Raw genomic sequence first — 72,089 nt, 5'->3', positions numbered from 1 at the left:
GAAATAAATTTTGGTATCTTAGTGTCCACTGGACTGGGCTTCTATGGCCAATCCACCTTTGTGGAAACTGCACATCAAGATATTCCCTCACAATGGGTTCATAATGAGGTGGAGGACCATCTTGCTGGAAGAAATTAAGATATGACCCATCATCTGATAATAATGAGGGAAAAATATCTTCATCTAACAACCTCTTGTAACATGCTGCTGTTAATGTTCCATCAATGAAGAATGGTCCCACAATACGGGTACCCCACAAACCACACCATACCAACTGTTTTGCCGAGGCTACAACCCTACAGGCATCCATCCAGCGAGGGTTTGTCTATGACCAGTACCTGTGGTTCTGTTTGTTTACCTCACCATTGATGAAGAAATTTGCCTCATCACTAAACAATACCTGGTGTGGAAAATGAGTGTTCAGTAGCTGTGTTACCCAGTGTGCAAACTCCACCCGCCGGTCTAGGTCATCCTCAGTCAGATGTTGCAACATCTTATTCTTGTAGGGCTGCCATTTACAGCGGGTAAAATAAGTATTGAACACATCAACATTTTTCTCAGTAAATATATTTGTAATGGGGCTATTGCAATGACATTTTCACCAAATGGCAGCAACAACCCATGCAATCCAGACATGCAAAGAAATCAAACCATAGATGTCCATAAATTAAGTTATGTGTAATAATGTGAAAGGACACATGGAAAAAGTATTGAACACATGAAGAAAGGGAGGTGCAAAAAGGCATGGAAAGCCAAGCCACAAGCTGAAATCTATCAGTAATTAGAAAGCAATCCTGCCCCTCTTCAGTGCAAATTAATATAAGCTGGTTCAGTCCCAACTGATGGCCTATAAAAAGGTGTCTCATTACCAAGGTGTCACACAAGAAACATCTCCTTGTTGCAAAACATACTGATTGCATTGTGTGAGGTTCTGGTTTTGTTGTGGGCCCGGGGTGGTAAAAGGAGCAGACACTGAAGCAGATTTAAAAATAAATGTGGAGTTTTTAATGAGTGGCTTAACAGACATGAATGTGGAAAAACAAAAAGTCTGGGTACAGCACTAAAGTGCACTTGGGAAACTGAAGTGAAGCAATGGGAAAAAGTCCAGGTAGTGATAACAGAAGGTAGTCCAGTATTCCAGGGTTTGTGAGGCTGAAGTGAGTTGCAGGCTGAAATGAATGGCAGGCTGAAGTGAATTGCAGGCTGAAATGAATGGCAGGCTGAAGTGAATTGCAGGCTGAGAAATAATGTCCAGGGAAACTGCAAGTGGAGGCAAGGTGCAGGGTAACAGCTGACACAGGTACTCAGGCAAGAGAAAGGCAAAGGAGGAGGCAGGAGCGAGCGGGGCTGGAACAGGCTAGGTAATGATCCCAACAGACAGGTGAATGAGCACAGGAACTCTCTCTCGCTGAGAAACACGTTGCACTGGCAATGAGAGGAAGCTTGGCAATCCCTTAAATACCCAGTGCTGCACTATGACAGGCCAGAGAGAGCATGTGACACACCAGGATAGGGTGACTAGATCACATGACCGGAGTAAGATGGTGGCGCCCATGCCAGAACGGAAGCACCACCAGGCCTAATCAGACCAGAGTGACAGTATGCCCGCACAGGACTACGCGCAGCCAATGCACCCCGCCAGATACCAGTGCCACCGCCAGACGCCCCTCACCATAGCGTCCTCACAGGTAATACCTGCCGGCCAGCATGCCGAGAAACCCTGGTCGTGACATATTGGTTACAGAAAGATTTCTAAACTTCTGAATGTTGCAGTGAGCACTGTTAGGGCCATAATCCAGAAGTAGAAAGAACATCATTACACAATAAACCAGCCACGACTAGGTGCTCCGCAGCCCATACCCTTAGTGTGTATCCATAACACAAGTACTATGAAGCCTCAGGCCGTACCCCATTGTATATCCACAACACATGTACTGTGAAGCTGCAGGCCGTACCCTTAGTGTTGTTTAGTAGTTTATTAAATTGCCATACTGTCTGCCACTACAGTGCCACTCTGTTTTCTAGATGTGCTATGTTGGAAGCTGAACTGCCATATGTTTTCACTGCTGTCGCTTAGCTTAGTCAGCCAGCTAGCTCGGTGCAACCTTTTGGCCTAAAATGGATGAAATCAATATTGTGAGCTGGTCAAAATTGACTGGAAATTAATGTTATTGAGGTTAATAATACAGTAGGAACAAAAACAGGCCCAAATTATGTGATTTCAGCTGTTTTTATGATTTTTTTAGACAAAAAATACATATCCAAAACCAATACACACGAGCAGTTTTGTCAAATCCAGATCCAGAACACAAAGGAGATACAGATCCAAAATCAAAACATGGTTGGTGCACATCTCTAATCTTAACGTACTCTACTATGATAATAAATGGGGAAGTTACAGAAAAAAAAACACATTTATTTAAGTGTAAATAAAGCTGTTTATAGGATTCTTAGTTCACATTTCCATTGAGGTAAAAGTTAAAGGTTGCCACTCCCCCTCTCCCAGTCCAGTGGTCCGTTCCAATGTTCCCTGCCCCGTGCTCCCTCCATGTCCAGCCTTCCCTGCCCTGTGCCTTGCCCAGGTCCAGCCTTCCCTGCCATGTGGCCTCTCCTAGTCCATCATTACCTGCCATGTGCCCTCCCAGGTCCATCCTTCCCTGCCCTGTGCCCTCCCAGGTCCAGCCTTCCCTGCCCAGTGTCCCCCCCAGTGCAGCATTCCCATCCATGTGACCCAGCATTCCCTGTCCTGTGCCCTCTGAGGTCCAGCTTTTCCCTGCCCTGTGTATGCCACCTAGTTCCATCCTTTCCTGCCATGTGTCCCCTCTCCCTAGTCCAACCTTTTCTGCCATGTGTCCCCTCTCCCTAGTCCATCCTTCCCTGCTCTGCCAAAAACCAAAAAAATTAGCCACAGGCACTAAAAAAGGATAATAATTCACAATTATATGAAACCTATGGATGTGTAACACTGCTGTTAAAAAATGGTTGCTTAGCCAAATGAAACAAAAAAATAGAAAAAAACAGCGCCGTGGGACAAACTCCCTATAGCAAAAAAAATCGTTACTGATTGCGTGAAACATGAATAAAAGTTAAGAATCTGTGAAAACTGAAACACAGTGGCTTTATAGTAATGTAGCCATATTACACAGCAGTCTGTTGCTCAAAGAAGCAATTGAAAGTTTTGTTTCCAGATGCATCCACTTTCATATAGAAACAATGGCCCTCATTCAGAGCCGCTCGTTAGCGGCAGTACGCTCGTTCCGAGCGATGTTTGCACATCTGCGCATGCGTACGCTTTTTAGTACGCATGCGCGAACCAGTCAGTGCGGCCGAAAATCCTTTGTACGCTATATAGCGAGTGCCTGCTATTTTGAGTGACAGAATGAGGCGTATGTGGGTGGTAACAGGGGAAGGTGCTTGAAAATGGGGAGTGGAGATCCGAACGCAGGCGTGCTTAAAGGTCAAAACGGGCGTTTTATGGGTGTGTATATTTAAAACAGCAGCGTCATTGACCACGTCACTGGGTTATTTTATAGCCAGAACTGGTCGCAAATTTGTGGTAGCAAACACCAACCACAAGAATAGCGAGCAGTTCATACGCTGGTCGATGTACTCGATTAATCTAATAAATAGCGGACATGACGTAGGATGCGTGCGGCCAGGGGGCGTTTTTAACAAATAAACGAGCGTATGTTTTGCTCGTTCGTTCAGACTTAGAGGTGTGAACAGACTGCAATGTGCGTACGGATCATTTGAATAGCCACCCCTTGTTTTTAAACGAACGACCGCAAATAGCGAACGGCTCTGAATGAGGGCCAATGTGTTAAAAAGTTTTCCAAAACAAAATAGTGGAATTGAACCTGTACTAGCAGTTCTGACTGCAAGTGTTCCAAGATGTAAAATAATGTAAAAAATGATCAGTCATCAGTATTTGTGCAGCATATCAATCTGCATGGTCCTGCAGCCGTGTCTGGCTAACACATACGTGTCACCTCTTTATGGGGTCTATTTATCAAGCAGTGAAAAGTGTGGAGAAGTGGACCAGTGGAGAAGTTGCCCATAGCAACCAAACAGCTCCTATCTATTACTATCTAGATTGTACTTGATAAATGCTACTTCAAAGCTGATTGGTTCCTATGGGCAACTTCTCCACTGGTTCACATCTCCACACTTTTCACTGCTTGATAAATAAACCCCTATGTGATCAGGTGACGGGTGAATGCTCTCTCGTGACGTTAAGCGGGAGCTCCTGATGGGCTCACTGAATGTGAGCAGACACCCTCTGTTGTGTTGTATATTAGTGATTGATGTGGCGGTGGACTGTTCTCACCCCTCAAATGAGACTCAATTCTCTCCGGCTGTGGGCTCTTCTGCTTGCTACCAACCGCTAACGTCAATACTTGCTGCATGTTTGATGTGGGCACAGGCCAGTCGAGTCCCGTGTTTGACAGCAACCTGATGAGGAGAGTCAGATATGCGAGGGCACTCACAAGCTGTGGACAAAAAGTACTTCTACCTAACGTGTTTCTTCCCAGACAGGAACTTCCTGAGTGGTGTGTCCAATTAGGAGTGTTGACCTGCTACATATACCAGACTCAGGGGCCTATGTATCAAGCTGTTTTTTACATAAAATTATGTAGAAACTGCAGTTTCTGCATCATTTTATGTATCGATCGTATGTACTAATGGCACAATGCAGGAGATTTCACAGACCTCTCCGGCAAAGTGTTAATTAACACTTCAGATCGCAGTCCCCATTATTATCAATGGGGACTACGATCTGACCCCTATGTACTAAACTCCAAAAATCAAAGCTTTTCAGAGTTTAGCCCCAGTAGTTTACATCATCTTCAGATGGTGTAAACTGCTATTTACCTATGGGGGCTCCCGGTGCAGGAGAGAGATCTGTTGATCTTTTCCCCTGCAGCCCCCGGCCAGTCTCTGAAGCTGGCGCTGTGCGCATTCGCAGTTTCAGCTTACACCATGGAAGTCTTTCACTTCAATGAAAGACTTCTCCGGAATGCCGGGGATATAACTCACAGGGACTTTGGTTACCGCAGCAGCTGTCCCTGCGAGTTCCTGTTAGTACATAGCTGCGATTATTAATACAGAAACCCCTTAAATTGCCAAGACACCTGTGGATTATCTATGTTTATTAGACCCATTCAGGGCCGGTGCAAGGTTTCAGGGCGCCCTACACAAAGGTTCACAATGCCGCCCCTGTTTTCCCCCAAACCCTCCGCCCAGCTAACAGACACATACACAGCGCCCTAATAATATTCACATGACCCGAATTAAATGGATGATTCCCCCTGCAGTGCCCCCAGTAGTAATGCTCCCTGCAGTGCCCCCAGTAGTAATGCCTTTGTAGTGCCCCCAGTAGTAATGTTCCCTGCAGTGCCCCCAATAGTAATGCCCCTTGAAGTGCCTCCAGTAATAAGGGCCCCTGTAGTGCCCCCAGTTGTAGTGCTCCCAATAGTGTCCCCATATGATGCCCCCAGTAGTAAGGCCCCTGTAGTGCCCCCAATAGTAAGGCCACTGTAGTAAGCCCTCCCCACACACATGCAAAAAAATTAATAAAAAACCCTGTTCCAGTGACTGCTACCGTCCGTCCCCGGTGCCCGCTCCTCGGAACTATGGGAGTGATGTCATGACATCATTCCCATATTGCACTGCCACTGGCGCCGGGGGGGGGGGAGAGGAGCCGGGCGCCCGCTGGTAACAGAATCGCAGCGGGTGCCTGGCAAATGGATGGTGCAGGGGGTGCGATCACGCCATAGCAATCGCGCCCCCTGCACCCTCCATTGGCCGGCGCCCCTAGGTAGCTGCCTAAGCTTGCCTAGTGGTAGCGCCGGCCCTGGACCCATTGATACTATGTTGAGATAGTTTTGAGACTGGTAATATGTTGAAACAATAGTAAATACCCATGAACAAAAATTAAGCATAAAATGCACATTATGACAGAAATGAAAAAGTGTATAACATGTATAAAAAAGGATATGGATATAATTATATAAATAATACAAATGTAAAAATATATTTTCCATGATTAATACATTCTGTTGCAATGAATCCTATTTGACTCTACAGTTTAATTAAGTTTAGTTCTCGCAGATAACAATAAGACTGTGGGGCTAATTCAGCTAATTCAGTTGACTGTGGGGCTGAATGCAGATTCCTGATTATCTGCATGTGTAGGACCCATTCTGTGAATGTGCAGAATGGGTCCTGCTAACACGCACGCTAGCCCTTGAATATCTCTGCCTGACTGACAGTCAGAAGCATTTAAGAGGCGGTGCGGGGGTGGCCGACGTTCCCAAAAATGGGGCGTGTTCGCCCTGTTTTCCAGGAGTGGATAGCCCAGAGACTGCGTGGATATACGCAGTCTGCTGGGCTTGCAAGCCGACCAACCTGAGTAAGCTGAGGCTTACTCAGCTGGCCAGCCACCCGCCGCTGTCCACCATCGCAACCATCGACCACTGATGGTCGCGATGGTGATCCCAGCACTGCGGCCTTCGTCACAGTGCTGGGATCGCAAATGCAGCAGGGGGTGTCATAAACCTCCTGCTGCATTTGCATGATTGCAATGATCGCATTGCAAAGTTGCCTGCGTGCATATATCATATACAGTTTTCTATAGCCTGCCTGCAGCTTTGCAATTGAGACCTTGCTGGATCAGGGCCCTGTGTCTTTCTGACATTCATCCAAAAAAAACCAATGTTGTAAATGCTCAGCAGCAGTAAAAACAGAAGTAAAAAACATACAAAGTTATTAAATTTATGATGATAATAATAATAATAATAATAATAATAATAATAATAATAAATAATAATAATGAGATGGTGTCCTATCAATTGCAATTCTTTAATTTTCTTACTTTAATTTCCACACTCTGATTTACTGATGTTTGAAAGTAAAGAATTGCAGTAAATAGGGCCCCATCTCTTTATTATTATTATTTCTTATTATTATCATAAATTTCAATTCTGTATGTTTTTTACTTCTGCTTTTACTGCGGCTGAGCATTTATTATTGTTTTTTCTCGCCTCCTAAGGTGCGAGCAGAAATCCGACTAGCCGGCCGCGATGCTGTTTTCCAGCTTAGCGCAGCGCTGACACCCTCGTGGCCGGCACTTTAGTCAGAGAATGGCGATTACCACAACTAAACACCCAGCTTAAGGCGTGGTAACCGGCATTCTCCAGTTTAAGTGGTTCTAGTCAAACTTAACAGCGTGGTCAGTTGACTAGCTCCAGGAACTCCTGCCCAGGGCTATTCAACATAGCGCTGAATTGAATTGCCCCCATTGTTTCCGGCTTTTTCAATACGTTTAATATGGTCTCCAGCTTTTTCAATGCAATTAATATGATTTCAGTTTTTATCAATATACTTTTTAAATGGTTTCCGGCAACAGTTGGTGGCATGGGCGGATTAATGTGGAAAAGCATCCCGGGAAATTTCCGAAAGCAGCCATAATGGGGACTGGTCTGTTGAGGAGACAGGGTTTGTAGAGGGGGGCGGTACAGGCTTGGCCTGGGCCGCCAGAGAGTCCTGGTGGGCCCCACTGATTTGTAGCCACACCCTCCCTACGGCACTGTCTGCTAGAGCAGGCTGCAGTAGGGATGACCATCAATGGGTCCATCGGTGATTACCATCGATGGCATGCAAACCATCTATGGTGAACCATCAATGATTTGCACTCCTCAATGGCCACCACTGCTAGGAGCATGGCGGGCCACAGGCCAATAAAAAACGCAGGCAGGGCTTAGCGGCCGGTAAAAAAAATTACCATCGGCTCCCACTAGTCTATCCATGAATGAGAACCATTAACTCTATTATCAATGGCAAAACCATCGGTCATCGACAATTTACCATCAGTGATAGCTAACTATCGATGGTCAATGACCATCCCTAGAGTGCAGTGCAGCTACTTGCCGGGCAGTCATCCAGGCTGTGACTGACCCGGCTGGCAGCTACATGCAGAGGACCGGGTCACACTGTAGTCAGACTCCGCACTGCACTACTGGGTAATAAATCCCAGTAGTCTGCAGAGGAGCATGCGCTAAGCTCTGATTGGATGAGACCATTACATGCTCCTCTGACCCATGGAGATCAGCAGCAGCAAAGCCTCTTATGGGAGTGACTCATTGTGAGGCTGTGACTGCTGCCAGCTGCTGTGGCTTCTGAAGAGTACACTGTGTAGGCACTACAGTGTGGCATAATGTGTGGGCAGTACAGTATGGTGTAATGTGGGGAGCATTACATTGTTGTGTAATATGGGGGACACTACTGTTTGGCATAATGTGTGGGCAGTACAGTATGGTGTAATGTGGGGAGCATTACAGTGTGGTGTAATATGGGGGACACTACAGTGTGGCATAATGTGTGGGCACTACAGTGTGGCATAATGTATGGGGCACTATAGTGTGGCATAATGTATGGGCACTACACTGTGGCAAAATATGGGGGGACTACAGTGTGGCATAATGTTAGTACATGTGTAGAGGTATCATTTACCCATAACTGACTAGCATTGTAATGGTTACTGGGTGGCTCACAACTACCTCTGACTCCTCCATGCTCACCACTACCTTCCTGACCCCTCTTTACTCACCACTACCTATCTGTACTAACCCCTTGACCCCTCTGTTCCAAACACTATCTCTCTGCACTACCCCCCTGACCCCTCCTTACAAACACTATCTAGTCACCTCTTTTGCTGCAGTTGTATCTGCGGCTTTATGCGAATGCACCTTGCATGGTGTACATTCATACTATACAATGAGCCAGTGGCAGAACTAGTGTGTGATGCGCCCAGGTGCAAAAATATGCTCTGGGTCTCCACGCACTGTGTCTCCACGCACAGCGTCCACTGTGCCTAAGACACGTATTTTCCCAGAGGTTGTTCATTTTATGCCCTCTAAGCTCGCAGGCCCCATTATAGTTACATCCCTGATCATGTCACTACTTTGTATTATGTTATGTAGGGTTAAGGGACAAGGGAAAAGTCAGGGAAGATGGGGAGAAAAGGGAAAATAAGTAAAGGGTAGGACACCGCACAGAGAGATGGTATATTGTTCAAAGAAAACAAATGATGTATAGCCGATATTCTGAAAGAGGGTGCTCCCTAGGAGTTATTGACCATAGATAAAAAGGGGAAGAAGAAAGTACTCCTCTTTTGTGGGGCACACCTCTTATATTAATATTTAACCTTTATTGTATTTAATTTAAAAGTATATGATGTAATCACAGTAATATGAAAGCATACAGGTTCAGTAGACAAAATTTCATTTGTTAGATATTGAGAGATATGTTGGCATTCAATATATATATTATTGATATCTCACATTGAATATAATCAAAACACCTCAAAAGAACATAAAACAAAATAAAACAAAATTATTATGCCTAGAAAAAATTAACTTAGAAAATATATGTTAAAGATATTGAATATTGACAATTTAGCTATATTTAAACCTTAGGACAAATATCCTCCAGTGAAGTACCAGAGAAATGAGATACAGTAAATTGACAGTGAGATATGATTTCTGTCCAAAGAAAAATGTTAATTAAATAGGATACAGTAATTAATAAATCTGGACTAGGTCTAATGATCTGTCAATTGTGTGATGTACACGTCCTCTACTGTATAAGGGACATGAACTTGGTATCTCACTGAAATGCTATAAAACAGTGATCCTTAAAACAAAAAACAATGTGTTAATAAATAATTGTATATGCTTAAAAGCATATATCAATAGGAAAAACAATACTCTGTTGAAATAAGAAAAAACATGTTTGTAAGTGATTTATATATGCAAAAGGAGCATATATCGGCAAACATATAAGTGCAAATAGAAAAATGTATAAGTGAAAAAAACACACAATTTTAAAAATTTAGCACCTTAAACCAGACCTGTTGTCCTAAATTAATTCATTGGGTGAGGTGTCCCTCATTTGACTGGGAAATTAATTTTTAAGGTAAGTATTGCTGTAGTAATGTATCTAGTACAGAGTGAAAAGCAGTATCCGTGCATTTAGATACACTGGGATCTGCTTTCTCCAGTCTTATGAAAATATCAGACTGGAGATGAGAGTCCCTATGCAATGGCACAGTTAAGAAACATGAGACTGCTTCTGCTGCTAGCTCTGGTTCACAGCTTTGCCCTGTTGCTAAGCATTGCAGGGTATTAGCATGGATCCTAAGCTAGTGAGAGAGCAGTGAAAATAAGAACAAAGTACTCGCGCGTTTCGCCGGGGCCTTTCTCTTCCTGTGAGAAAGCCCCCGGCAAAACGCGCGTCAGGCACTGCTCCACGGGTACCTCTGTGCGCACAGAGGACCCCTGCACCACCAGACCTGTGTCCACTGGGACTTCACAACATACAACTATCAGGTACTTTGTTCTTATTTTCACTGGTCTCTCACTAGCTTAGGATCCATGCTAATACCCTGCAATGCTTAGCAACAGGGCAAAGCTGTGAACCAGAGCTAGCAGCAGAAGCAGTCTCATGTTTCTTAACTGTGCCATTGCATAGGGACTCTCATCTCCAGTCTGATATTTTCATAAGACTGGAGAAAGCAGATCCCAGTGTATCTAAATGCACGGATACTGCTTTTCACTCTGTACTAGATACATTACTACAGCAATACTTACCTGAAAAATTAATTTCCCAGTCAAATGAGGGACGCCTCACCCAATGAATTAATTTAGGACAACAGGTCTGGTTTAAGGTGCTACATTTTTAAAATTGTGTGTTTTTTTCACTTATACATTTTTCTATTTGCACTTATATGTTCGCCGATATATGCTCCTTTTGCATATATAAATCACTTACAAACATGTTTTTTCTTATTTCAACAGAGTATTGTTTTTCCTATTGATATATGCTTTTAAGCATATACAATTATTTATTAACACATTGTTTTTTGTTTTAAGGATCACTGTTTTATAGCATTTCAGTGAGATACCAAGTTCATGTCCCTTATACAGTAGAGGACGTGTACATCAAACAATTGACAGATCATTAGACCTAGTCCAGATTTATTAATTACTGTATCCTATTTAATTAACATTTTTCTTTGGACAGAAATCATATCTCACTGTTAATTTACTGTATCTCATTTCTCTGGTACTTCACTGGAGGATATTTGTCCTAAGGTTTAAATATAGCTAAATTGTCAATATTCAATATCTTTAACATATATTTTCTAAGTTAATTTTTTCTAGGCATAATAATTTTGTTTTATTTTGTTTTATGTTCTTTTGAGGTGTTTTGATTATATTCAATGTGAGATATCAATAATATATATATTGAATGCCAACATATCTCTCAATATCTCACAAATGAAATTTTGTCTCCTGAACCTGTATGCTTTCTTATTACTGTGATTACATCATATACTTTTAAATGAAATACAATAAAGGTTAAATATTAATATAAGAGGTGTGCCCCACAAAAGAGGAGTACTTTCTTCTTCCCCTTTTTATCCATGTCACTACTTTGGGCAGCACTAGGGTGATGCGCTGTGGGCTCTAGCGGGAATCACCAGAGGGGGGAGTTTTCACTCTCCCACTCCAGCATATGAGATGTTCTTACATCTCATCGTTAGTGCTTCCTGCTTTCCCTTGGTAAAGAGGCGAAGCAGGAAGCGTTATAGAGGCACAATAAGAGCCGCTATAATACATCTCTCCCAGTGTGTGTAGTGGTGTCTGCTAATAAGTCCCATGTGTGGCAGGGATGCAATGTGTACTGCAACTATTGTGCTACACTTTATGCAGTATTAGTTGTTGCATGAATTGCTGGATTGGAGAGATTGGGAGTCCCTATGTCTGTACTTGGGTGGAATTTGACATTGACTATATGTCCATGTTCATCTCTTTATATAGGGCATCCAGATGTGGCAAGGTTTGCGGTGTTTGATAGGTACATTTGTTTTTCATTCTTGAATTGTTTTATACCTACAGAATATTTGAAGTAGTGTGTATGTGTATAGTGCAGGGAATAGCAGGGTGCATTCACTGGGCTCACCCCTATTAGGTGCGAGTAGTGGTCCCGTGAGCTGTTCTCAGGGTGAACTTGGTTGCATGATGGTCTCTGTAGTTCTAGAGTGAGGTTGAGTTCACTGTAGCGAAAAGCTCCTGAGCCTACACCAAACTACAACTTCCAACAGCACGCGGGTATCTATCCTCCTCCTCTCCTCGTGATGGTTGGATAAATTGTCTGTATAGGCAGGGCCGAAACTAGTGTTTTTGTCACCCGGGGCAAGACAGTAATTTGGCGCCCCCCTCCCCCTGGTAATTCCCCCACAGCAGTGCCCGCATAGTAATGCCCCTTCAGTAGTGCACCTATAGTAATGCCCGCTGAGGTAATGCCCCTGTACTAGTGGCCATATGGTAATGTTCCCATAGTATGCCCCTGTAGTGCCCATATGGTAATGCCCCTGTAGTGCCCAAATAGTAATGCCCCTATAGTCCCCATATAGTAATGCCCTCTAGTAGTGCCCATGTAGTAATGCCCCTGTAGTGCCCCCTAGTTATGCCCCTGTAGAGCCTCCTGGTAATGTCCCTGCAGTGCCCATGTAGTAATACTCCTAGTAATGCCCCTGTAGTGCCCATTTACTAATGCCCCCATAGTGCCCCCTGATAATGCCCCTGTAGTGCTCCCTGGTAATGCCCCCATAGTGCCGCTTATACACACACACACACCTAAAACCCTGCTCCTGTGACCGCCGCCGTTGGGTCCGCCGGCTGCTCCTCGGAACTATGGGAGAGACGTCATTACGTCACTCCCATAGTGCCTGTGGGGAGAGCCGGAAGCTGGAGTTCAGGAGAGAACTCCAGCCTCCTGCTAGCACGGCGCTGCAGAGAAGAGCCGGGCGCCCGCTGGTAATAACATCTCAGCGGGCGCCCGCATTAGAGTCTCCCTGCGGCGCCGGGCTGGAGGTCACTGACGCTGGGTGCAGCGGCGCACCCGGTGCACGTGCACCTCCAGCCCCCCCCTAGTTGCGGCCCTGGTATAGGGATGTGCTATTGGCTGCGTGTGTTCCCGGAGCTGCGCATTAGCGCTGTGTCAGTGTTGTGTCTGTGAGTGAGGAGAATGGGAGAGAGCAGTGATGTCCGTATACAGGGCCTGATTCAGAGCCGGACGCTATTTGCGCTCGCTCGTTCAGAAAAAGGGGCTGGCTATTTAAATTGAGTGCTCGCTCTTTGCGGTCTGTTGACGCCTCTATGTCTGAGCGAGCGAACGAAACATGCGCTCGCTATTTTGTAAAGATGCCCCCTGGCCGCTCGCATCCTACATCATCTCTGCTATTTATTAGTTTAATCTAGTACATCGAAAGGCGTATGAACTGCTCGCAGTGCTTGTGGTTGGATTTTCCTACCGCAATCATGCGAACAGTTCAGGCTAAGAAACAACCAAGTGATGTGGTCGATGACGCTGCTTTGTTAATTATGCACACCCTTAAAATGCCCGTTTTGACCGTTTGGCACGCCTGCGTTCGAATCTCCACTCCTCGTTTTCAAGCACCTTCCCCTGTTACCACCCACAAACGCCTCATCCTGTCACTCAAATTAGCAGACACTCGCTATTTTGTGAGCGCTCGATTTCCGACCGCAATGACTGGTTGGCGCATGCGCATTACGACCCATACGCATGCGCAGTTGTGCGAACATCGCTCGGAGCGAACGAGCAGCCGCTTATGAGCGGCTCTGAATCAGGCCCATAGTGACCAAATCAGCAGAAGCAAAGACCCCCCCCCAGGCTTACTGATCTCTGTCATCAAGTAGGTGGTGTGGTGGGTTACTCCAGCTGTCCCTAAGAGGGTGACATTCAGAGATTTAGGGGCGCCAAAATGAAATTATATCTTAGCACAGCTGTACAGAGGGCCTGATTCAGAGCCGGATGCTATTTGCACTCGCTCGTTCAGAAAAAGGGGCTGGCTATTTAAATTGAGTGCTCGCTCTTTGCGGTCTGTTGACGCCTCTATGTCTGAGCGAGCGAACGAAACATGCGCTCGCTATTTTGTAAAGATGCCCCCTGGCCGCTCGCATCCTACATCATCTCTGCTATTTATTAGTTTAATCTAGTACATCGAAAGGCGTATGAACTGCTCGCAGTGCTTGTGGTTGGATTTTCCTACCGCAATCATGCGAACAGTTCAGGCTAAGAAACAACCAAGTGATGTGGTCGATGACGCTGCTTTGTTAATTATGCACACCCTTAAAATGCCCGTTTTGACCGTTTGGCACGCCTGCGTTCGAATCTCCACTCCTCGTTTTCAAGCACCTTCCCCTGTTACCACCCACAAACGCCTCATCCTGTCACTCAAATTAGCAGACACTCGCTATTTTGTGAGCGCTCGATTTCCGACCGCAATGACTGGTTGGCGCATGCGCATTACGACCCATACGCATGCGCAGTTGTGCGAACATCGCTCGGAGCGAACGAGCAGCCGCTTATGAGCGGCTCTGAATCAGGCCCATAGTGACCAAATCAGCAGAAGCAAAGACCCCCCCCCCAGGCTTACTGATCTCTGTCATCAAGTAGGTGGTGTGGTGGGTTACTCCAGCTGTCCCTAAGAGGGTGACATTCAGAGATTTAGGGGCGCCAAAATGAAATTATATCTTAGTCCCCCAACCTTAAAACATTGTGATGCCCCTAAGGCTACCTTTCACAAAATATGCTTCGGAACCTGCCCTGGCAATGACCACCACACATGCGTGGTCAGTAGACCATGAATGTACAGGAGTGTCGATAGAGGAGTGAAGAGAATGCTGATGCACTCCGAGCACATTGCAGGGACATGTGCTATTTGATACATTCCAATGGTATAATTGCATAGTGCAATGCGATTTTGGGTGCTATCACACCAAGATCACATTGTGTATGTGATTATTGATAGATGGGCCCCTCAGTCTCTCTGGCTGATACACTGTTTTGCCTCATACAGGACAGGATGTACCAGTACCATGACTAGCCGACACTGTACCGTTCTGGCCTTGCCCCCTGACTGAATGATGTCATGATGTCATGTGGAGAGGGAAAAGCCACCAGCACCAGGAAGCACAGTACTGCCTGGAACATCCTGAGGACACCCCGGGAGGGTGTACAGGCTGCAGTGTGCATGTCGGGAGTGTTCAAATGGAAGCTACAGGTGGCACTGAAGCATTGATCCTAGCTCTAGGGTGTCATTACAGCCACCCTGCTAGCCAGAAACAAGGGTTGAAGCCATCTATGCAGCCCTGTGATCTGTGCAGCGGCACCACTAGTTACACCTAGTTACGGCCCTGGGATGTAATAACAGTAAAATTAAGTCAAATCTATGTTTTCTGAGGTTTGCTACAATCCCCATATGTTTCTGTCAGACACCTGGTTTGTAACAACATCTATTCATTTCTTTTTTTTATTTATTTTCTATTGACAAATGAATGTTATTGAATTTTACAATAATAAGGGCAGTACAATGCAGGTAAATAACAATATGGAAATAGTAGGCGCTATCAATCGCATAATATGAAGATGAAATGACACAGGCCATGTCTGTCCTGGGTCTGACCCTTTTTGAAACTGTGGGCCTGATTCAGAGACGGACGCTCTGAAAGAGCGCTCGCCCTGAATCAGGGCATACTTTTTTTTTGTGTGTGCGGCCTCCTGGCCGCTCACATAACTGTGGGTGACCACCCACAGCTATTGCGAGCAGCCAGGATGATGGTTCGCGATGGTCAAGACCATCACGACCATCGGGTCTTGCGACGAGACCCTTGTGGCAGGGTCTCGTGGCCGCAAGCCCCAGAGAGCTTCTGGCTCTAATAGAGCCGGAAGCTCTCCCACTGTCATCACTGGTGATGTCAGTGGGGCCGCCCACAAACGGCAGGTGTTCGCATGGGAACGCCTCCGTTTGTGAAGCCACCCCCCGCCGCGCCTACAAAACGACAGCCGCCCCTTTTGTAGTGAGCCACGGAGTGAGAGAATTTCTCGCTCTAGGGCTTGCACACGCGCAGTGCGGCCGCTGCGCGTGCGCAGAGCACACCATCGACCCGCTCAAGCGCTTGCGAGCGGGTCTGAATCAGGCCCTGTGTTCCAAATCTCAGGTCAGACCCAGGACTTAGGTGGAAAAGTGGTATTAGTAATGGGAAAAGAAGGGGAGGAGAACTGTTGGCAAGTGCTACCAATAGCTATTGAGTGTGAAGTGTGAGCCTCATGTTAAGAAGTCCCGGGAGACCAGATTCCAGTAAATTTGTGTGGGCATTCATGCAAACAGCAAGTGATATAATCCAAACTAGCTGAAGTACCCGGCGTTGCCCGGGTTTAAATTTTTAAGTTATTAAGTTAGGCATCACAGACCAATTGTCAGGCATCCCAGATCAATTTCCACCCCTCTGTAAAGTTTTCATCCAAAGCCATTCATTGGAAGGCTCATAAAAGGCTCCCCAGGAAGGGGCATATTAAGAGAGGAGGGGACCCGTGTGCATTCCCTGTCCGGGCCCCTTCCTCTACCCCGGCCCGGCAGCAGACTGACTGCAGCAGTAGACTCTGGGCACTAGCCTGTGCCCAGAGTCTACTGTGCATGCGCTTTCCCAGCAGTTTCCCACTGCGCATGCGCAAAACGCTGGGAAAAGGTCCATGCGACTATTTTACAGGCGTTTTTTTTGCAGGGCTGCTACAGCTGACGTGGGACTTTGGATCCAGGGGCCTGTGTTCACTGCACACCCTGCACCCATTATAGATACACCCCTATCCTCGGGGCAAAGTTCTGCCCAGCGTACACCAACGGGAGGTCCGACCGGGACCCTAACCCCCCTAAAACCTGTCCAGTATTCAACTGCACCACCTCGTGTTGGTGTCGGCACAATCAGTGCAGGGGTTTCCGAATGCATAACCGGATAGATAAACAAACAAACCAATGTAAAGCAGAAGAGGAGGGGGCCTACTTTCTTCCAATGGGCCGCAATGGCACAATTAGCAGCGATAAGGATGTGCCGAATAAGTGCTTGAATATTTCTATCAACATTGGGGATGGATGCAGTGGTAAGAGGGAATATAATTGGCAGTGAGATGACCATGAGAGAGAATTAAGCAATGTACCATGTTCCAAAAGCACCTAATCTTAGGGCAATGCCACCAGATATGTGTGAAAGTGCCCTCCTATTCACAACTCCTCCAGCATCTACATGACGTTTGGGGGATTATGGCTCGGAGGCAAGTAGGTACTAGATACAAGTATCAGAATAAGCGTTTGTAAGTATTTTCCCTAATCCTGACACAAATAGAGGATTTAGCAGTAAGTACTTGAATTTCAGCCCACTCATCCAGCTCCGGTGTCTCCAAAGTTTCTCTCCCAGGCTAGCTCGTGAGGCTCTTAGGGGGGCTGGTTGTAAGTGGAGACCATAATGGGGAAATATGAGTTAGATTGGAGGAGACAAAAGGTTTCAAAGGGAGTATAGGTCGGACAGGGTCGAGATCCCAAAAGCGATGAACCTCTATCCATTTCAATAGAAAAGCATATTTATAAATTTATGCTACTTTTTCCTGGAGTAAAAAAGGCAACAGAAAACCCACTAGTACTTGGTTTGACTTATTTGGGAATGTATTTTTTTTAAATGGACACTAAATCAGGACAGCAAGTCAAATGCGGTATCTATATAATGTTCGCTGGTTGTAGATGAAGTTTTGTATTGTGGCATTATTGATACAATGGGCACACAACAGTTTGCTCATTGAAAATAACTGATTATCATTTTGCTTCAACTCCTGTGTTACTATTATATTTTAGTTACTTCTGTACATGTTATGAAATTCTGTACATTGAGGGGATCATGACACCTAGGGGCGTAGCAAGACCTATGGGGCTCCATAGCAAAATTTCCACAGGGGCCCCCTGTGCAAATTATTTTTCAGTTTATCCATTTTGATTGTAAATGATCTGATATTTGTACTACAGTATCTGTCTACTTAGCTGACATGCAGGATTAAATGAATAGTTATTAGATTTATTAGTTTATAATACTTACTATATGCTATTTTAAAAAAAATATATAGTCTTCCTAATCCTAAAAGATTATGATATAACGTATAGAAAAATGCTATGATTCACTAATAAATCAGTCATTACCATTTTACACCTAAAACCCAGATCCAGCCCGGGTCACTGAAAATGGTTTCAGACCTGTTTATACCACAGCGACTTCAGACCTGTTTATACCACAGGCTGGACCTGGGTTACTGCCGGGGCTTCTCCTTTGCAGGCGCCTGAAGATGACATCATACCCAAGCGCCGGTAAGCCGGCTCTCCACTGGGTGTTAACAGGACCTGCATCACCTTTTTACCTTACACAGGTCATTTCCTGTTAAACCCAGCTCGCTACCCAGATTGGATTGCCAGGTCACTCGCCTTGAGAATCCAACCCTGGCCCCTTTTACACTGAGCTGCGACCCGGGTTGACACAGCAATAACCCGGGTTCTTTGGCCAGTGTAAAAGGGGCATCAGTGAGGAGAGATGGAGGCGGCTGGGCCAGTGACAGCAGATGGGCTGCAGCAGCACTTGGAGATGGCCTGGGCCCCGTAGCAGCCCCATTCTCTGCACCTACAGTCTGAGATCTGCTGCACAATTAGACAGGTGTGTAGGCATATAATTTGCGTTGAATGTGCTTCCTGGTCTCCAGTAGGATTGTATCAACAGTCTGATCTGGAGTTGGATCCTCAGAGGTATGTGTGTACCCATCTTCAGTCATGCAGTATCATATCAGATTAATAATTTGCTTTATCCATTGCTTCTAAATTAAAAACTGCAGATATAACGTAAGGTGTATGAATGGGTAAGAGTGACAGGCCAAAACTTGTTATATAGTCCTTACCTGAAGATGTTATACAGATTCTTTTTTTGAAGATGTTGCTGTTCAGGACCTTATTGGAAGATGTAATCCAAAGTCCATATCAGTAGCCGTTATCCAAGTATCTTAAATAAAGCAGGAACTACTCAGAGAGTATCAATGTAGGACAAAATGTCACCACAACATGGCTGCCAGTAACTGGGCATCCCTTATATAGGGCTGTGACCTGCATTGTGACATCACAATACATGCAGGCAGCAGCTAGAGATGGCTGTAGCTTAGGTCAGCTCTGGGCCCAGATGCCCTGCATGTATGGTGAAAATAGAAAAGCTGGGGCTCAGGAGATGGCCAGGTCCAAAAGGAGACCTGGGCCCTGTAGTAACCGTACTCTCTGCACCTTCTATAGCTACGCCCTTGATGACACAAGCAAATGTTATAAAACAGAAGGTAAAGATGACCTGGCCCAAACGATACATAAGTTAGTGGAATAACAACTGTAGAATCTAGTGGTTGAAAAAGTGTGTGGCAGCTGTAAGGCAGCAGTGCTCCCTCTCCAAATTCTCAACCAGTCCCACAATGCTATACAGCCCATGCTTGTCTTAACCATTACACGGAAACCACAAGACACATATACAGTGGTAAAATGCCAGTCATTGAGGGGATGCACGAGGACTTTTGACTTTAAGCATTTGGAGGATGGTGGCTACTGCTTCACAAATTGAATTCTGTCATTTTTAAGGAATGTCTAAATTCTGCCCTACTACTGATCCATGAGTGAGCAGACTGCTGCTCCTTCTCAAATGCAATTTGCTTTGCAAAGCTATGGACCTTAGAGAAAACCTAGATGTATTTGTGCAAATTGAGATGCAAGGTTCTTCCAAAGTTCCATTTGCTTTTTAGTATGTTGCTTTATGCTTTATAAATAGCCTACAGCCCGTTTTAGAAATTGTGCTAAATTGCATTTAACATTAACACATCCTGCTCAATTTTTCCTCAGGCAACCTGCCTGCTTTACCTGTTGGAAAATAGGTCAAAACTGCACATATGATCTGTAATGACGCAGTACCCTGTATGATGCTATTTAGTATTTATGGATAGTCTATGGGCTTGATCCTCTGTCACACACATGTCCAAATGTAGCCGCACCTAGTGATTTTTCCCATTCTGTACATGTGCCCCAGGTTGCATAGGCACCCATGTGAACATAAGCATGGCTCATAGTGGTGCATATCACAGCCGTTTTCCTGAGGATCTACTGTAAATGAGCATTTTTGGATGCCAATTGGGAGGCAGCAATTTGCACTTAAGAGAACAGTTTTGTGAGTGTGACGGGGTGTTGTGAGCATGTACCCAGAGTCGCATGTATGCATTCTGGATGGATCTCCTGCACCTAGCATGGGGTAGGTGTGTCGGTGATGACGATGACTGCTGCTGTTATGGAGAGAGTGAGGTGGTGCGATGCATATGCATTAGGACGTCTGTATACTCACACTAGCATTGAGTTTGCAATCCATTTCCATTTACAATGCGGTTACAATCAGATAGACATGCATGCACCTCAGAATCAAGCCCCATTGTGTCGCTTGTTTTCTAGAATGCTGTTTTTCCAGCTAGATTAGATAAATTATGTGGGTTGAAGATTCCATAATAACACATCCAACAGCATATATAATTTGTGACTAGGAATATCTATAGAAGGATGTCTGATTTTTTCTACATGATAGCTGGGCATCAGGGCCGTATATAAAGTTTTGTGGGACCCCTAGCAATAAAAATGTCACTATGATATGCTGGTGATGCTATTAAAAAGTCTAATTTGTAAATACTGCCAGCACCACAATTTTGTTAAACACACTGTAGTGCCCACGGTTCACATTAAGCCACACAGAAACCCCAGGTCACATATGTAACAGTGCCTCTGAAGCTGGAGATGTTATGTAGCTATGTGTGGGGACAACCCCTCTCCCCAGTGTGTGGGGGCCCCTGGGTGTTCGCTTCGCTTACCCTGTTAATAATTCATCACTGATGGGTATCCATGCAATTATATAATATAGACGCTGTCAGGCAACATTGGTTTTACAATTAAATGTAGAAAAGTCATTAACAAAAATCCTGGTTAGTGATACACAAAAACACTGATTGTTGTATTCATTATAAGAGGTAGAGAACTAGGAGGCTGATTCAGAGATTTACACTCTTTGTTACAGGATATGTTACAGTATTCCATTTTAGTATACAGTATCTATCCTTATTAGTTATATTTGTCACAAAGACTGATACTGCCCACAAACCAGTTTAGTTTATTATCATTTGAACACGTATGGCCATCTCACACAAAAAATAAATGTCTGGATATTGTGAGCACTCCCTGCCTAAGGCAAAGATAACCTAAGCACATATTCACTGACTCTGAAACTCATAGACACAGGACATTACGTTAGGGCCACCAGGGGCAAACGCAGGATTTCTAGAGGGGGGTTTCCAAATGCTTGATTTTAGAATGAGTGTGGCCAGTCCATGAAGAGGGCATAATTATCACTTATCCAGCTTTAATATGGCTGTACAAAGTATATTGTGTTGCATAATTCGAGCATATACAGGACCAGCAATCATAGTATGCCATTAGATGCGGAAGTAGGTCCATCCCGTCTAAGCTGAATGTTTCTACAGTATGTCACATGTGGGCACCATTCCTGAACATTGGAGCAAGTCCGGGAGTCTGGGGGAGCGGCAGAATAACCTAGCACTGCCCTGGACATATATGTACATATCGGTCTCCTTATGTACTGGATAGTGTATTAATAATTAACCCTATTGATGGTCTATAGCAGTGCACCACTAACAGTGCATGTTTTCCACATCTCCTAGTTGGTGTACAGGTATATTTATTACTGGCTGACACATTTTAAAAGATCCACAGGTGGTGCTAATCATTTCATTTGTGATACTGAGAAGAGCATGCAGCACTAGTAATATTCTATTATATTACTATTTCTATTGTGGTCATGGTTTGTGCTGGGGAGGGGGGTTTCCAGGCAGATGGAAACCCCTCCTGCGTTTGCCTATGGGGCCACCCCCTGGGCTGGACACACATACAGAGTGGGGCAGAAGCTCATTATTACCAACTCTCACACATTAGACACCATGGGGCCTGGACTCACCTGGAGAAATGGCTGAGTATCTCATTCATGGAACTTGGATTACATAGTCTAATGTGTGAAATATGTGGCTTTAATGGTAATGGATAATGGTTATTGTGTAAGTATGCGGTAGATTGTCTGTAGTAATTATGTGGTAATTAGTGTAATATAAACAGCATGTAGTAGATGCTGTTTATTGTGTAGTTATAGTATTTAGCTCTATAGTAGTTATGTGGTGTGGAGTGATATGGCCAGCAATCAGTATGTGCTGTTAATGGTAATTTTGTGTCTGTAACAACAAGTGGTGGTACTGAAGATGGTGAATTATATATTGGTATTTAAAAGCGGTTAGTGGAATCCGCTTATGTATCATACAATGTTTTACATTTATACATTCTGGAATACTGTATAATGGAGTTTTTGGGGTCAATCCAATTAGGTGCGAGTTGCGAGCTTGTTTCATGAAACTCTCAGAGTTCGCACAAATGCGCACACCTGAGAATTCTCCAATCTAATTTAAAATACCTATTTGCAGTACCCACAGCATGGGTTTGAGAATTGTCAGCCAAATGCAATGTGAGATAAGTGCATGAAAAAGTAGGGTGGCTTTCCTGGACCTCAAAAAAATTAAATATGCAATATCATACAGAAGACTGTTAGTGGGCATAAGGAAAGTACTGGTATTAAATGGCTGATTTGTGCATTTATTTTAAAAAGTTAAAAAAATTATAAAAAGCTAATTTTTTTGTTTATTTTTTATACAAAATAAATTAAAAATGCAGAAAAAATGCTTTAGGGGTATTTTGAGGTGACTTTAAAAAAATAAAAATCAAACATAAAAAGCAATTATTAAAAAAAAAAATATATATATATATATATATATATGTGTGTGTGTGTGTATATATTACATTTGGGCTGCATAAAGCAACAAAATGGATGATTTTGAGGCCATCTTTTATTTGACATGTAATGATACTTCCAATTGCCTAATTAGTCATTTGGGGGGGGGGGGGATCCAAGGTGTTCTGCATGGTATCCTGTCATTTTAACCATCAAGTAAAGGTTTTTCTTACCATATCTCACCCTAAGGGAGGTGTGAATGGAAAACTGCAAGTTTACTCTGACTGGTTCCACAGTTGCTGATTGGATTGCAATATGAAAACGGCAATTCGCAACTCATACCTAATTAGATTGATCCCTTTGCAGTGCTATTTTTCTAGAATAATAGGTTCAGGAACTCGGTGGTGCAGGAACGAGGTAGGCGAAGCTGTGGAAAATGTGGGTGGAGCTACAGTGGGGTGGGGCATCAATTGGTGTGTAAACCAATTTAATAACAACTTGTTAAGGTGCATATCCACTACACGAGTGTAGAACGACTGTATGATTACATCGTAATAGTGCAATCGTTCATCATACAGTGGATAATGTGTCCACATTGAACGATATGTTGTTCAGTGCAGGCATCCTCCCTCATCACCGAACATGCACAATCTGACGATCTCGTCAGGTTGGCCTGCATGTTCAGGCGATGACAGATGCCACCAAACGACCAGCGGGAGTGCGCATCGCTGGTTGTTGCTGGCATAATTACTGCACGATTAATGAACGATTGAACGATAATGTTGTTGTTATCGTTAATTTTAATCGTGTAGTGCAGGCCTGGCCAACCTGTGGCTCTCCAGCTGTTGTAAAACTACATGTCCCAGCATCCCCTGCAACTGTTTTAGCATACCCTAATAATAAAACTGTGGCAAGGCATGCTGGCACTTGTAGTTTCACAACAGCTGGAGAGCCACAGGTTGGCCAGGCCTGGTGTAGTGGATATGCGCCTTTAGAGTTTGGACTGTGGGGGTGTTATTATAACATGTCAATCAAAATGTAACCAGACCAAACCTTGTCCAAGTCATAATATTTCACCTACATTCTACATTTTCAACCTTGTGCTACACATGTGATGATGTAAAAATAGATAGGAAATCACTGCTTGTGTCTGGCTCCAATGGACACAGAAGACAGGCTAGCCAATAATCTGACTGGAGTATAATGGGCCCTGACCAAAACATTAAAATTAAAGGGAGAACTAGAGAGCAAGAGAGAACAAAGATTTTACAATCTACAATCTATACTACCTGAGGCCACTGGAATTTTACAACAGATGAAATTAAACTAACATACACAACAATTCATATCATAACATTGCTTTCTAAGTAATAAAGTGGGGAAAAGCCAAACATAAGACACGTGTAACCAATCTACTAAACTAGCACAATATGATGACACAGGCTAGAGTGGCTGGAGGACTTGAGGCTTCCACGAAGCAAGGAGAGGCAGGCTGGCTTGGTGGACTGACAGGAAGAAACACAGCAGGATCTAATCCTGCAATTAGCAAACGATCAAGGAGGCATAAAAGCCCCATCTTTAATATGGAGAGTATTCTGTCTGAGGAAGCCGCTGAGACTCTGAGAGAGGCGGGGAAACGCGTTACATTATACCTACCAACGTGTATGCTCCACGTTACCTGTTGCATGCAGCAAGGACTGTTCAGCTTTAAAGCACACTAAGCCTGGGAAGGAGTATTACAATATCCCTCTGCTAAATTCCCAGTGAGTATTATCACATGGATATGTGCTAAAAAAGCCACTAAGAGGATTGAACTCTGATATCTACATCACAGTGTGTTAACCATCTAAGTGCTGGACTTCATGCTTTTATTTAATATGTTGATCTGTACCTCAGTGTGATAACCATCTCAGTGCTTGATATGTGTTATAGCAACTACTAAGAGGATTAAATTCTGAGATCTGTATCTAGTGAATATTATAACATGGATATGTGTTAAAAAAAACCACTGAGAGGATTGAACTTTGATATCTGCACCACAGTGTGTTAACCACCAAAGCGCTGGACTGCATACCTTCATTTAATACGGTGATCTGTACCTCAGTGTGATAATTATCTCAAATGCTTGATATGGGCTATAAAAAAACCCAAAGAGGATTGAATTCTGATATTTACACTACAGCGTGTTAACCATATAAGTGCTGGAACATATGTTTTTATTAATGTGTCAATCATTTGAACAACTGAATTATTGAGACTTGCACCTTAGTGTGCTAACAATCCAAGTGCTGGACTGTATGTTTTGTTTTGTTTTTTTCTCTCTATAATCACAAAAAAGAACGGAGATATCATCTATTATGCTAATTATTTGAGGAATTGGATATCTATATCTGTGCTCCATATTCTCCAAAACGGATCATAGGGAAACTTAAGAATCATTATTGGTAGCATTATCCTTGGAATTTTATACAGCCTTGCATAAAAAAGCATGACCAGTAATTATTGATTATCTAAAACATATATGCTCATTTTCAATGTGCAGTCTCTGCATGTGTGGAGTATATAGCTACTAATTGATGGTACCATATTAATGGTGTTTTTATAAGAGATTAGTTTATATTCATTGTCAATTAGAACAAGTGGAATATTGCATACTATGTTTGTCCATTTTTTATAATTGTTTTTTTTTTTTGTTTTGTTTTTTTCTCTTCAATATTGGCCAATGGGCTGGGAGAGAGGCCTGCATAGGAGAGCGGATTCCGAAGCATCCCCACCCACAGATGCTCTGGGGCTCCTACAGAGTTATGCGGCAGACAGGGCCGGTGCTAAGCTGTCCCGCGCCCCCTGCAAACTATAAATTTCCGCCCTCCCACCCATTTTCTATAAAGGGACAGCATGCCTCGAAGATGTGTAGTCTCACAAGTAAAGGGCTTGACAACACATAAGGACCCCCAATTCAAATTACGCCACACAGAAGCTCAATCTTATTCACATTACAACGCACGTAGTGCCCGATCCACATTACATCACATAGTGTCCCTTATTCACATAATGCCACATTAGTAGAGCCCCCTTATGCACATGCCACAGCAGTAGTGCCCCTTATACACATGTCACAGGAGTACTGATAGGAAAGCAGACCCCCATCTGCATCCAAATAATTGTAGAGGGCTCAGATGTCAATGGGGCATCATCCTGGGGCAGAATTTAAGCAAATCGTGTGACATGCGCTTTCAGTCATGTTTTCTAATTCTATTACCGCATTGCAGCCTTTACTACCATTTACATGTTTGTTGCCCATGGTGTCTAGATTACCAAATAAAAATATTTAGAATAAATGTGGCAAAGCAATACAGGAGGACACTTAGGTAACATTGGTAATAAAAATGTGGGAGAAGGATGTTTGGTGGTCAGTCTAATAGAGTTTTACTGGGGCTCATAGACATCCACCTACACCCCTACGTAGCTTCTTCCATTATCAGTAAAATAGGTTACAAATTGGTGTAACAGTGACCGCTAGATAATGCATAGAGCGTAATAGTGATCTCCAGATAATGCATAGAGCGTATCAGTGACCCCAGATAATGCACAGAGCATAACAGTGACCGCTAGATAATGCATAGAGCGTAACAGTGACCTCCAGATAATGCATACAGTGTAATAGTGATCTCCAGATAATGCATAGAGTGTAACAGTGACCCCAGATAATGCATAGAGCGTACCAGTGACCCCAGATAATGCACAGAGCATAACAGTCACCGCTAGATAATGCATAGAGTGCACCAGTGACCCCAGATAATGCACAGAGCATAACAGTCACCGCTAGATAATGCATAGAGCGTAACAGTGACCTCCAGATAATGCATACAGTGTAATAGTGATCTCCAGATAATGCATAGAGTGTAACAGTGACCCCAGATAATGCATAGAGCGTACCAGTGACCCCAGATAATGCACAGAGCGTAACAGTGACGTCCAGATAATGCATAGAGCATAACAGTGATCGCTAGATAATGCACAGAGTGTAACAGAGACCGCCAGATAATGCATAGAGCGTAACAGAGACCGCCAGATAATGCATAGAGTGTAATAGGGACCGCCAGATAATCCATATAGCGTAACAGTGACTGCCAGATAATGCATAGAGCGTAACAGTGACCGACAGATAATGCATAGAGTGTAATAGGGACCGTTAGATAATGCATAGAACGTAACAGTGCCGCCAGATAATGCATAGAGCGTAACAGAGACCGCCAAATAATGCATAGAGTGTAACAGGGACCGTTGGATATTGCATAGAGCGTAACATTGACCGCCAGATAATGCATAGAGTGTAACAGTGACCGCTAGAAAATGCATAGAGCGTAATAGTGACCGCCAAATAATGAATAGTGCCCCTGTAGTAGTCCTCCCCTGTAGTAGTGCCCCCAGTAGTAGTCCCCCCTATGTAGTGCCCCAATATAGTGCCCCTTTATGCGCCCACCGCCTTCCGCTCCTCCATCGTCCCGACCCGCTCTGCTCTATGGGAGAGATGTAATGACATCTCTCCCATCACCCACTATGGGAGCCGGAAGGTGGAGCTCATGAGTGGGATCACTCACAATTTTGCCTAAGAACACCGCCATGAATAAAGAATGGTACCAAAACATCCTCCAAGAGCAATTTCTCCCAACCATCCAAGAACAGTTTGGTGATGAACAATGCCTTTTCCAGCATGATGGAGCACCTTGCCATAAGGCAAAAGTGATAACTAAGTGGCTCGGGGAACAGAACATTGAAATTTTGAGTCTATGGCCAGGAAACTACCCCAGACCTTAATCCCATTGAGAACTTGTGGTCAATCCTCAAGAGGTGGGTGGACAAACGAAAACCCACAAATTCTGACAAACTCCAAGCATTGATTAGGCAAGAATGGGCCGCCATCAGTCATTATGTGGCTCAGAATTTGATAGACAGCATGCCAGGGCGAATTGCAGAGGTCTTGAAAAAGAAGGGCCAACACTGCAAATATTGACCCTTTGCATAAACTTATTGTAATTGTCAATAAAAGCCTTTTACACTTATGAAATGCTTGTAATATTACTTCAGTATACCATAGTAACATCTAACAAAAAGGTCTAAAAAAACTGAAGCAGCAAACTTTGTGAACACCAATACTTGTCATTCTTAAAACTTTTGGCCATGGCTATATAATAGTATTGCACAGATGTCTGAATAAGCTTGTATAGTATCATAGATGTAATCATGGTCTGGTATCAGTGTTCGAGACGGGCGTATTAAGAGAGGAGGGGGTCCATGTGCATTCCCTGTTCGGGGCCCCCCTCATCTCTCCCCGGTGGCCGGCAGCGGACTGACCGCAGCAGTAGACTCTGGACACTAGTCTGTGCCCAGACTCTACTGCGCATGCACAGGTCTCAGGGAAAAAGGCGATTTTCCCAATGCACATGACACTGGGAAAATGGCAGCGGTAGTCATTTTCCAGGCGTTTTATGCAGGGCTGGGACAGCTGACGCGGGACTTTGGAAAGGTGAGTATTACAAAATATGAATGCAGGGTATGCGGTGTGGGCCCTCCCTGGACCCAGAGGCCCGTGTGCACTGGACACCCTGCACCCATTATAGATACGCCCCTGGTTCTAGAGATTGACCGACCATAGATCAAATAGGTAGCAAGCTGGGATAACTATCGTGACGGTGGATGGCGCCAGGCCACCAGCCAGCTGAGTAAGACTCAGCTTACGCAGACTGGCCGGCTTGCGAGGCCAGGAAACAGCTTCCATCGACAGAATCCCTGGCCTTGCCACTCTCGGAAAATGGGGCGGGCACACCCCCATTTCTGGGAACGCCAGGCGAACCCACCCCCGCTCCTTAAATGCCTCTGCCTGTTAAACAGGTAGAGGCATAGTAGGGGCTGCGTGCGATTACGCAGGACCCATTCTGTACACTCGCTGAATGGGTCCTGCGCATGAGCAGTATCCAGACAATTGGGAATCTGCATTCAGCATTGCACTTATCAACACCACTATACACTGATTCTTTCTGTCATAAATATATTTTAATTTATTCAACAACTCCAAAATGTATCCCCAAACATAAATACTTGCCATTTCCCTTTGGCAGTAGTGTGAAGAATTGTGTGAGTATAGTACATGATCACACAATTCTCCATCCTCTCCAGCTCCATTTCTTAATCGTTACACAGCACATTGCTCACAAATGTCCCACACTAGTGCAGTTACCTGGGCTCCACACATCCATTGATGTTTTATGTCTCCGCATCAGTTTATTATATCAGTCCAGGTTATTGCTTTAGAATAGTAAAGTTGGGCATTCAGAACAGAGCATTTTGGTACAGTGCTGAGAGGTACTGGTTCAACCTATAGGATAGATGTACTAAGCCTTGCGAAATAAAGTACCAACCAATAATAATTATCCCCAACTGATTGGTTGGTACAATCTCTCTCCACTTATTGTATGACTAATTGTGTAACCTGTGTGGGCACAGTATCAGAAAATGTATGATAATAGTCAATTTTACAGAAACGTAAATAAAGTTCTCAGGTTCTGTCTTTTCTTTATTTCTGAATAACATTTCTAGACCATAAGATGGTGCAATTTGTATGTTACGTTCGGTAGGCAGTCCAACAAGGTGACAGTAACAAATCCTTTAGCAGCTATGGAGTTATGTTTCAGATATAATAGTAATTCGTATTCTGCAGTAATCCACAAAGTACGGACACGGTGCAGCTCACATGTGGGCACTACACACAAGCTCCATGATCTCCCCATCTGTGTGTGTGAGAGACGGACTAAGCAGCAGCAGTAGTTCCCCATACTGTACGTCATGTGACTGTGGTGATCATGTGATCCCCAGACTAGCAGCCCGGGCCCCTGCTGCCAGTAGGGAAGGAAGGACGGGCATTTACTACCAGCAGGTTAACAGCAGGATTTGTGTCCTGTCCTCTGAGCCGATGGCTACACCGTGGTGTATCTGTTGGGCAGCAATGCTTCTCAGCAGTGGGCTCGCACATGCTCTGACTGAGGGGATGTTATATCCCAGAGAGACCCCAACCAGGGAATTGAAGGAGCTCAATGGGATCTGGAGTTTCCGGGCTGATAAATCCCCTCAGAGGGACGAAGGTTTCCAGAAGCAATGGTACAAAAGTCCACTGAGGGAGGTAAGATACCACCTTTGTCTCCCCAAAATATTGCACTGAGATTGTGCTTCTTTTTGTTTTTTTCAGTTCCTCTGTGCATGCCTTCTGGCACACCAGCCTACATACGAGCACCTGGGCACACTGTTGGATTAGTCATTTTACAGACATTATGTCATCAGGATGTAGACAGTTATGTTGACATTGTTGAAATGTCAGCAACTTTGACATTTTGAGATTTGTTGCCATGAGCTCTTCTCCACTTTATCACTCTTAAAGATTTTAGAAATCTACATAATTTGGATATATGGACCTGAGGATAAAGTATTTCTGAAATGTTTGGGGGGCATGGGGGAGTATTAATTCTAATATCTAAAGCTATGTACACACCTATACTATCAGGCTGATCACCCATATTGGCAGAAATATATGTATAGGTGTCTATGCAGCAGATAAACTGCTTATAAATCTCATGTAAATAACACTAAATGTAGTTGGTCTCCATAGCGGACAACCTACTTCTCTATTCTCTCAATAGTGTTGTGTTTCTATGTAATGACAGTATCCCAACCAATTTGTATTTGTTCTTGCAGACGGGACCTGTGATAGAAATGCCAGTACCCGCCAGCTACAATGATATCACCCAGGACATCACTTTGAGAGATTACATTGGATGGGTCTGGTATGAGAAGGAAATCTGGCTGCCCAGCCGCTGGCAGGAAGACCAGGCCTCTTCCAGAATTGTCCTCCGTGTTGGTAGTGCCCACTACTTCTCTATAGTTGTGAGTACAGCCAAGCCACTCATTAACCCACTATGTGCAAAGCAGACCAGATAGAAAAAGAAAAACGTGTTTATAATCGTTTTTAACAATTGGGAAAGTAATTATTTAGATATACACAGTTGAGTCACATTATTATGACCACCTCCTACATTTGACGTCGGCAGCACGTAGCCCATGACATATGTCACGTGCCGTGCGCTGGCTTGGTGGGTATATAAGGTATGTGGTAGGCTATCTGCACACATATCACTCGTTGCTGTCATGGATAAAAGGGGCAATTTATCTCAGTTGCAAAAAGGGATGATTATTGACTTCGGGCCAAGGGTGGCAGTATTTCTGATACAGCACAGTTTGTGAACTGTTCGCGTGCTGTTGTGGTGAAGGTATATCTGGACTGGACAATAACCAACGAATAACCAACATGGAAACTGCAGAGCACCTCATGCCATCGATGTGAGAGGTGAACGTCGGCTACGAAGGTTCGTGAGGGCCGCCCGACGTGCTACAGTGGAGCAGCTCACCGTCAAAATTAACCAGGGGGCCAACAGATGTGTGTCTAAAATGGCAGTTCAGCAAACCCTGCTGCGTATGGGGCTCCGAAGCAAATGGATGGTCACTGCACCTATGCTAACGAAGGTGCATCGGCAGAAAAGGCTTAAATTTTCAGGCCTGTATCGGAATTGGACCTCCGCTCATGTTGATTGTCTTCCCTGAGGCGGATGGGATCTTCCAACAAGACAATGCAACATGTCACACGGCTAGAAATGTCCGACAGTGGTTGGATGAACACGACCAAGACTTCCAAGTACTTCCGTGGCCCCCTAATTCCCCGGACTTGAACCCAATTGAGCATCTGTGGGACCACCTCGATCTTTGTGTTCGCTCTATAGATACTCCACCACGTACCCTCCAGCAGCTGTGGAATGCACTGCAGTCAGCATGGCTCCAGATACCTGTGCCAACTTACCAGCACCTTATTGAGTCACTGCCAGCCCATCTAGCTGCTGTCGTGCTGCTCACGGCGATTACTCTGGCTTTTGGCTGCTGGTCGTAGTAATGTGACTCGACTGTGTGTGTGTGTGTGTGTGTGTATATACATACATACATTCCAAATATTTTTTTTTTATACTAAAAAAAAACCATCGCTTTGGTAGGCTATAACATTTTTGTTTTATAGTCCGGTCCAGTTTCCACAGTGTCATATGACTACCACTGTCACATGGTACATGATGTAGTGAGTTTGTCAACTATTATTTATTTATCAGTACTCATTTTCATTACTTACTACTTTGAAGTCTCAAAAGAGAAACTACAGCGGGCACACTGACAGTAAAGGAATAATTAATTTCCCAACATCAGTGCGATGTGACGTAGCAAAGCTCTGTCAACATACCAACTTAAATAATATATGCAGAGTAGTGAGAGGATACTACATAGCCCAATACTATGTAATATCTGTGCAAGTCCAGTGTAATAGTAATATGAAGAAATAGTCCACTGAATTATCTACAGAAAAACTTGGTCAGTGCACCCGGTGGACACTATCATATAACACATACATCAGACAAGCATAAAAGAAAGCTGAGAAAGGGAAAGTGGGGAAACTGAATGAGGCAATTACATAAAGCTATGAGTACAATTCTCAGGGGTAGATGCAAAAAAGCAGCACATAGGGAGATGGCCTGAGCAATAAAGGTCACAGGTAAAAATAGGTGTAATTACATGTACTAGCAACAAGTCTAATGCTACCCATCCACTAGGCAATTAAATCTAGCGATGGAGCGATAACGACGGTCGTTATCGCTCCATCGCTTGGTTATCGCCCGCAAATCGGGCAGTAAAAGGTTAAAAACGACCAGCGATGCGCGCGCCCACTGGTCGTTTTTAACATCCATCATCGCCCGAACATGACTGTCAACCTGACGACCGCCGTCAGGTTGCCATGTTCGGGGATGAACCCGCCACCATATAGCAGAGTGCCAAGAGAGGGAGCGCTGTCACTCACTTGTCTAGAGGGATGCTGCTGCCATGGAGTGTCCGCTGCTGGGAGCCGCTGAGGAGGGGGTCCTGCAGCCTGCCGGAGACCAGTGCCCTGCTGACTCTGCCCGTCACCGTCGAGGACCCGGGAGGAAGACCTCTCCAGACTTCACCCCGCGGGAGACGACGGCGTCGTAATCGTGCCGTCGTCCCCGCAATGCCTAGTGGATGGGCACCTTAACTAGGTGTATATTGAGTTTCTCCTTATATATTATTCACACATTTTATTACTATATAAGCTCAACTGTTCATGTTGGTTATATCCACCAATAGTAAATTAATATTGTTGCTATCAGAATCCAGACAGATGTGATCTCTAGTAGCTGCATACATCTATACTTATAATAAAGATGTAATAGTTGTGTCTGTGTTGAAATACATATGTGTTCATTCTAGCACACTCTGGGCCTGATTCAGAGCCGGACTCACTGACCAGAGCGCTCGCTCTTAATCAGGGCCCTCCTACCTAAACTTGGAGCGGCCTCCTGGCCGCTCGCATAGCTGTGGGTGACCACCCACAGCATATGCGAGCGGCCAAAAAGATGGTCGCGATGGTCAAGACCATCGCGACCATCGGGCTTGCGACAAGACCCTGCGGTAGGGTCTCGGTGACCGCAAGCCCTGGAGTGATTTTGGCTCTGACATCACTAGTGATGTCAGTGGGGCCAGACCCAGACGGTAGGGTCCCGTCTGGGCAGCCACGCCCCCGGCATGCCCAACAAAGGGGGCGTGCTATCACTCACCATCGACAGCACGCCCCCTTTGGTGCGAGACCCCGAGTGACAGCTTCCCCGTCGCTCGCCGGGTCTCGCGCATGCGCATGACGGAGCAGCCTCTGTCGTGCGCATGCGCATTTGGGTACCATCGACCCGCTTGCGAGAGTCCTGTGCTCGCGAGCGGGTCTGAATGAGACCCTCTGGTCTGTATCTCAGCAGTTTGATACAACAGCTCAGTGTGCTAGAGGCACCACAGCAGAGAGCGACACCCTAGGCAGGAAGAGGAACTGCATGGGTTGTGACAGGTGCAGGGTGCTAGAATGAACACTAGTGCAGAGCTACAATACTCAAAAATTGTAATTGTACTATGACTGTGTGTGTGTGTCACTTTCAGCCTTGCACTGGTGCACAGTCAGCAGCCTCAACCGTGCAGTCTCTTTATCTGTGCTCTCTGGAACCTGGTCTGGGAAGGAATGATTCTTCCAGACCAATGCCAAATCGTCAACTGCCTGTGTGCCGCAGCTGGCCGGAAAAACAACGTTTGGCCCCTGTTGACTTCATAACATGCAGCTGGCCTCCATGTCATCAGACTGCGCAGGAGCATCTCCGCTCCTGCACGGCTTCTCTTCCGCCCTCCATTGCCCTCCACTGTTCTAGTAACATTGTTGGGACGCCGGGACATAAGGCCAAAAAGTGGTGCGATTCCAGAACATCTGAGATGTATAGCAGTCCTGCTCATAAATTTTCTGTATGTAGTAAGCAGTGTTATTGGTTCAATTGCTCTTTAACTGTCAATGTGACTTAATTACAGTGGATTAATGGGGTTCAAGTGACCCATCATGAAGGAGGGCACCTGCCATTTGAAGCCACCATAACCGACTTGCTAAAGGGTAATGTGGGCAATTCCTGTCGCATCACTATTGCCGTAAATAATACTCTGACACTGAACAGCTTGCCTCCGGGATCTATCCAATTCATGCATGACCCCGCACTGTAAGTATAATAATATGTATGTGTGTATACATGTATATTGTTTCTTTTTATATATAATACATACATATGTGTAAACTCCTGTAAATGTAACTGTATTAACAGTGAGTTCTGATGAGTACAAGGAACACCTGCATATAACTGTGCACATGGGCTGGCATACTAGAGCACCAAATGTAAATACGCTCAGAGGGGAACTGATCATAGGTCGTTTACTCTCTGACCAAGCGGATGCAGGCAGAAGAGCCACACAGAGTGAGTGAGGGGGAAGGGATAAGGATTGTACGGTTAATACTTTCAGCCTTGCACTGGTGCACAGTCAGCAGCCTCAACCGTGCAGTCTCTTTATCTGTGCTCTCTGGAACCTGGTCTGGGAAGGAATGATTCTTCCAGACCAATGCCAAATCGTCAACTGCCTGTGCGCCGCAGCTGGCCGGAAAAACAACGTTTGGCCGCTGTTGACTTCATAACATGCAGCTGGCCTCCATGTCATCAGACTGCGCAGGAGCATCTCCGCTCTGATGAGTACAAGGAACACCTGCATATAACTGTGCACATGGGCTGGCATACTAGAGCACCAAATGTAAACACGCTCAGAGGGGAACTGATCATAGGTCGTTTACTCTCTGACCAAGCGGATGCAGGCAGAAGAGGCACACAGAGTGAGTGAGGGGGAAGGGATAAGGATTGTACGGTTAATAATGAGGTTTTTAATGATCGGATGATGGGTCAGTAAGGGTGCGTTAATGATGCACACTGGAAGGGTTAATAACGACTGATTCAAGAGTTAATGATAATGAGGACTGTGGTTAATGATAATCCAAGAAGATGGGTTACTAATTAATGAGGAATATGTGGATTTATAAGGATTATGATGACTTTGTAGATGGGGGTGTTGATCAAGATGGTGATAATGATGGAGTTGACATGTTTATGGGGGGAATTTGTGGTCTGGAGGATGAGGGGGCAGTGATGATGCTGTGGAAGGTTATGGTCTGAGGAATGAGAAGATACGTATATAATGCATTAGAGGGGAGGTGCACAGGAGTGAGACACAGAAGAGGATTGAGGTGGACATAAATATGAGTTATGATGTGGATTGAAGGGCTTTTAATTTCTGTAAGAGACAACCTTTGTGTAAAGGGGACTGGGGCTACGTGTATGGTCCGCGGTTTATTAGCCTAGACTATTTACCATGTTTGAAGTTTGCCTGGCTTCTAAATTGTCAGGGCAACAAAACTTGTTAAATCCTGAGTTATGCACAAATGTGTTGACAGAGGTCCTGATTCAGATATATACACTAATTAGTTACTCTGCATGGTGAATAGTTGTTTATTTCAGAATTATTCAGGATTACTAATTATATTTTATCATAGATATCCCAAAGGATATTTTGTCCAACAGATAGATTTTGACTTCTTTAACTATGCTGGCATTCATCGTCCTGTGGTTCTGTATACAACACCGCCGGTTTACATTGATGACATCACAATATATACAGACTTCCAGCAAAACACAGGTGGGTCACAATCATTGGCTGTCTGAAACAACAACCTCAGAGGCCTGACTTCTTTACATTAGTTGTGAAGTGACAAACTTCCCCTTCTGTAAGTTATTTTATAATCAATTGTTATTGAATAATTTGCTACTTTTTATAGTAACTAGCCATTATAGTTTTCTTATCGTTTTCTTATTTAATGAAATTGAACAATGATGTCACTTATTGTTGTGCTGTAAATATGTTATGCTGGTGACACGAGCTGTGATATCACCATGTATGCATGGTCCTATAATGGCTACAATGCCTGAAAATTTCAAAATCAGTAATGTAATTATTGGGTATGTTGGCATATGAGAGAGGCTTCTATTGTCCTGAATATGCAGGGTTCTTCTCGTCACACTGGACTACGTGACCCCAGAAGTGATTGGGCCTTAGTCTCCAAATTACCAGATCCCATTCAACTTAAGATCTTGAGCCAAGCAGCAGGCAGGCGCGGATTGTGTCAGAAAACCAGCCCGGGAAATTTATGGAAGCAGCCTAATGGGGGTGGGGTCTGTCAAAGGAGGAGGGCCTAATTCTGAATTGGACGCATTTGTAGCTTTCCTTTGCATCTTTTGCTGAATCTGTGTCTGCGACTTTATGCTAACGCCACTACGCAGTCTTTCCCTGGTGTACATCTGAATATGCAAGGACTGAGGGCCTACAGTAGTGTGTACAATGCTGCAATGCAAGCGCCGACAAAAAATTCATTGCACAAGAATAAAATAAAACACATTGTCCCTCCAGGAAAAAAAAAAACACACACATTGGCCCCCACAGAAAAAAAGCAAACATACATATTGGCCACAATAAATAAATATAAAACACAATAGCCTACAGAGGTAAAGAATAAAATGCATTGGCCCCCACCAGAAAATAATAAAATACATTGCCCCCCACAGAAAAAAAAAATAAAACCTGGGACAGGGGTAGGTTGGGTAGTGTATGTTCCTGGGGCTGGGGAATGTGTGATATGGTGAATAGTGTTTGCCCCTGGGATGTTGAGTACTGTCCCTAGGGCTGGGGGGAGTTTGGGTCTATGGGGCCTATAGATATAGTGGAATGTGAAAGATAAAGCAGAGGAGGATAGTGTGTAACAGAGGGTGATGTAGCAGAAAGGATAGTGTGTAACAGGGTGATGTAGCAGAGAGGATAGTGTGTAACAGAGAGTGATAGATGTGGCAGAGGAGGATAGTGTGTAGCAGAGAGTGATGCAGCAGAGGATAGTGTGTAGTAGAGGGTGATAGATGTAGAAGAGAAGGATAGTGTGTAACAGAGAGTGATAGGTGTAGCAGAGGTGGATGGTGTGTAGCAGAGAGGATAGTGTGTAACAGAGGGTGATAATGTAGCAGAGGAGGATAGTGTGTAACAGAGGGTGATGTAGCAGAGAGGATAGTGTGTAACAGAGGGTGATAGATGTAGCAGAGAAGGATAGTGTGTAGCAGAGGGTGATGTAGCAGAGAGGATAGTGTGTAACAGGGTGATGTAGCAGAGACGATAGTGTGTAACAGAATGTGATAGATGTGGCAGAGGAGGATAGTGTGTAGCAGAGAGTGATGCAGCAGAGGATAGTGCGTAGCAGAGGAGGATAGTGTGTAGCAGAGGGTGATGTAGCAGAGGGTGATAGATGTAGCAGAGGAGGATAGTGTGTAGCAGAGGGTGATGTAGCAGAGGGTGATAGATGTAGCAGAGGAGGATAGTGTGTAACAGAGGGTGATAGATGTAGAAGAGAAGGATAGTGTGTAACAGAGAGTGATAGATGTAGCAGAGGAGGATAGTGTGTAGCAGAGGGTGATGTAGCAGAGAGGATAGTGTGTAACAGAGGGTGATAGATGTAGCAGAGGAGGATAGTGTGTGATAGATGTAGAAGAGCAGGACAGAGCTGTGTTAAGTGTGTTATAATCACATTTACTACAGTGGTCTAGAGCAGAAGGCTTACATAAAAAGGGCTGTGCAGATCAGATTGTCTCCTGTGTGTAGTGAGATCGGCAGCTCTCCTCTGTGATCCCTGACACTTCCTGATAAAACATGTTCTAGCTCTAGCAAGCGGTCTGGTCCCGCAGCATGCTGGGAAATGGAGTTTCCCAAGCCACAGACTAGCACTCTATGGATTGTAAAGAAGTTAGAACACTACAACTCCCATGAGACCACCATTCATATGCAGAGCCAGGCATGCAGCAGCGTGCTCTACACAGTGCACACACACACGAATCGGTACAGCTGATAATGGTAATGAGGACATCCCTGCAACACTACCCCGCTGCTCTGCTCCCGGAGCTAGCCTGAGTAGATGACTGCTAAAGCTTCCAGTTTGCGTTACACAGCAGAACGCAAATCCAGGAAGCTCTGCAGTTGGCCCGGCCGAACTATGAATGAGTGCAGGCTGGGTGAGCCGGCCCTGAAGAGGGGAGAATGGGACCGGCCCAGCGGGAACTCTTCCGCTTTCCCGGCGGCCCAATCCGCCCCTGGCAGCAGGTATCACCAAGTTTAGATGCACTCTGCCAGAGAGTGTACCAAAGCAAAGCTCAAAGATGGTAATGTGTATAAATTGTAAAGATTACCATTAGGGTATCTGAGATATAATGCCATTAGAAAATCTTGTAAAGTTGATTATTTTTTTTATTTTTTTTAGGCAATTTAACATTTACCACACTTCTTCCATAGCATTGTACAAAGTTAATATATGGGTCTTCATATTTTAGGGGTAATGGCAGTTTGTACAATCCTATAAAACCTTGGTAAACTGACCAATGTGCGTGTGACTGGTAACATTGACCTGGATGTGTTTTGTTTTCTTTGACTAGGTTTAGTGACCTATGAAGTGGCTGTTGTTGGTTCAGATTACTATTCAGTAAATGTAACCTTGCGTGACCAAGATGGACAAGAGGTAGCCTCTGGTCTAGGTGCTGTAGGACAGCTCAAAGTTGTCAATGCACATCTATGGTGGCCTTATCTGATGAATGTAAATCCTGGATATCTGTACTCTTTTGAGGTAAACTGGACAGAACTATTGACTCTTACCTGTCACTTTGTGGCAACAGAAATAATGTAAACCGACTGTTCTGTGGACTGATGTAATCCCATGTGATCCTTCAGGAGCTATTGCTCTAAACTGACACTTCCTCTAATTTATCATAAAAAGCATCAGAGGACCAGAGCGGATTAAGGGCCACATAGGCTTGGGGCTTACCATTAGCAAGGGCTTTTGTGAGAAGTAGAGGATGTGTGGGTGTGGCTAGTGCCATGTGGACATGTACATCTCCTTATATAAAAGTATAAAAATTGCATAGTTCTTAGGTGAAAATAAAATGTAATTTCTAATTCTTACAATATTTGGATGTCTGGGCATGAATACTGCAAACCTGTCATTTGGAGACTGTCATCTCCAAATAACGGCAGTCTGTGGTGCCAGCCACAAGTGATGCCTGGTCCCAGTGACAAATCATTTAAAACATTTTGTGTATCCCACTTCATTGTTTCTTGTTCCCATCATAGTTTCTGGTTTTATAATTGAATCTATCATTAAATATATAATGTCTTCAGATCTCCCCAAAAGGCCTTTAAATGCTCATGACCCATTTCACTTAAATGCCCCTCAGATCACTTTTTCTTTATTGAAGCATGAATGTACAAATAAAAGTACAATGTAAACAGATAGTATATTAATACAATAGAACATTTTCTGAATCAGTAGCTATAATAGTTGGAATAGGAGGTAGACCTGGATCCAGACTAAAGATATGAATAAACCATAGTCCCTATGAACCATTTCCAAAAGAAAGTAAGGTCGTCCAATCACTGACAATATGAGGTATGAACAATGGGAAAATAAAATGGGGGGACTTGAACACACATATGGGTTTCATACCAAAATGTGTCCTGAAAGCATTTCCAGGGCTTGCTCGCTAAGTGAGGAGAGAAGGGTGTCAGACCACATGCCTTTCATATGCCTACCTGATTCCCCCACATGCCCTCAGACCTCCACAAAAAATTAGAGACCAAAAGACAAAGTGGGGGGAAAGGGACAGACACACAGAAGATGCCTTGTGCTAGAAGGGCTACAGTGGAGAAACTGTAAGACCACCCAAAAAGCAAAGTACAAAATGATTACTTTTAAGACGTGACTCTCCATACATTTGCTTAGATATAGCTTAAATATGAACGTTACAGGTAGTCACTCTATAAATAATTCCCTATAAAATATGCATTGAGTGATAAATTGGGCATTATTGTAGCGATTGTCACCTCTTAAAATGAGAAGGTTTAAAGTAACATGGTAACTAAAATCTACTTAGAAAAAGATAGACAAAATAGGATTGTCAGATGATTAATATTTTAGCTTCTGCCTTCATTAAATCACTTAATTTGAAATACTGTACTTAATGTGATAGCATATGCTACAGAAATACTTGCCCTGCATACCTGTTTTACACCATATGAAAAACATTCCCTCTACTTTGGTCAGGTATTATGGACCATTTTCCCTGCTAATTAACAAAAACAAAAGGCACTTACCAAAGCAACAGCGTAATATGTGTGCACTATACAAATAAAGATAAATAAATGTGTTTTCAGTATGAACATTTGCAGTGCCAAAGCTGCTCAGGGGCTGCTAGTGGACAAGCAGAGAGAGGCTCAGGAGGGCACTTCCCTTGCACAGGAAAATACTGTGCCCTGGTGCCCCCTCTGTTACACAGCATTTTTACCTTGGTCCCTGCCCCAATGGAGTTTATAATCTATATTCCCTACCACATGAACTCATATATCCTAACCATTTCATCTATCAGTATGTCTTTTTTTTTTGGTGGGGTGGGAGCATTGCACCAAACCACACGTGAGCGTAACTTGTAGAAATTGTTATGATTTGCAGGTGAAGGTGACATCTGCTACCTCGGAGGATATTTACACTTTACCTGTCGGAATAAGAACAGTCCAAGTTACAGGACAACAATTCCTCATCAATGGAAAGCCTTTCTACTTCCATGGAGTCAACAAACATGAAGACTATGATGTAAGTGATTGAGGCCAGCGTGTTATATGGGTAGTCCGCTTTTGTCGCCTTCATTATTAGAAGGATCTGCTGTGATTCTTTTTATATTTATTTGATTTTCTTTTGGCTTATAAAATCCATGTTTTGAAATTCAATATTTAAAAAAGGTACTAATGCAAAATAGAATATGAAAATGTCATTCCATAATATGTACTGAATGAACAAATCCACTAGATCTACTAAGCTTAACTCCCTTAATAAAGTGAAATTGGAGAAAGCTTTATATGCTTTGTGGGCTCTGCATGTCAATCTCTTTAATGCTGGCCATACATTCACATGCACATTTGGTCAAACTGGTATTTTTTTTGACCAAATTGATCAAAGGCACTTTGGCCAAGGCCTAAGCAATCAAAATAAGTTGTAGTTGATCTGACAAGAAAGACAACCCACTAGGTGTGGAGCCAAATTGTTCATAGATCTTGTCACTTATTAGTTAGAGGCAATTCATTTATTTATTTAAAACTAAAAATTGCTGATCTCTTCTTCCTTATATAGTTGATTTATATACAGAATTAGTGTTGTAGCATGGCAAGCAGCATGCATAAATGTGTTAAAGAATAAGAGTACAGTAGGTAGCAAAAAAAAGTTACACAAAAAGTGTGTTTTCCCCTGTATGCTGAGGAATGCCCCAATTACTGCTAGAGGATTGTACACACAGAGCCAGCTACAGTTTGCTTGTGCTGGAGACTGTACTCATCATTGTCCAGTATTTGCACCTGCCCCTGATTACCAGCAAATGACACAACATTCACAAGTATATATATATATATATATATATATGTGTGTGTGTGTTCTCATTTGTGTCCTTATTGTACTTGGCCTATGTTAGAAAGTGCCCATACAGTCTCCAGCCACTGGAGATGGGTGTAAGTGGCAGAATAAAGGAAATCTCCATAGGCGCATGTGTGTCCACACACGATTTCACACCAGTTACTCCATGTCTGTTGGCATAGTGCTCACTCTGTTTCCAAATTAATCATAATTTATAAATTGCTAATGCAGCCTCACCATTTACTTGCTGCTGATAAAGTGTCAGGTTTTACAATGTGGATTATATGTGAATACTGCTCTTAGCCAAATTGTAAATGGGAACATACCCTAAAACAAGATGATGATGATCTGTGAACCCTAGGCATGTTTATGGCATAATAGAGAAACATTATTTTATTTTATGTATTTACAATTCTGCTATTATTATTATTATTATTATTATTATCTTTCAACAGATCAGAGGCAAAGGGCTGGACTGGTCTTTAATCATAAAGGATTTTAATCTACTGAAGTGGATGGGTGCAAATTCATTTCGCACTAGCCATTACCCTTATGCTGAGGAAATCATGGACCTGTGTGATAAATATGGTATCGTGGTCATTGATGAATGTCCTGGAGTAGGAATAAAACAGCCGTAAGGAACCCTTCTTCTTTGTTAAAGTGTGTTTAATACTATTTTTCTGTAACAAAAAACAGTTTGTCATTGGGTCTGAATGATACAGTACAATACTTTTTATTTTGTGAGAATCAGAATTAGACCTGTGTCAAATGTATAAACCCAACATTGTTACTAGAGCTACCTGTAAATAGCAAACATGTTATCAGTGTGATATGGTTCCACACAGGAAAATGTGTGTGTATAATTCTCTATCTCAAATCCATTTGTGTGTTAAATAAATCCAAAGGTTTGTTACATAAAACACTCACCTGAGCCTGCATGATGTGTGTTAGTATGGCAAAGGGTTAATCACAACAAAACCACATGGTTTGTATAAAATTTTTAAAATCACACTTTTTATACCTCAAACTCACTATTAATCTTCCAGTACTGCCATCATTAAGATTTATTTCCAAAGCTGACTCTTCGTGGCAGTCCCTACTTGCTTAATTTTTAGTTTAATCACAATTCTTGTAAACCAAACAATTCACTGTATTTAGTTCGTTCTGTAGAATTTATAAAATAACCAAGCTTTTCTAGCGTGTGAATCTCTTAAGAACACAAGGACAGTATTTTATTAAAATTAGTTTAATATGATGAAAAGTGTCACAATGCTAAGATATAAAAATATAATAAAATAATATACTGAGAAATAACGCAAAACAGTTTCTTTAAAATATAAAAAACCTCTATGCATGGGAATGGCAAGAATACAGGAAGCTCCTCAATTTGATTGGCCATCAAAGAAAAAAATCTAACATTAATTCCATAATTTTTAAACAGTATGGTTTCCACCTCCTTTTGAGGTTAATACACCAGGGAGCTTATGTAATAGGGTGCTAGCTGGCACCGCTGTGGGAATTCATGCAAGTGTTCCCGTATTTTTAAAGGCAAAACGAGCTTGGGTTTGCCTTTTAAATGATTGTCGCTTTAAAAATACGGGAACATTTGAATGAATTCCCGCAGCGGCGCCAGCTTGTACCCTATTACATAATTTTCTAATGACATCCTTGGTAGCTTTTTAACAAATATTGCCACTCAGGATTTTTTTTAAATTAAATATCCTTTCATTAGTACATTCTAGAAATATACTTTTGCATTCAATCCACAGATGATACCTTCCTACAAATTAAATTTTGACTATTCAGCCCATGATTTAGGTAGCTACTTGATTACTGTAGTTTCTCTATGGACTATAAATTTAATGTCAGAGGCCAAATGCTAGTGATGGTAAATACCTATAGAGCTCTTTGCATATACAGATGTGTCCTCATACAGTATTGCTGCCGATCAATTTATGTTTTTACTTTTATTTTGCGTATTTTCTCCTGAAAACGTGCATTTAGTCGCAAACGGATGCGACAAACCGCTTCCTGAGACTGCACTGATTAATTTAATATGTGATACTTGTATATCTGTGTGTGACTGAGTCTGACTCTGTATATGAAGTGCTATGAAAAAGCGTCTGCAGCTTTTTCCACGCCAAGGTCCCTTGTGCTTCGTATACAGATTGTCGCACACAGATATACAAGTGTTGTATATCAAATTAATCAGTGCAGTCTCAGGAAGCGATTTGTTACATCTGTGTTTGACTAAGATACATTTTTGAGTAAAAAAGATGTTAGGCTCCAAGCTAAGTTGCAAGGGACCTCGCAAAACATGGTGTATTGAGGCTGGGGGTATATTTACTAAAATGCATTTTTTTTAGAAGTGGAGATGTTGCCCATTGCAACCAATCAGACTCTACTTATCATTTATCTAACACCTTCTAGAGGATAATAGCTAGGATCGAATTAGTTGCTATGGGCAACAACTCTACTTCTAGAACCACACTTAAGTAAATATACCCCTAGGTGTATGAGGAAATATCTTTATGAACGTTAATATTTCTGTGATGTAAACGTTGGCATATGAGGACTGGACTTGCTCACACCATTGTCCTTTTTTGAAGCCGCCATTTGTTGCCTACTTATAGCCTTTATCTTGACATGCAGATTTAGGGCGGTATCCAATTAGCCCCGGACATTGTTCGGGCGCTAATTGATCCCTGCGACTGGCAAAAAACTGATTTTTCCCAGATTCTCCCCGTTTTTTCGTCAATGTTTTTTTTCACCCTATCCTATTATTTTGAACAAAATAACGGGATATATCTCACGAAAACACAAACAGGGGTATTCAATATGGGTGCGATAACATCGTTTTTGCGTTAATATCGGAGGTATGACCTCATTATTGCAGGTTTTACTTTTACACCGTATTCAATTTCAAAGACTTATCGCAGTTTTGAGAAGTCTTTGATAAAAAACGGGGATAACTTTTCACCATTGAATAGGTGTCGAAAAAAAGTGCAGAATTGGGGTCTAGGGGTGCAGGCTTTAAAAAAATAGCCTGCACCCCTGGGAATGACATTTAAAAAAGAACTGTGTCAAAAAAAGTTAAAAAAATAATTAGGGACACCCCAAAAAATGAATTTCAAAATTGGGGTGAAAAAAAAAAAATGGGAAAAAATTGTTTAACAATAGGGAAATAGGTTCAGGGCTATTGTGCAAGTATGCGGCAGATGTTTTCTAGAAAAGAATTATAGCGGCAGGTGCACAAATGCAGAATTTTAAAAAAATTACTTTAGGGACTTAAAAATATGCTAGTACCCATTTTCATGTACCCCAAATTTGATGGGACCACTTAAAAAAACGAAAAAAATAACCTAAGTGCTCTTCTGCATCACTTATTCAATGTCGGGAAAAAAATGCCTGCTGGGGCTATTTAAATCCCCGACTTTCAATTAAAGGCTAAAACGGGGGTACCCATAGTGTTCCCCCATGTTTTTACAACTTTAGGGGGTCTTACAATTATTTTAAGGAAAAATTCGTAACTTTGCGCAAATCCAACTTCAGAGTTTCCCGTTTTCGTTAATTTTATATTGAATACGGGGATAAGCGGGAGCGCGCACCATACCTTAACGCAGAAAAAAACTCTGATATGAAACGTTAAGTTCGACAGTGAAGTTAACGTTTCATATTGAATACCCCTCATAGGGTCTGCAAGCTTATGTGTTTTCGCATTTTTTGGGGTGAAAAAACTGCCCTTATCGTAGATTATTCAGGTCCCGAAAAATATCCATGATAAGTGCCGGCGTAGGGAGGCACTTCGGGCTATTAGGATAGCCCTGCCGCGATCAATTAGCAGCACTACTTTAGCGCTGTTAATTGGATACCCCTCTTAATATGTGATCTTGGGAGACAGCAGTTTGTAAAAATTCATCTGTGTAGGACAGACATTGCAGGGAATACCCGATAGACACTCACCAGGCTTTGAAATGGATTTTGAATTTAACCCTTTACTGGTGTACATACAGATTTCATATCCTAAAAGCAAATTGTCATTGTGAATAATTATTTTTATTTTAACTCTTGACTATGTCATAATATCAATATTGATTATGTATAAAACTACTAAAGTCGATAACCATTGAATAAGTCCAAAGACGAGAATATCGCAGTTGCAAGTTGCACAAGAGTCCCACTCTCCAAGGTATAGCAGTTTCCACTGTGTAAATACACTTTGATTTAAGCTACCGGTGCTAAATGACCAAAACTGATCAGGGACAGAATATAGCATCACCTTTATAAGCATTCCTCATATAGTGTAGTATTAATGTACAAAAGTACTTGCTTTGTAAGTCAATAATAGATCTCGGTACAAAGCAGCATGTGGAATTACCAGTTACTTTATTGTAGATCTGGATCATCTCGAAGTCAGCACATCAGCTGGTCTCAGCAGTCATAGAGGATGTTGTCCACAGAGTTTAAAGTGTGTGCCAATATCTTGGTGCTTACACTGCCTGCTATCTACAGTCAAATTGCGTCCATGTTACTGACCTCAGCCAAAATCCTAATAGGCTGTTAGTAGGGCATGTCCTGTGGACTATGTAAATGTATGTCTTGGGAGTTAACTTAATACTTTTGGCAATTTGATGGCACCTACAGCTTCTTATTATGATAGTGAGTATACGCCTGCCTATTCATGTGACATTAATACTTCTATATTTTTCCATGCTTGCTAGAAAAGTTCCTATCATGCTAATATGTATTACGGTCTATACAAAATAAAATCTATAGCTGTAAAAGTGAATTTAACACAATTATGTTTATTCACACTATGACGCAGAATTATTTTAATGTGCTTTACATGCTTTTTAATCTGTTTGTGGTCTTGTATATTCTCCGGTAGTGAGAGCTTTGGAAACAAGTCACTGCAACATCATTTAGTTGTCATGGAGGAGCTGGTGCGCAGGGATAAAAACAGGCCTTCCGTGGTCATGTGGTCAGTCGCCAATGAACCAGCCTCACAGCTCAAAGTTGCAGGTTCCTATTTTAAGTAAGTGGCAGAACGTCTTCATTCATTTCTTCAGTATGTTATGAGGTTGGCACAAATCTAGGGCCATCAATAGAGGAATGGGTTTTAAAAATGGACAAATTACACTCAAGTCAGATGTGATTTTACATTTTTAGAAATGTCTTTAAACTACTGAATTGGTGGAATTGCAAAACTAAACAAAATAATCTTTTATTTTGGGATATACTGTGAATATTTTTTTTTATTTTGCAAATATATCCTACTATACTTGCAAACTTATTTGATAATCATTAAGTTAAGACTTATAAAAATTTGTTTTTACATTGTAAACATTTAGCAACAAGAGATTATGGTAGAAACTCTGCATAAAGAGTCCAGTTACTGACAGGTTTATTTGTTCTACTCTAATCTGCATTATTGTCCAGCTGGGCTGCTGAACGATAAATGCAATGATATTTACAGCAATGATTATATCTCGCTGTGTTATGCTGCTTACCTGTTCAGCGGGCAGAGTGAATGAGCCAATGTAGACCCGTGATACATACATACGCTCTTGTTCCTAGCACAGCTGTACAGAGGGCCTGATTCAGAGCCGGATGCTATTTGCACTCGCTCGTTCAGAAAAAGGGGCTGGCTATTTCAATTAAGCGCTCGCTCTTTGCGGTCTGTCGACGCCTCTATGTCTGAACGAGCGAACGAAACATGCGCTCAGTATTTTGGAAAAAATGCCCCCTGGCCGCTCGCATCCTACGTCATCTCCGCCATTTATTTGATTAATCGAGTACATCGAAAGGCGTCTGAACTGCTCACAGTGCTTGTGGTTGGATTTTCCTACCGCAATCATGCGAGCAGTTCAGGCTAAAAGAAAACCAAGTGACGTGGCCGATGACGCTGCTTTGTTAATTATGCACAGCCTTAAAACGCCCGTTTTGACCGTTTGGCACGCCTGCGTTCGGATCTCCACTCCCCGTTTTCAAGCACCTTTCCCTGGTGCCATCCACAAACGCCTCATTCTGTCACTCAAATTAGCAGGCATTCGCTATTTTGCGAGCACACGATTTTCGACCGCAATGACTGGTTGGCGCATGCGTACTAAAACCCATACGCAGATGTGCGAACATCGCTCGCAGCGAACAAGCGGCCGCTTACGACCGGCTCTGAATCAGGCCCAGAATACAAACCGCGGGTTTGCAGTGAGTTCTAGCTGCTAAACGTATACATAATGCTCTACTTTGAGAATGTATATTTGATCCCTCAATAGCATTTTCTCCTTTTTCTGCCTGTAGATTAGCAGGGTTTTAGTAAATCTGAATGCGATGCACAACTTTCCTAACTCCTCCATGCAAAGTAAAGTCATTTTTGTTTGTCTGTGTATGTTGGTCATTTTAAGAACGATTTATAAAAATTCCCCTGTTTGATACCTGCGCATTTACATATCGGGACGTGCAAACCAATCATCTAGTCCTTATATGACAAATGGCCTATAACTGATGTCATTATTTATTCAACAAAAAAATAAGACATGAAGTTGAAAATGTACAGTAAGTGCAGCCTGTCCCTGAGCGCTTCCATATCAATACAGATTGTCCTTTGGGCAATGTGCTGCTAATCAGTTGTATCATCCCATTATTTGGTGATCATGACATACGACCACCTATCCCAGTAAGACAAGACCTTTGGCAATTTGGTCTGGAGCATTCAGGTTTGTGTTCTCACCATGCTCATCAGTCTGGAAAGGATATTAAGGCCATTATTTTACATTGACAAAGCTTATATACAAATGGAGAACAGTGAAACCGTTGCCCATCTTCCCAGGAGTGCATCTCCGCATATTCACCCAAAGATCTGACTCCATGATGCTGCAAGAAACCTTCATAGTGGCTTCTATTTTGTTGAGTAAGGACAAAGGCCCTCATTCAGAGCCGCTCGCTAGCGGCAGTACGCTCGTTCCGAGCGATGTTCGCACATCTGCGCATGCGTACGGTTTTTAGTACGCATGCGCGAACCAGTCAGTGCGGCCGAAAATCGTTTGTACGCTATATAGCGAGTGCCTGCTATTTTGAGTGACAGAATGAGGCGTATGTGGGTGGTAACAGGGGAAGGTGCTTGAAAACGGGGAGTGGAATTCGAACGCAGGCGTGCTTAAAGGTCAAAACGGGCGTTTTAAGGGAGTGCATAATTAATACAGCAGCGTCATTGACCACGTCAGTGTTTTTTTTTAACTCAGAACTGCTCGCAAAATAGCGGTTGAGAAAACCAACCACAAGAATAGCGAGCAGTTCATACGCTGTACGATGTACTCGATTAATCTAATAAATAGCGGACATGACGTATGGTGCGAGCGGCCAGGGGGCGTTTTTATCAAATAAACGAGCGTATGTTTTGCTCGCTCGTTCAGACTTAGAGGTGTGAACAGACTGCAATTTGCGAATGAATCATTTGAATAGCCACCCCTTGTTTTTGAACGAACGACCGCAAATAGCGAACGGCTCTGAATCAGGCCCAAAGTGCCTGATTCAGAGATGGACGCAATGCCGGTATTATCATAGAATGAGCCATTTTCTGCAAATGCGCATATACAAACACCACACTGCGCACGTGCAGCAATTGCATTGCGATTAATCTCGTACCTAGGAATCACTCGCAATGTGAGTGACAGGTAGTCAGTGTTTGGGGGAGGTAACGGGGGGGGATTGTTAGAAAAACACAGGCGTGTCTGACTGTTAATTTATGCACGTTCCATGGTCGTGCATAAATTAGCCATTGCAATCTCCTTCACAGCATGTTTAAGGCTAGTCAGACTTAATGTACAAGATGCGTGACTGCGTCGATGTTCCCGATATAAGTTGTCGGACGGACATGAGAATGCAGAGGTGGGCGCCCCTATGCTCAGCTAAGCTTTGGAAGGCATTAGCATGTTTTAGCAACTGCGATCCATAAGACATCGCAATTGCCTTAGCATACATCTCTGAATCGGGCCCAAAGTGCAATCTGTTATAGGTCATTTATGACCTGAGATTAGATTTGACTGATTTTAGTAATCGCTGCGGACTAGACAATCGTTAATTATGTCCTTATTTGTAATAGCAAAGATTTGAAATACTGTGTAGTTTTATTTCACATGACTGCAGTGTATATTTATTGTCCTTTATTTTACTACAGATTTTCCATTTCACCCAGTAACCTCAGCTGATCCAATACTAACTAGCAGATGCATATTTTGTGTGTAACCTCTGTTTCACTTCCACAGGACTGTGATTGCTCACACTAAACAGCTTGACCCCACTAGACCAGTAACCTATGTTAGCAGTGCTGGGTATGACCAAGACCAAGGTGTAGGTTGAGTTTTTACCTTTATTCTGTTTCATGTCAAACAGTCTTTTCAGTTAACTAAAATCTAATTTGCCACAGCCATAAACACCTATCCCCTTCTCTGGGTTGTCTGGGCAAGAGAGCAGTGCCTTACATTTGTCATTGTTAGGGGAGATGTATTATAGCGGCACGCATCGTGTTGCTATAACTCTTCTTTCTTCGCCTCTTTACCGAGGTGAAGCGGGAAGCTGCATTGATGAGATGTAAGAACATCTCGTCTGCCAAACTGGGGGACTGAAAACCCCCCACCGACGATCCCCGCCAGAGTGCACAGAGCATCAGACTGGTGCCGATGTGCTGTGTCTCACCTCCTGGCCAGCCCCACTGGGCATGCGTGGGATCTCACAAACATCGTATGATCTTGCGTGCAGTAGGCAGCCTCCACAGCCAGGGACAGTGCTGTCAATCGATAGCTGCAGCTGTCAGAACGGTCAGTGCCACTGACCGTTCGTACATTAGGTGGCATATCGGTGTGCTATCTTAGATAGCAGCGCCGATAATGACAGGGGCGTGTAGCACCCCTGTCATTTACCTCCCAACCCCACAATAATACATGGGGGAGAAGCGGTATCAGCGGACATAACGTGCACTGATACCACTAAACCCCCATATCGCCGGGTCATACATCTCCCCCTGTGTTTCTTATGCACTGTGTATGTAAGGGATAATGGAGAGAAAGTGAGTTACCTAATATAAGTGCAGATGTTGGGCTGTGAAGGGTAATCCAGTTCTAGAACTGTTGCTGCTTATTGAGTATTAGTTCCACAGCAAATCTTACCAGTTGTACCTTGGCTCAGATTAGTTGGCATGAAATTCATAGTAACTCTGCAGCAACAATCTCTATGTGTTGCTATGCACTATACTGGATGGCTCCTGCAACCCCTTCATGAGTCACTTGGAAACTACTAACAAGTAAAAGCTTGCTTTTCTCATATAAAAGAGCTGCTAATAGCATATATTGTGTGACTGATGCTGAGTTGGATGCAATTGTGCCCCATATCACAGGCAAAATTGCATTCCAAAGATGCAAATATGGGCCTATACAAAGTGCCAACTACGGCAAGTTGCAGGCGGTAGCATATGTGCCTGGTGTACGTTGTACGGGCATACATGACATGTATAGGTTGTGTAGGATGAAGAAAATGCTAAAATACACACACACACAAAAACATAATATGCTAGAGCAACGATAAAGGCCCCTAACGGCATCGGCAATGCATTTGCAATCAGCCAATCACAAGGTGTTTTTTTACATTCATGTGATGATGTACTAACCTTCAGAACTGTACAGTGTAAGGGGGCCTATCCATTAGCAGATAAATGTGAAAGATGAATAACTTATCGTTCATTCTAAACGATTTATCGTTCAGTCGTTCAATTTATCTGCTAATGGATAGGCTCTGAACGATAAAAATGCGCACTCCCGCTGACGACAAATTTGGTCTTTTGTCTCTCGAACATGTTGGTCAATTATCGTTTATCGCTGATAGATATTAGAAATGTCTGTCGCGGTGAACGACGAACGATTTTTTTATGTAAATGAACAGAAACATAAAAAGAAATCCACTCAAAGAATGATGTCATCCAATATCGTTCGTCGTTCGTCTATTGCAAATATCTGTCATGAGATATTTAGAGCAGTCACATATCCATAAAAAATAATTGAGAGGGCAACTTCTTCAGGAGTATGATATTTAGGATATATATATATATATATATATATATATATATATATATTGTGTGTATTTGTATGTATGTATATATATATATATATATATATATATATATATATATATATGAAATAAATAATCTCTCTTAAGTATAATATTTATATTCACCACCATGTTATTTTGTTGAATGTTTATACAATTCCAGGCCCCCTATGTGGATGTCCTCTGTGTAAATAGCTACTTCTCCTGGTACCATGATTCTGGTCACCTGGAGGTGATTCAGCTCCAGCTTAACAACCAGTTTGACAAGTGGCACGAGAAGTATAATAAACCAATCATACAGACTGAATATGGAGCAGATACCATACCAGGCTTCCACAGCGTGAGTATGTAATATGGGCATTCACTGTAACACATACATAAAGGGAATCGGTATGAAATACCACCTAACCTAACCCCCCTACCCTAACCCTCCTTAGGGGTGCCTAACCCTGATCCCCCCTGTAAGTGCCTTCCCCATTGCCTAACCCTAAGTCCCCCCCAGGGGTGTCTAGCCCTAACCCTCCCTCCCCCTAGCCTAACCCTCCCGGGGGGGTGCCTAACCCTAAGCCCCCCCCGGGTGCTCTAAACCTAACCCTCCCCCCCCCCCGCGGCTGTCCGCTCACCTCGCCCGGGATCCCTTTGATCGGGATGCCGGGCACCGGTCTCCCGGCGTCGTTGAAATGAGCGGCGTCTACATCTAGACGCCGGGCATTTCACCCTCGCCGGGATATGACAGTCGGGAAGCCGGCTGTCGGTATAATGTCAGCCGGCTTTCCAATTGCATCCCCTATATAAAGACCTTGGGCCAATAATTCCCTATTAAGTTATTGTGACACAATTGCCAAAACTGTTGCCATTTGATTTTTTTAATCATCTCACACCAAAACTATTTCTCTGTAAAAGTGCATGAAAACATAGCAGCACAAGCTGGTGGGCACAAAGCATCTTATCTTTACATTTACAAATCAGTTTGGGAGCTACCATGAATAGATTTATTATCATATTTCCACTTGAGGATTATAGGGGAAGTGCAGCAAAGAACACAGCAGAAGAAATTACCGTATATACTTGAGTATAAGCCGAGTTTTTCAGCACATTTTTTGTGCTGAAAAAGCACCCCCTCGGCTTATACTCGAGTGAAGTGTGTAGCGCTGACCGGACGGAGTTCGGTCAGCACTACACACTGCCAATCACACAGCCGCCGGAGCCGGCAGTTGTGTGTTTGTTGTAATCAGCAGCCGATGAGAGTCTGTCAGACTCTCATCGGCTGCTGCAGCTCCCACTGCGGGAGCCATCTTCCGGCTCCCGCAGTGGGTAATGGGAGAGACGTCATGAGTACTCTGACCACACAAAGGATGAAAGGTGCTGCTCCACTGGAACCACCCTCGCTACTCCCCTGATCCTAGCCAAGCACTATGCTCCCAGTGTGACACTAATGTTCAGGAGTTGTAGTCAGCAGATTCTCCTTCATGTCAATGGCTGACACTCCATTGTGTGGGGGCATTAAAAACCATGAATGGGTAACAGAATGTCACTCATCTAGTGTTTTAAGTGCACCCTCAATGCAGAGGTTCACCTAATAGCACCAGAACTCTTATTATAAATATGCTTCTCCCACAAAGAAATATCTAATATTTTTTAAGTAAGGGAAGAGGAGACAATCCAGCAAAAATACACAATAGAAAAAACTGCAAATAAGACATCAGTACATGTACGTAACATATAATTGTATAATAAGCCATAGAGGTTAAGGAGATCAAACTTGAAAGGAAGACAAAATATTACATCTAGCCACGGACTGACTGTGAAAATGTCTACTCCACCAAATTTAACAATAATGTATGAGAAAGAGAGAAGGCAGACAGAGTAGAAAAAGAGAGAGAGAAATAAAAGGAGCAGGGTGGCCACCTACTAAAATAGGGGAGAGTGCAGGGAGGGGAAGGAAAATTTACCCGACTGGGTCCATTCGGAGTCTAAACCTGGGTACACACTAAGCGATATATCGTTCCGATGCAGATCAGAACGTTATATCGGCCATATCGCTCAGTTTGTAGGTACTGTCGTGTGTTCACGAGCATCACTGGTCGCATCTTCTGATCTGATGTGCATGCACGGCATATCAGAAGATCCGGTGACCGACACGATTACCAATGAATGTGGCGGGTGTGTCCGTACTCACTGCACGATCTAGTGTACGATCGCCCAATACTGGGTATAAATATCGTCTAGTGTGTATCCAGCATTGGTGTACGACCGCCCATGGCTGGGTACACACATCGTCTAGTGTGTACCCAGCATTAGTCCTAGAGCAAATAGTTAGCTAGTTGTGAGATGGAAGGAGTCACTTTATGAAATATCTAATACTTTAACTGTACTCATACTTGCCTATTTCTGTTATCTGATGATAGTTGTAACATTCGGGATACGTTAAAAATCCCGGGAGATAGGATTCTGGCGATCAGAATGCCTGCGCCGGAATCCCGACACCTGTCAGAACCCTGCGCCGGAATCTTGAAGGTAAGTAGCGGGGTTAGGGGGAGGGTTAGGGTTAGGCACTAAGGGTTAGGTTTAGGGTGCGGGGAGGTTAGGTTTAGGCACTAGCGGGGGAGGTTAGATTTGGGAGAAGGGAGAGTTAAGGTAGGGAGAGGGGGAGGGTTAGAATACCGACCGACAGGTGTCTGTATCCTAACATTGTCGGGATGCCGGCGTCTGGATTTTGAAGGCTGGGGTCCCGAAAACTGCATCTCATACCCATCCCTTAACATTCTATAGCATTGGAGCATGCAGAAATCCTGGATCTCCACTACTTTAACATTTTACAGATCTGGAGACTATGTTCACGGACTTACATGGCTTTTCCATGTCAGCGTCCATGGGACTGTATGCTGCCTTGCCTTCTGACATGAAGTGCCTTGGGTTTATATAAGGCCCAAAATGTTAACAGCCCTTTCATACAGAAGCCTTTTCTTTTTTGTGTTTGCAGGACCCGCCATTAATGTTCACAGAAGAATACCAAGAGATAGTCTTAAAGAACTACCATTCTGTGTTTGACGAGAAGAGAAAGAAGTTTGTCATTGGAGAGCTCATTTGGAATTTTGCAGACTTTATGACTGTACAATGTAAGTCTGACTACAGCATAGGTAGATGGCGCTAAATAACATATTTCCCTGCTGCCTACAAAAGATTGTGTAAACACAGCCTATATTAGTAGTTGAGTATGTATTAGGCATTTGACATATATTAAATGCAACAGAAGACTGGGAAACATTTTGGAAATTTATGTAGTAAACTATTTCTGTGCTGACTTAGACCTGTTGACATACATATTAGATGCAGTCTTGCATAGAGTATGTACTTTGCGTAACGCCTCTCATGTTCATTATTCCGTTTACTAAGGATCTTTTTATAGATGTTGGTATGTATTAATTATATTATTCCTCTACAGCGGTTACCAGAGTTGTTGGAAATAAGAAAGGAGTCTTCACCCGCCAGCGGCAGCCCAAGGCATCGGCCTTTATTCTGCGGGACAGATACTGGAAGCTGGCCAATGAAACAGGGTACTTGAACAAACCTGCTACTAGGTATTAAACCTTTACCTCTGAAATTGTCATACAGTATGAGCTTAAACTTAGACTTGCTTGTGGGGAGCCTAAACACTGGGACAGAGGAGACCATTTAAATTTACTTCAAGTAGAGTACAGTGTAAAGGTGATGCGTTATTATTGCCCTTTATGTACCTTACTTGCAGCGCCATAATAAAACCTGGGTACTAATAAATGGACAAAGGGGGCAATTACATTTAGCACTAGGTCACCTCATACATGTGAACATAAATAAGTAATGTTTTACTTCCTGTAATATCCTGAAGTGTGTGCAGGCGCACATCCCACTGCTTTGTACCTAGTCCAAAGAGGTAAAAGGGCCCTGCTCTCAAGCTTAGGCCATATTTCCTTTGATTCAAAAACTTGTTTAATATAAAAGAAGAGAAATGTGCCTTGAATAAACAAAATGTAATGTGCAATATGTATTTGTACAGACATTGTACTTTGCTATGGATCTTTGAACTGAAAGCTTGTTGTGTATCAACTGTCCTAGATAACTCTGTATCCTTGACGGGGAACAATAATGATCAAAACATAGTTTTTGTTTTTCTTAATAAAAATGTATTGAAAGCGAACTTGTCTTACTGAAAATTAAGTTCTGATTATATTTAGTATGATAATTGTCATCCTAATATAACTGGCATGTGCAACAGCTGAATTGGGTTAGTGTCAGAGAAGGTTGATTGTACTGAATTTTAAATGCAGTAATTTTTTACTCGCACATTGGCACAAAGTATTATATATTCCCGAACAAGTTCTTAACAGCCCCTATTGCGGAACGCTACGCATTACGGTGTATTAGCAGAGGGTCGACTAATCGCCTATTTGACACTAGCCTAAGCGGTTTTATATAACCTGTAGTATGGATACCTGCAGGCTTGTCAGTTTTGTGTTGTTTTTTGTTTTCTTTTGCATTCTACATCTCCTAGTTATTAGACCACCATGGTTAAATCCATATAGACATTTGTATATAAACATTATCAAACTGACCTAACAGGTCAATTGTAGCAGGGATAATTGCTGCTTATGAATTTAGCTTTTGGAATAATTTTCATTAGTTATAACTGGAACACTTCAAATAATGAATGTTCTTAAATTCTATATTGACTTGCATGACCATTATTGTAGGATGTCTGTGTATTAACACAAATAGATTAATACAGTACAGGTGTAATTATTTTAAATAGCTGGAGTACAAAAATAATCAATGGCATTTTTAATGTATTTATTTTTTTACAACATTCCTTGTATGGGCTTGGAAGGTAAAAATTAAAATGTAAATGCTTTCTATTATACTGTTCATGTGGTGTGTCTGAACTTTGTTAGTGGCTACTGCATAGGCCATGTATGAATTGAAATCTCTTCTGTGTTGATCCCACATGTGCAGTTTTTAATGGTAAAACCAGATAAGAAGCACTGCATGACAAACAATTTTCTACTTTTTACAATGATAGAGTCAGGGTGAAGATGGGGGAGACTCTGGATGTGAGTAAGTCTGTTTGCACAATGTACAAAATGTGACTTGTGTAAAATATTGTCACCTGGGTTTTCATTGAGCGTTTCTTGTACTTGCACCTGATAGTCTGTTCTAGGATGTTCATATAAGGTCGGTACAGTTGGGGCATGGAGACGCACTTCAACCACATCTTGGGAGATGCATATGGTCAAGACTTAAGTTATGCCTTCTTATGAGGAGTCTCTGTGCTTATTACACTGGCCTAGTACAAGATTCCAAGATAATGATGTGTGTGCAAAAGTCACAATTCTGTGCTTAACTTTAAATCGGACCCTCTGTGCCTGCACACCTACCTGCCTTTACATGTCTGTTTCAGTTATATTTAGTTATTTTTTTTCCCCTTCCAAATTTTGTTTATTAAATGCAGCACACATGCAAGGTAAAATCACAATGAAAGATCGAACCGGACATAGTGTGATTCAGAGATGGACTCTAATGCAATTGCAACTGCAATTTCGCACGGACCGCAGCTGCAAAAATATGCTAATAGATCCAAAGGTTACTCGAGCATATGGACACCCACTGTGGCCTTCTCATCTGCGTACCACGTTGCGTACCTGCATTAATATCGGTAACATCGACCAGCAATGCAGGCCTTGCGGTAGGTCAGATTTCAAATAAAGCGGCTTTCCTGACACGCAGAGAGCTCTCCTACAGCAAAGTAGATCGCAATGGATAATTTATTTACAAGGTAAGACACGTCTGCGTTTATCTAACCACTGCCTGTTACCTCCCCCCAAACGCTGACTACCTGTCAGTCACTTTGCGAATGGATCCGCTGTGCATGCATAATAGCAGACCAAACGCTATGGGTGCACAGTGCGGCTTATATGCATGTGCAATTGAAAAAAAATTGCTCTATCTGCATAAAAATCGCCCTTGCGCCCATCTCTGGCCCATAGTCTTATAAATACAGAAAGAGGTAACGTCTAACAAATCATATAATCATAACTAGGTACCCATAGGGCTAAATGTAAGAGGTTGCGATTTTCAGATGCTGCTGGGGTTTATGAGAGTGTCCACGTAGTTTTAAAGTAACAATCATTTTAACGGCTAACCCAAGCTGGTTACAGCTTACAGCAATGAAAGAAAGGCTTGCCTGGGTTGTGAAGCACCACCAGAGGTTTACCAGTAGAAGGTTTTATGGACTGATGAATCAAAATGAGAAATCATTGGTTCATCATGTAAAGTTTCTGTGCACAGTTGTATAAGTAAAAAGATGGTTCCTCAGGTATATTTATAATCTTTATAAACAGCTGCAGCACCAACTGTCAAACATGAAGAAGGAAGGTAATTGTTTGAGGGTCTATTGCTGGATACCAAGTTGGCGATTTGCACTGAGTGACTACCACCCTAAACAAAACAAGGCTACCACCGCATTTTGCAATGCCATTCAATACCCTCTGGTCTACGCTTAGTTAGTCAAGGGTTCATCCTACAGTAAGATAATGACCCAAAACATACCTCCAACCTATGTCAGAACTACGTTCCAGGAAAAAAACAAGAAGGTGATAGGCTTCAACTCATGGAATGGCCAGCACAGACTTAAACTCCATCAAGCTTGTTTGGGATGAACTTGACAGAAGAGTGAAAACGAAGCAATCTACAAGCACAACACATTTGTGGGAACTTCTGTAACAGTGCTGGGAAGAACTTCCCAAACAAAATTTGATTTCCATTGTAGAAAGAATGGCAATAGTATGTTTGGCGATTATGGGCCTGATTCAGACCCACTCGCGAGCGGCTGTCCGCTCGCAAGTGGGTCGATGTTATGCACTGAGCATGCGCACGACGGAGGGAGCTCCGTCATGCGCATGCGCCAGACGTGACGAGCGAAGGAAAGTCCTTCGCTCGTTGTGTCCGATCAAAGGGGGCGTGCTGTCAATGTTGATTGACAGCACGCCCCCTTTGGTGGGCGTGCCGGGGGCGTGCCTCCCTGACGGGGGCGTTCCCACGGGAACGCCTCCCGTCAGAAGCCGGCCCACTGACATCACTAGTGATGTCAGTGGGAGTGATTTTGGCTCTGATAGAGCCAAAATCACTCTGGAGCTTGCGGTTGAAAACCTCAACCGCAGGCTCGCAATTTCGATGGTCGCGATGGTCTCGACCATCGCGGCCATCAAAATGCACGCTCGTATAGCCTGTGGGTGGTGACCCGCAGCTATACGAGCGTCCAGGAGGGGGCTCCATGAAAATGGAGCCCGGCCCTCATTCAGAGCGCACGCTCTGAATGAGGGCCGGGCTCCATTTTCATGGAGCGTCCTCCTGGACGCTCGTATAGCTGCGGGTCACCACCCACAGGCTATACGAGCGTGCATTTTGATGGCCGCGATGGTCGAGACCATCGCGACCATCGAAATTGCGAGCCGGAGCCTGCGGTTGAGGTTTTCAACCGCAAGCTCCGGAGTGATTTTGGCTCTATCAGAGCCAAAATCACTCCCACTGACATCACTAGTGATGTCAGTGGGCCGGCTTCTGACGGGAGGCGTTCCCGTGGGAACGCCCCCGTCAGGGAGGCACGCCCACCAAAGGGGGCGTGCTGTCAATCAACATTGACAGCACGCCCCCTTTGATCGGACACAACGAGCGAAGGACTCTCCTTCGCTCGTCGCGTCTGGCGCATGCGCACGACGGAGCTCCCTCCGTCGTGCGCATGCTCAGTGCATAACATCGACCCACTTGCGAGCGGACAGCCGCTCGCGAGTGGGTCTGAATCAGGCCCTATATCTGCAAAAGGTGGCTGATTTGAGTTGAAAATTTAGTTTCAATGTTGTTCAACAAAGAGTATGTATGATTTATTTTTTATCTGCAATTGTTTTTTGTTCTATGCTTTAATTTCAGAGTACACTGTGACATTAAACTGCGTAAATTTCAATAGAACCAGGAAAAATTGCATATAAATTCTTCTAAAGCAAAAATGTGACAAGTCGTCATCTTCTTCAAAACCTGTACCCTGATGTACATCGAGTGATCTGCAGATATATCTGCAGATGATGGTCGTTCATACACCCTGAACGGCCATCATCTGCTTGTGCCCTCTGGTCCCGCTGGGCGTGTCCCACTCCCCCCCTCACGGCTGCCGCTGTGTGTGTACGGGCGGTCATGGTAATGGTTCATGCTTAAATTATTATATCCAAGAGTATAAATGGATCCTAGTTGATACTTATTATATTTTAAAGTATCCAAAAAAATTCTGATCAGCCTGCATAAAAATACATTTCAAATGCATATTACAGTTCAAGCCCATTTGCTGCTAATTATGCTAAGGCACAGGGTCTAAAACTCTGTCCTCGTGACTACAAACGGTGCATGTTTTGCAGATCTCCTGACGGAATCACAAGTGAAATTAGCTCCACCTGTGGATCTTTTAAAATGTGTCAGTGAGTAATGACTTCACCTGTGCTCCTGCTGTGTGACCTGGAAAACGTGACCTGTGTGTGGTCCTGAGGACCGAGTATGAGAACCACTGTGCTAAGGTGATGATTTGTATTTCCACACATTCAGATCAAAGCAATGCTAATTCACACTTCACAAACAGAATATGCAGACAGGAATACATCTGGACTATAACCTGTCCCAAAATACACCCTCGTCTTGTTTTACTACAATCCCTTCATTCTAAACCCCATAAAAAGACCAGTGTAAACAATTGTAATAATTTATTTGCTAGTCCCCCTCCATTAAAATAATGTGGTCATTTAAAACAAATTACACTACTCATATATATATTGTGGCAGGGTCAGCATAATTCCACATGAAGTGAATGTGGAATGTCCAGATATCTCAGGTTTGGCAGAGCAAAAGCAGTAGGACTGAATGGGTCCAGTTCAGGTGTTGTCTCAATCATTTGCCATCTAATGAATTAAACTGCACCTGTAATCAGCCTTTAAGAATGTGTTCAGTGCACAGAATGGGGCTTCTGACGGTGACTAGCATCCAGAAGGGGGTGTGGGATGTCAGGGCCACTGTTCCTGTAATATGATGCGGTACTGCTATGCTGATATACTGACATGTTCCTGTGCAACTATGAGCTGATGTGAATCTGTACTGCTGTAACATATGCTGTTTGGAGAACTGCCAAATTACCTGCCTGTGTTGGTAATAAAGAGCGTTGGACTTTTTTCCGGTATATGTGATTTCTTGTCACATTTGGCACCCGAACAAGGACCTGATTTGCTGGACGCTACTACACAGCAAAGGACCCAAGAGAGAGCAGAATCTGGCAGTTTGGTGAGTGTGCACTCTGTACAGCAGTTACTAATTGCTGTGTATAGAGCTTTGAGCCCCGAGAATGATTTGCAGTGTTAAGGATAATCAGCTGGGATAGTGTGCTGAGAATCTGGACTGAGTAGAGCATGGTTACAGCCAGAGAAACATGCAGTGCTACGCATAGTAGAAATTGTTGCCTTAGACCATGCTATATGGTTATTAGCCCGTGGGGTATAACACTGCAAGATGACCCCCAGACATTTCAGGAGTTAGCGATGGTAGTTGAACGGCACTCTACCTTCGAAAAATTAACCAAAACTAAGCAAGGGTGCCGTACGACCTGAACCCAGGTAGCAGTTGCTAAGGACAAAACCCCGCTTCCTGTGGTGTGTTTCAACTGTGGTGAGTCCGGTCATGTGTGGCGGAACTGTCCGAAACAGGGTGAATCGATGGATTGCAGCGCGGGGAAAGCAACCCGAACTATGGTCAGAATGGCTGCTGAGACCATCTCTCCAGCAGAAACCACCTTGTTCTGTATGATGGTACAAGTGGACGGCCGGGAGATCTGGGCACTAATTGATACTGGCAGTGCCCTCACCATTGTTGCCGCTAACCTGGTACCTCCAGGGGCTGACCAGGTTTTACCCCCTGTCAAGGTTTTCTGTTGAGGAGTGCCCACATGTGCATCTACCACTATTAATAATAAAAGGCCTGTCATTAAAAGTGGTAGCCACGGTGACAACCAGACTACCTTATCCGCTAATCTTGGGCCAAGATTTCGTTGCTCAAGGAGGTGCTTACGTGGCATGCCGATAGTAAACGATCAGCAGCTGAGGTGAGCCAGGAGCCGAGAACCATGGGGGGTGAGCTACAGGAGGAAACAGAGACTGAGGCCCAGTGGTCCCCTGTTGGTGAGCTAGGGTCTTTAAAGGACTTTGGCAGAGACCTACAGAACAATAGAAATGTGGTTAATGCCTTTGAAAATGTGGTAGAAATTAATGGCAACGTGGTTTTGCTGTGCCACCAGATGGTGCACCATATTTTATTTAGAAAAATGATTTGCTGTACCGTGTAACCTCTTTGCAGGGTAAAATGGTAGATCAATTATTAGTTCCCCGGAAACATGAGCAGTTGGTATTATGGGCGGCACACTCGCATCTGTGGGGTGGCCATTTAGAGGAGGAAAAACGCTCCAGCACATAAAACTAAGATTCTTTTGGCCTGATATTCATGCCGCAGTAAAGAAATTTTGTCAGGCATGCCCAGTATGTCAGAAGACAGCACCCCGGCCAAAGTTTAGGGCACCTGGTTCCCCTTCCTGTCATTTCAGTGCCTTTTGAGAGAATTGGCATGTGTCTGATAGGGCCGGTGGAAAAATCTGCTCGAGGGCATCAATACATACTGGTAGTAGTGGATTATGCCACCTGATACCCTAAGGCTGTTAAAGGTGGATAGGACTACTACCTCAGTTTACCACCCGCAAATGGATAGCCTAGTTGAACGCTTTAACCAGACCCTTAGACAAATGATAAAAAGAGCGGTGTCTGAGGAAAAGCGAGATTGGGACTTACTCCTACCCTATTTAATGTTTGCAGTGCGAGAGGTACCCCAATCCTCTACAAGATTTAGTCCTTTTGAACTACTCTATGGGAGGCAACCTAGAGGGATTTTAGATCTGTTGAAAGTGGGGTGGGAACAACAGTCATGCCAAGAACCTAACATCGTTCATGTTGTGGCCATTTAAGGCAAATTGCACCATTCCTGAATGAGCACATGGGTAGAGCACAACAGCGCCAAAAACGTCATTATGATGTGACCGCGGTTAACCGGTCTTTTAAACCGGGAGACAGGGTACAGGTTCTGGTGCCCACCAGTGAAAGCAAAATGTATATCCAGTGGTGAGGTCCTTATGAAGTCATAGAGCCAGTGGGACCTATTAATTATAGGGTTCGACAAGAGGGTAGAAGGAAAGAGGTGCAAATCTACCATGTAAACCTGTTAAAACTCTGGAAAGAGAGTGCTGGTCAGCCCTCTTTGATCACCAAGAAAACCCCGGAATGTCAGGTACCCATTGAGAATACCCTTAATCTTAGCCAGAAATAGGAGGTGGTGAATTTAGTAGCACGACACCAAGATGTGTTCTCTGCCATTCCGGGGAAAACCCAAATTATCCAGCATGATAGTTACTCCTCCCGGGGTGGTAATAAAACAGAAGCCATACCGTATACCCGAGGCAAAGCGGGCAACGGTCAAATAGGAAGTAGAGGAGATGCTGCGCTTAGGGGTCATATAGGAATCAAATAGCGAATGGAACAATCACATTGTTTTAGTGCCTAAGCCTTCAGGTGCTTTAAGATTCTGCAATGATTTTCGCAAATTTGATTCCTACCCTATGCCCCGGGTGGACGAGCTGGTGGAGAATCTAGCAAACAGCCAGTATCTCACCACCCTAGATTTGACAAAAGGGTATTGGTAGATTCCTTTGACTGAAGCTGCTAAAGCAAAAACAGCCTTATCTACCCCAGAGGGTTTGTTCCAATACAAAAATGCTGCCTTTTGGTTTGCATGGAGCGCCAACAACTTTCCAGAGGGCTATAAACGTATCTAGATGACATTGTTATCTTTAGCCCTGACTTGGGGGTCACACCTTCCAAGAGTAGAAGCAGTGTTGCAATCTTTACAGGCACATGGGTTTACTGCTAATCCTGAGAAGTGTGCCATTGGAATGGTGGAGGCGAAATATTTAGGATATGTTGTAGGCAGAGGGCATGTAAAACCTCAGCCAAGTAAGGTGGAGGTGGTCCTTACATGGCCTAAACCCGAAAGTAAATCCCAGCTCAGAACATTCCTTGGCCTAGGAGGTTACTACCGCTGATTCATTCATGATTTTGCCACTAGGGCAGCACAATTAACTGAATGTCTTTAAAAAACAGTTCCCAGGTAAAATAGTGTGGTCTAGACCAGCCGTGGGCATGTATGGCTGCCAATGGAACTGGTTCCCTTGTATTTATTGATGATGTGTCTGCTGACAAAAGCAGCAGAATTAATTCTGAAGTGTTTCGGGCAATATTAAATGCTCATATTCAGTAAAATGCTTCAGAACTCATTGGACGGCGCTCCACAGTGCAGATGGACAATGACCCGAAGCATACTGCAAAAGCAACCAAAGAGTTTTTTTAAGTCTAAAAAGTGGAATGTTATGCAATGGCCAAGTCAATCCCCTGACCTGAATCCGATTGAGCATGCATTTCACTTGATGAAGACAAACTGAAGGGAAAATGCCCCAAGAACAAGCAGGAACTGAAGACCTTTGCAGCAGAGGCCTGGCAGAGCATCACCAGGGATGAAACCCAGCGTCTGGTGATGTCTATGCGTTCCAGACTTCAGGCTGTAATTGCCTGCAAAGGATTTGCAACAAAGTATTAAAAAGTGAAAGTTACATTTAGGATTGTTTAGTTTGTCCCATTACTTTTGGCCCCTTAAAAAGTAGGAGGCACATATAGAAACCGTTGTAATTCCTACACCGTTCACGTGATTTGGATGTAATTACCCTCAAATTAAATCTGAAAGTCTGCAGTTAAAGCACATCTTGTTTGTTTCATTTCAAAGCCATTGTGGTGGTGAATAGAGGCCAAAATATGAAAATTCTGCCAATGTCCCAATATTTATGGACCTGACTATATATGTATGTATGTATATATATGTGTATGTGTATATATATATATATATATATATATATATATATAGCAATACACATGAGACCAGCAGCACTCACTGAAATAGCAGCGTCAAGGAGTGCAAGCACATAATATGTTACTGACAGGGGAAGAACGAGTCCGCACATCCAAAGTATTCAGTAGAAAACATAATTTGTATTGTTCATAGAAAAAAGTGCATATTGAAGCAATGTCAAGGTAAGAGAGGGGCTTGTGCATCAAATAGTAGCAATAGAGCATCATGAAGCAGTAGTCATCACAAGCAGACCCTCCGGTGTATCCCGCCCGACGACAGCCGTTTCGGTGTCAAAGTAACACCTTCATCATGGGCATATCACACAATCACAAACCTTCAGTCATATATACACAGAACAATCAGCGCAAATGTCCTCACCTGTACAAACGCCTGTGGCAGTAAACCGCCAATCCACAGTATCAAACACATGTCGGAGAAACCGGAAGTGACAATCCGGGACCGGATCTAGTCACTCGTAGCCATAGCAACGCGGCTATTCCTTCAATAGTGGCCAGTAACCACAGCAACCAATAAACAAAACATCTATTAGACTCTAAATACACATAAATCTAAACGACCCGTACCAAACGGGGCATCAGACAATGTATAGAATATAACAATTAACCAAGATGCCATATTAGGTTGCTCCGACATAGCGATATACATTTCAGGGAGGTAAGAACTATTTGCACCGAAAGTGGATGCATATAGACTGAAAAACAATGGAAACCAGCAAGAAAAAACAATATAGTGAACCACTTAAAATACAGTAAATACAAAAAAAGAAAAAACACATATAGTGAGACCACCATAAACCTATCAGAGAAAGCAACTTAATGACAGACCCTCATTTAGTCCATATGGAGTAATGGTATTGAGCCGATTAATCCAAAAGCACTCACGCTGTAATAACAATTTGTTCCTGTCTCCACTCCTCCTTAATGGGGCAATATGGTCAATTGGAAAAAATATAAAGTCTCTCATCGTATGTCCAAAAGCAGCAAAATGTCTCGCCACTGGCGGCGTATTAGTATCGACAACTCGTAGAGCCTTTTTAATAGAGGATCGATGTAGTGCTATTCTTTCTTTCAAGAGTCTTATAGTCTTTCCAACATAGAGTAGCTTACAAGGGCATTTGATGAGGTAGATAACATAACGGCTATCACAGTTCAAATAATGTCCAATTTCATATACGATATTAGTCCTTGGATCCATGAACTGTGCTCCACTTTGGAGAAACGGGCAATTCACACAACCATGACATTTATATGCACCTTTCTTGCGTTGCAACCAAGTATTGATCTTATTGGCTCCAATATCAGTTTTAGCCACCACATCTTTGATATTGTTACTTCTTTTGTAACAGAATAAAGGTTTTTCTTTGCAAAGGTGGCCAATAGTACCATCTGCTTGAATGATGTGCCAATGCTGCAACACTATTTTGCGGATGTGATTAGACGCAATAGAGTAGGTAGAGGTAAAAACCATACGTGAAGCCTGGTCACCATGCTCACTGCTAACCAGTGCTTCATTGTGCGTGAGTGTTGAACAATATGTTATAGCTTCATGAATCTCGTTCTCTGAATAACCCCTATCAATAAACCTCTTACCCATCTGTTGTAATGCTGGAAGCACCTCATTAGTATCAGAAGTAATCCGCACGACTCTCAAAAGTTGTGATAAAGGAAGGCCATGCTTAAGCGGTGGAGAGTGAAAGCTATCTGCCTGTAGCAGTGTATTCTTGTCAGTAGGCTTTCTATACAATCTAGTGGCCAATAGATCACAAGATTTATAAACACAAACATCAAGAAAATTAATGGTGGTCTCGCTATAAGAAAGAGTAAATCTAATGCTCGTATTCAGTGCATTCAGGAGATCAATGAACTCCGTCAGGAGACCCACACCACCAGTCCACACCAGAAACAGGTCATCGATGTATCGCACAAAAAAATGTATATATCGATAAAATGTATCGTTAGCAAATATATGTTGGTTCTCATACATATGCATGTATAAATTAGCAAATGCTGGGGCCATATTAGACCCCATAGCAGTGCCTTTTAACTGCAAAAAGAACGAATTCTCGAACAGGAAATAGTTCTTACGTAGAACTATTTCCATAAGAAGTAATAAAAATTCAATATTCGGACCTTCATAGTGTGGACTACATGAAGTGAGGTTCCTCACAGCATCCAGACCATCTCCATGCTCGATGTTGGTATACAGGCTGGTGATATCAAAGGTAACGAGTAAACTGGTACCAGGGAGTGTGCCCAATGCCCTAAGTTTGTCGATAAAATCAGTGGTATCCCTAATATAATATTTGGTATGTTTAACTACCGGTTGAAGCCAAAAATCAATATATTGTGACAGCGGTTGGCACAAAGACCCACATGATGAAATTATTGGCCTACCAGGAGGCCTAACAAGGGTTTTGTGCACCTTAGGCAATACATAAATAAAAGGTATTTTAGGATGTGTCTGTGTGAGAAAATGAGCTGTAGGTTCATCTATCCAATTGTTGGAGAGACCTAGTGTGATCACTGCATCAATTTCTTTTTTGTAGACATATGTAGGATCATAAGTAAGTGCCTTATAGCAGTCATTGTCTGATAACTGACGCATAATCTCTGACACATAATCATCCTTGTTCATCAATACAATACCACCCCCCTTATCAGAAGGGCAAATCACGATGTCAGTATTATCCCTAAGAGCATTAATGGCCAAATTCTCATCTCTAGAAAGATTACAATATGAAACTTTCTGTTTGTCTATAAAGGAAAGAGTATCACGTTTAACTAAATTAATAAACGTCTCTATCGATGGATTGGTCCCTGGAGGATCAAATGTGCTCCTCGGTTTAAACTTCCCAGTAGTACTGGTAGATTGTGGACGTTTACAAAAAAAATCCTTCAATTTAAGTAAACGATGGAAACGATATAACTCAACACCGAAATGAAAAGAATCCTGTCTAAAGGTCCTCACAAAACACAGACCCCTAGACAAGACAATTCAGCGAGAGTAGGGTCATAGGAGGATAAATTAAAAAAAACTACTTCCTCCTGCCCCTTTGATTTGGATTTCTGCTGTTTGCGATGTCTGATCCCTCCCCTTCTACAGGGTGGTTGCCTTTTGGGCCTTTGTATTTTGGGCGAGTTGCATCTCCCTTTAAAAAAGGCATTTGTGTGTGTTGGTGATCAGAATCGCTAGCAGAAGTATGAGTCTCAACATCAGAAAATGACCTATCTGCTTTAATTCTACGAAATCTATTGCCACCCCTGAAGCTGGGTTTAAATTCACTACCCTGGAACCAGTTATAAACTCGCAATTCCTTATAATCATCCTTCACTCGTTTATATTTACTTTTTTTGAAAACAAGATCAGCATAAAACTGATCAACACTCGTCTCAATCTTGGTTAACCAATCAGTACCAACATCAGCTTTCAAAATATCCACACCTGTAGATTCACAAACTGAAATTTCTTTATCCAATGAAACAATATCAGAATTGACCTGTTCAATAACTAAAACCATTAATTGCAGAGAACATTCATTGAGAATTTGACACCACTGTTTGCAAAAAACTGAATTAGATCTTCCTAGAGTAGGTTGATTCTTGATTCTAAATCCCCTAGGGATGATCTTTTCTTTATAATATTGAGACAGGATTAAACCATGTAAATTGAGTTCTACTTTCCTCTTCCTTAATTTCAATAAATCAGAATAAATCTCAGACGGAGAATCAACGTCAAATGCCAAGGATTCTGTATCTGCAAACAAAATACGAGTAATGTCCTTATTGTCAAATCTTTTGACTTTGGTCAGTTCATCAAAAGTATTCACTGTAGTCTCCATTGTAAAAAAGTATTAGTAAGAAAATGAATGAAAAGAGAGAAAATGGAAAATAAAAAATCCAAAAAAGTGGTGCTAACCAGCATACAAAAGGTTAATAGCAATACACATGAGACCAGCAGCACTCACTGAAATAGCAGCGTCAAGGAGTGCAAGCACATAATATGTTACTGACAGGGGAAGAACGAGTCCACACATCCAAAGTATTCAGTAGAAAACATAATTTGTATTGTTCATAGAAAAAAGTGCATATTCAAGCAATGTCAAGGTAAGAGAGGGGCTTGTGCATCAAATAGTAGCAATAGAGCATCATGAAGCAGTACTCATCACAAGCAGACCCTCCGGTGTATCCCACCCGATGACAGCCGTTTCAGTGTCAAAGTAACACCTTCATCATGGGCATATCTCACAATCACAAACCTTCAGTCATATATACACAGAACAATCAGCGCGAATGTCCTCACCTGTACAAACGCCTGTAGCGGTAAACCGCCAATCCACAGTATCAAACACATGTCGGAGAAACCGGAAGTGACGATCCGGGACCGGATCTAGTCACTCGTAGCCATAGCCCTTGTAAGCTACTCTATGTTGGAAAGACTATAAGACTCTTGAAAGAAAGAATAGCACTACATCGATCCTCTATTAAAAAGGCTCTACGAGTTGTCGATACTAATACGCCGCCAGTGGCGAGACATTTTGCTGCTTTTGGACATACAATGAGAGACTTTATATTTTTTCCTATTGCCCATATTGCCCCATTAAGGAGGGGTGGAGACAGGAACAAATTGTTATTACAGCGTGAGTGCTTTTGGATTAATCGGCTCAATACCGTTACTCCATATGGACTAAATGAGGGTCTGTCATTAAGTTGCTTTCTCTGATAGGTTTATGGTGGTCTCACTATATTTGTTTTTTCTTTTTTTGTATTTACTGTATTTTAAGTGGTTCACTATATTGTTTTTTCTTGCTGGTTTCCATTGTTTTTCAGTCTATATGCATCCACTTTCGGTGCAAATAGTTCTTACCTCCCTGAAATGTATATCGCTATGTCGGAGCAACCTAATATGGCATCTTGGTTAATTGTTATATTCTATACATTGTCTGATGCCCCGTTTGGTACGGGTCGTTTAGATTTATGTGTATTTAGAGTCTAATAGATGTTTTGTTTATTAGTTGCTGTGGTTACTGGCCACTATTGAAGGAATAGCCGCGTTGCTATGGCTACGAGTCCCGGATCGTCATTTCCGGTTTCTCCGACATGTGTATGATACTGTGGATTGGCGGTTTACCGCCACAGGCGTTTGTACAGGTGAGGACATTTGCGCTGATTGTTCTGTGTATATATGACTGAAGGTTTGTGATAGTGTGATATGCCCATGATGAAGGTGTTACTTTGACACCGAAACGGCTGTCGTCGGGCGGGATACATCGGAGGGTCTGCTTGTGATGAGTACTGCTTCATGATGCTCTATTGCTACTATTTGATGCACAAGCCCCTCTCTTACCTTGACATTGCTTGAATATGCACTTTTTTCTATGAACAATACAAATTATGTTTTCTACTGAATACTTTGGATGTGCGGACTCGTTCTTCCTATATATATACATATGTGTATATATATATATATATATATATATATATAAATATATATAGTACACTTGTCTCTTGAGATTGTAGTACATTGACAACTCCTCTTATGATACATTTTCATTGTTCAGTCTACATTATTTCTTTAGCAATCACACCTATTCTAAATTATTTCCAGTTACTGGCAGAATCCCTGAGTCAACATACTTTCTAAATAGCTGATAAGCTACAACTGACTGAGCTGTGCTAGTCTGTCTCTTGTCAAAACACTGTTCAGATAGTTTGAATATAAATAGCATTATTTGGAAGTACTAGTTGGTATAATATTGCTCACTGGGGGTGGTTCGTCCATTAGTAAAGAGCTTTCTCAAAGATTGAGCAAGGTATCCATGTATGTATATATTATTATCCTTTATTTATATGGCACCACAAGTGTTCCGCAGTGCCTTACAGAGTACACAAACTAATAAGTGAACAGGAAAGAAGTAATTTACAGTACATTACAGTGCAGAACAAGGACATGGTTGATACACATTGCTGCAAAGCAATTAAAACACAATAAGGAGCAGGGCGTTAGCAGTCAAGTGTTAGGTGCCCTTGTGGGGGTATGGAGTAGAAGAAAGTGTATGGAGAAGCAAATGAGGGAAGAGGTTCCTGCTCGCGAGAGCTTACATTCTAAAGAAAAGAGCATGAAGTGGGTGAGGATGAAAGCTGGAAGGCCTTGATGAAGTAGTGGGTCTTGAGAGCCAGGTTGAAGATTTGTAGAGAGGTGGAGATTCTGATAGGGAGAGAGTTCCAAAGGTAGGGAGCAGCACGGGCAAAATCTTGGAGGCAGGAGTGGGAGGAAGTAATCAGTTGGCAGGAGAGTGAGCGTGCATTTGTTGAGCGAGGTGGGAGTGTGGAGGGAGATGAGGTCAGAGATGTAAGTGGGAGAGGATTGTGTGAGGGCTTTGTAGGTGAGTGTAAGAACTTTGAATTGGCATCTTAAGGGGAAGGGGAGCCAGTGTAGGGCTTGAAGGAGAGAGGAGGCAGATGTAGAACGTTTGGAGAGGAGGATGAGCGGAGCAGCAGCATTGAGGACCGATTGTAGTAGAGAGAGGTGGGAGACTGGGAGGCCAGCTAGGGGTATATACTGTATGCGAATGTAAAGCCAAAAGACCTTTTTAATGCTGGTAGAGAAGACCATTTATACATTATTGCAGTACACAAATGTTTCTGTACTAGGCACTTGACACTTGAAAATGATCATGTGTTGAACTTATAAACTACCTAAAATAAATATGTACAGTCTGTGTTTAATCACATTGATAATATACCTAACAAGTTAACTCTTAAGTTGCGTTCACATCAGATGATTTTTTTTAACGGTTTGGCTGATTCCAACGCATCGGAACGACAAATTGTCAGGTGTGTACTCACTATGCGGCATCCCTACATGCAGTTCAATCTGACAATCTCGGTTACGATTTCCCGCAAAACATGCCGTGTGTATGCACTACCGGACGACCAGGCAATATGGTAACATATAGTTAACAATCTAACCACCAAACAATGTAAGATCTATCGTTCGGTTGTTTGGAAGATTTGCACAGTGTGTATACACTAAATTGATTGTCCGGAAGATCAAAGGAAATCTAG

At 43.0% G+C, this 72,089-nt stretch overlaps 1 protein-coding gene across 2 annotated transcripts; it reads left to right on the top strand.

Moving 5' to 3' along the window:
* The first annotated feature begins 24,431 nt into the window (after positions 1-24,431).
* Positions 24,432-56,122, top strand: GUSB (glucuronidase beta). Of its 2 annotated transcripts, none has more exons than XM_088445943.1 (12): positions 24,432-24,571; positions 30,555-30,743; positions 34,308-34,489; positions 35,863-36,005; positions 38,831-39,018; positions 40,897-41,037; positions 42,303-42,481; positions 46,736-46,882; positions 50,112-50,196; positions 52,109-52,285; positions 54,929-55,064; positions 55,391-56,122. In XM_088445943.1, exons 2-12 carry the CDS (start codon positions 30,573-30,575, stop codon positions 55,531-55,533), a joined length of 1,692 nt encoding a protein of 563 aa, XP_088302069.1. In that variant the 5' UTR covers positions 24,432-24,571; positions 30,555-30,572; the 3' UTR covers positions 55,534-56,122. The 2 variants fall into 2 exon arrangements, with proteins under 2 accessions (XP_088302069.1, XP_088302068.1); XM_088445942.1 differs by lacking the exon at positions 24,432-24,571 and adding an exon at positions 29,642-29,985.
* The last annotated feature ends 15,967 nt before the right edge of the window (positions 56,123-72,089 follow it).

Source organism: Taudactylus pleione, unplaced genomic scaffold (assembly GCF_031769625.1).
Source record: "Taudactylus pleione unplaced genomic scaffold, aTauple2 ptg000391l, whole genome shotgun sequence".
In the NCBI taxonomy this organism is placed as follows: domain Eukaryota; kingdom Metazoa; phylum Chordata; class Amphibia; order Anura; family Myobatrachidae; genus Taudactylus; species Taudactylus pleione.
Note: the sequence above shows the minus strand (reverse complement) of the source record. Positions and strands in the feature narration are given on the sequence as shown.

What these genes read in the sequence shown, in the direction of transcription:
- GUSB (XM_088445942.1), top strand. Translation starts at nt 29,779, where the DNA reads ATGGCTACACCGTGGTGTATCTGTTGGGCAGCAATGCTTCTCAGCAGT. An exon ending in ACAAAAGTCCACTGAGGGAG is followed by an intron (nt 29,986 to 30,554) that starts GTAAGATACCAC and finishes TTGTTCTTGCAG; the next exon opens with ACGGGACCTGTGATAGAAAT. An exon ending in AGACTTCCAGCAAAACACAG is followed by an intron (nt 36,006 to 38,830) that starts GTGGGTCACAAT and finishes TTCTTTGACTAG; the next exon opens with GTTTAGTGACCTATGAAGTG.